This window comes from Anomalospiza imberbis, chromosome 7, assembly GCF_031753505.1.
Source record: "Anomalospiza imberbis isolate Cuckoo-Finch-1a 21T00152 chromosome 7, ASM3175350v1, whole genome shotgun sequence".
NCBI lineage: Eukaryota > Metazoa > Chordata > Aves > Passeriformes > Viduidae > Anomalospiza > Anomalospiza imberbis.
In genome coordinates, this window is record NC_089687.1 from 29,584,517 (window position 1) to 29,656,605 (window position 72,089).

Sequence of the window (72,089 nt, forward strand, 5' to 3'; positions counted from 1 at the left end):
GCTGTTTACCTCTAGCACTTCTCTTGTCAATTTTATAATGATGGTGCAGCACAACCTGACACTGTCCAGGTAAATATATTCAACGCTTTCTTGAAGAGCTTATACAAACTGATACTTCTCCAGGAAGATTCTGTCATATTTAATCACCCGGAGTGGTGCCTTATCTGCATGTTGGGGGCCACATAAAATGGGGGCTTCTATAAAATATCAGAATGGCTTTCATGGCTAGATCACATATCTGTAAACAGCGGCTCTCTTGTTCAATTATTTTGGGTAGAGGGATTTAAATTAGGTTAATATAACTTATAAACCCTCCCTGCTTGGTGCTGTCTGGGTGATAAATTGGACAGCCATATGATGGGCTGTGTTTATCCTGTGCAGGGTCTCTTCACTGCACGTTAATCTACCCCTGGGCACTTTGGGCCTTTGCCAGCAGTTGTACAGTCAAGGAAGAAAGAATGTGTTCTAAGTGCTAAATGGAGTTAGGTTTAGCATATATGTGAAGGGGAAAGTAATCTTACTTCAGAAAGAACCATCCTTCTCTACCTCTATGCATTTTGTACATATGTGCATATATATTTTTTCTTTCAAATATCAATAGTCTTCTGCTAAAATTGTCTAGCTCTTACCAGAAAGGAAGGAGCATTCTCACTAATTTTTTTCAATTTGTTTTTAGTCAAAATTATTGTTTTGAAAGAGAATAAATACTAACTTTCATTGGTACAAAAAATGTTTTTTAAAATCTATGGATTTCCTGTTAGTATAAGAAAACCCTCTTCTACAAAATTAGAAAATGTCTAGTTTTCAATCAGGTCATGGAGACTTTGATGGGAGTTGAGGTGATGTAATACAAGTGAACCAGTCAAGCAACAGCCATCAAACCTGGGATTTTTTTTTCTGGATTATAGCCTGTTTTCTTCTAGGCTTTGTCATCTAATCATGCAGATGAAAGTTCATTTTTCAGTGGTGTGTCTGGGAGATCCCATGGGTCCCTTCCAGGTTGTTAGCCCTGGTACAGTCCTGGCAGAAACGGAGGATCAGGAACGATGAATTTAGCAGTTATTTGCTTTAAGGTTTTTCCCAGCACCACTGGGGTGAGATGTGAATAAAGCAGGCAACTGATCCTGACAGCAAAGGTTACAGAGATTGGATGAAAGAAATTGTTAATGTTTTCAGTGTCAGGATGATTTCTGTATATGAATGATAAGCAAATTGTCCTGCCCCCATTACATTCTTAGGATGCTCGTCCTCCATTTAACAAGTGGATGAATTAATGGGCCAACAAGAAATTCAAGAGAGACTACTAAAAAACAACAAAAAAAAATTAAAAGGGAAAAGCTGTTATGGAAATTCTTGCAGAACTGTAGAACTATTTGTTTTCAAATGCTCAACCATTGTATAAACCATTATCTATTCCTGGAAGGCCCTAGAAAGGTCTAGTTCTATTTCATATGAGCTTTGTTTTTATCTTTTGATGTCTCTTTTCCCATCCTTTTACTTTCTAGCCTCTTGTAGGCAATAGGAAAATCTTAGTAAGTCAAACTTCAACCAAATACAGTGATTTTTGTTTGTTGTTTGAAAGGTTGGATGCACAGGGACTTTAAAGTAGAATGACAGACTTCACATGCCCTAGTGCAATGAATCACTTTATGCTCCATTCTTGAAAAATAAAAATGGATCTTTTTTAATGGGTTTTCTCATCATTATTTCAGAACAGCAGTCTGTGAAAAGCCTTCACTGTGAGAAACCAATGGGGAACTGCACCAGAGAGATACAGGAAATCTCAGTCTCACTTTGCAGTTACTCATGTGTGCTGGGCACTGATTCATTGCAGTGAACTTCACGAGTAAGAGATTTGTGTAGGTGAAACAGTGTTTTAATGAACTAAGTGATCACATTAAAAGATCACAGTTCAAATTCTCATTAAACCTACATTCTATAAGCTAAGTGAGAAAGTATTTAACAAATGTGCTGTGATACTGTAAGAGTTCCTTCCAGCTGGAGGTCTAGGATTAGAAAATATTAACACCAATTTGTGTAGGACACGATGGGATATTTAATGCCTCTGTATAGCATATTTCTCCAGTAAGTGTGTAGTATCTAATGAAAAGCAAAATTTAGGGAGTCTGAAAGCCTTCTAGCTGCCAGATTTTCATGCCTGGAGTCCAAAGCAGAGAGGTGTGAAGTGGCTTTAAGCAATATCTTTGTGCTTCTAGGTAGAAAGGGAACCAAATTTACTCTTTCTGGACCCAAGAGATTCAAATTTCATTTTCAAGCAATAAGCCAGCTGCCTAGTCATAGTGCATAGCTCTAAAGAATTATTCTCCATTCCTCCTGGGAGACAGAATACCTAGGAAGGGAAGTTCAAGTATCATGGAGTAGGGGAAAAAATGCTAGAGGAGACAGTTGCACCACCTACTGAACAGAGAAAGCATCAAACTGGGAGGCACCAGTCTGTTCCACGCACTCTGCACACCTGTGTGCATTTTAACCATGTTTGTGATATACACCGTTTATGTTAGGAGCCCAAATCAAGCAAGTTGTATCTCAGCACTGATCACCAGTTCATACCCAACAATATTCCTTTTAGATAAAAATTCTCATCAAAGTCAGTGGAAATGTTGTGTTGAAAGAGTACATTTCACAGAAATGCAACTTTCCCTCTTGTTTATGATTTTCTTCTCCATCTTTCTCTCCACAAAGCACTTATCAGTTATTTTTCTTATTTTCTTGGATTTCCAGCACTTTTAATTATCAAAATACCTATATTTCCAAACCTTTTCCACTCTAAAAGATACAAATTAATAAATTAAAACCATAAATTCTAAATTTATTATAATTATAATATAATGAATGCTGCATCAAAGTGAAACTGGTATTAATAATAACACTTTAGAAGTATTTATAGCACCATTCTGGTAAATTATGTGATTTCTTAAGAACACCTTGCTGTTGTGTACAACAGCTATAAAAGGGACAAAAGTAAGCCAAAACTTGAGCTTTCACACCGGAACAGAAACAAACCAAAGTCTTTCCTGTGTTAGGAAGAAAGTCACACTGCATTTTGTTTTTACTGCACTTTGCCTGATTTAATTTCCACAGAATACACAGAATGAGGCAATGCCTTTGTTCTTGCCTATATAGATTTTGATCTTGTGAAATTATAGCTTACAGTTAAGATCAAGAGGGTGGGGCTGAAACACTAATTTGTCTTCCACTGAAAAACACAACCCAGCAGGGGCAGGAAGGGATGTTATTTGCACCCTTCAGCTCTCCAAATACAGAATAGCAGCTAGAACCATGTGCAGCCTTCCCTCACCACTGTCTTGCTTTCTTCCCGGCCATATTATTCCCATGTCATAACATAATCTTAGGACTGACTTCATCCCTAATAAAGGATGCTTCCTCTGAGGGTAGTTCTCTCTCTGTCTGAGTACTAAGGCTCTTCAGCAGTGGGACTCCTCAGGGAAGTGGCTTTGGGGATGAAGTGGGCAAATAAAGAACTGAGAACGGAATTTGTAAAGTCACAAATCTTCACTGGCATGAAAAAGTTGAGATCCACTGGCTTCTGGAGGTCACAAGGGACTGCAAACATTTTTCAGAAATGAGTGCCTTAGCCCTGACCTCAGCAAGATATAAATAGTGATTTATGGCTGAAATTTTCCATTTTCTAATATTTATTCCTGAGCCTTTTATTTGTACTTTTGAGAAGGGGGGAGAATGGGAGAGAAGACTTAAAACTGCCTGTTTAGCGGAGACTGGGGTGAAAAGTTCACTTCATGTTTAGATATTCTGAGTTTTCTTAAGTTCAGAAGAAATAATTTTGAGAGTGAGCCAATTTATTTTGTCATAGAAAGGAAAAAATACTAGGTTGCTAAGGTTTTATACTCTACTTCTCACCACACAAGTACAATATAGTAACTACTGGACTGATACAAATCAAGAGCTCCTTTTATTGTAAAACACCTTTGGCTTCCCTAAAGGCTTTTCAAGTTTCCTAGAAATATAAGACAAAAATGTATTGCAACACAGAAGAAAGAAAATAGAGAGGTGATGATGGTTAGCATTGGTAAATATGAACTGAGTGGACAGTTTAGCAAGTCACAGCTTATGTTCTGCCTAGGACAGTCTGGACATAACTCAAACACACTGACAATTCCAATGCTGACTGCAATGCTTAAATTTATTGGCATTTCTGCTTTTGATTCTCACTAGGATCAAGGCAACATTTTGCTTCATAAACTAAACAGTTTACAAATATTTTTGAAGTGTTTCAGGAAACTGAGGATAAAGATAACACAATTTCTTCTGGTCAAGGCAGGGTGAGAGTGTGTTGTGACCATGAGGGTATTATTTACTCAGCGTTGTTGCCAAAGTCAAGGCTGAGGATTTCTGATCTGGAATTTATAATGGAATATCCTATATGAGAGAAAGCCACAACACATGAATCAGGAATTAAATCACACTTAGCCTGTCAAAATATTAAAGTTTTATGCATTCTGATTTTCATCTTCAACTTTAATTTCTGTGTATCTTGTGACCAGCAGTGAAGATAAAATTAATGTTTGGTATTTGTGAGAAAATAAGAGGCATGTTCTCAAAGCAGTTCCCTTTCTGTGCAAAGATGCTCTTACTTATCACTGCCCACTCAAACATACCCTTACCTACTATATTTAAAGTTGTGCGAGGATTTTGTGGGTATCCAAAATACTTTTCTGCTGTTCCCAATGATGTGTCATGATGAGTATAATTATTAAATGTAAGAATGATTAGTATGGTGTATACCTAGTGTTCTTTCACTTAACAGATGGTTTGTGAATATCTGGGACAACTTAGTAGCCCTAAAATGATTCATACCTCAGCTAGCTGAACACATGGCTACCTTTCATCACTTGTGCTGAGTCTGAGAGAAGGTTTAATAACCCAGTTTTGAAAAGAATTTCTGTTCTTTAAGCATGTATGTCACCAGCATATTTTTAACAAGGAATGAAAAACATAAATACAAACTGTACTTTGAGCTTCCAGTGGCCAGTGTTTCTTTCTCTCTTTTAATAGAATTACTTCTAACCTTTGTATGTGTTGCTTGCCACATCAGTATCATTCATCTGATGAAGACTAAAGTCCTAAGTCTGTGAATCCTGTAAGATTTTCCAAAATGGGAATCCATCTGTGCCTAGAATTCTTGTGCTTATCTTTTTTTTTGGCATGTTCAAAGGGAATTGTTTCCTACTTTCTTTTTCTTTCTTTCTTGCTAATCTTCTCACACTTTCTCACATTTTGAAAATTTTCTCCTGCTCTTCTGCCTTTTTCCCGTTCTCACCCTCTCCTGCTCTCATGTCCGTTTTAATGGTTCATTTGTGCCCTTTCACTAAGAATATTTTTTATTAGCACAGACTAAGAACCTAGTATTTTCCTTTATTCAAAAAAACCCACATATGTAATTCCATGGATATCTCTAATAGTATGGATATATCTAACAATCTAATTTTGGTGAGCTATTTTCTCACTTCATGTATGAAAGGCCTATCCTGGTATTAGTGCAAGAATAGCAGCCCAAAAGTAAGACGCTAAAAGAAAAGTAATTTGGGCTTAGCTGTAGGTATGAAAAAAGAGAAACTGTTGAGTTCTGTATATTTCAAACAGCGATTGCTGCAGATCTGTTATTACAGTGGGTTCTAATGTTTCTCTGGAGAGATCAATTATTTACTCTACTTACCTATGTTAATGGTGTGTCAATGTAATTTATGACATCCAAGCACCAAATTGCAGGAAAGTGTGGTAATGCACTGTAAGTTGTCTGAAATTGCCAAGTGATACCAGAGATATTATCCACATCTCAATTGTAATCCCAGTTCCCTTCTGAGGCATGAATACTCCTGGGAAACTCCAGCTTCATCAGCCAGATGTTTCTGGCTATGATCAAGAGTAGTAAATTAGGTTTCTGCAGTCAGTGCTTTTGAAAGATAAAGGAGCAGATCCTTAGCTGGTGCAAATTGTTATACATTCACTGATTTCTACAAACATGCTGTGCATGATATCCTCCTCCTCAAGGCAAATTGTGACTGAGCGGCAAGGACTCGGACTAGAAACTGAAAATCTGAATTTAAACATGGGATGAAAGCTTAGATTGGATGTAGCCTGTATCTATCACTTCTCTCTACCCAGTTTCACCTCTTGTTTGCATTTAGCACAGCTTTTAATCCAGGATCATTTAGATGATAGGTGATTAGGAGATAATCTCATTAGAATCTTTTTTGGCTAGAAATTGTTGTTTTTCTCAGATAGGTTGTTTATTGCTCTTGATTTTAGCGGACTTCTCTTTGTACTTTTCCTTCTTGTGGAAATGTTATATGTTGGATTTTGGCCAGGTTAGTGACAGCCAGCAATACTTTTGGTTGGTCATTTCTCATCCTGCACTGTGTTTATAAAATCAGTCTGGTTCTGAGTGAACACATACATATCTTTATAAAATGTTACAGTAAACTTAGCACTTACTGGTGATCATAGTGCTGGGGGAGCAAAATCAGTTTCAATGATAACCTTTTCTTTCAGTATAAATATGTTCTTTTTAAGACTTATTCCTGGCAGTAATATTTACATATTTACACTTTTTGTAAATGTAGTGCTTAGGAACTTTTGTCAGGGAGAGAGATTTTTTTTGGCAGATCTCCCAGACTTCTCCAAGAAAATTTACTGCAATTATTCATGCAAGTTTTCACAATTTCTTAACGTAACTTCTATTTGATGCATCATATTAGAACAATTCATGCAAATTGATCACACAGTTCTAATGATTTTACAAGGAACTTCTATGAAAACAACATGAAAGTTCCAGGGTTTTCAAAATAAGGGAGAAAAAGAAGTAAAAAATTGCTAGCTTAAAAAAAAGACCAACTAGTACTTGACAGCCAAATTTGAGGAATTTTACCAAAACATAAAGCCATAGACACTGGTCTTGTTCCCAGAAAACATTTTCTTCCCATTTAAAAATCAGACTTAGAGTAGTATTTCCTACTTTCTGTGTAAAATCCATAACATTTAATTTTAAAATAAGTAGAATATCACAGAATTTAAGACAAGGTCATGGCTTTATATATAAACTTTTTCTTAGTCCCATTTTTTCCCATTAGTTTATTAATGAACTTAACTGGTTTACATCTTAAGTGTCCTTAAGTTGAACACCAAAATTGAATTTCACTTGAATATGAAATCCCTCTGTAATTGATTTGATAATTTAAAATGTTTTTAATTTCCTTTAGTACAAAATACACTTAGGCAAAATATTAATACTGAATTTTAAGTACCCAGCACTAGAAAACTCAGTTGTCTGTGTTTTAGGCAAGATACCCCATGTGTTGCAGTATCATCAGCATGGAACCAGGCAGGTCAAGCAGCTTGAGTAATAAGCAATGAGAGGCTCATTGACTCTGGTGAGGTTACAAGAATAATCTTTTCAGGAATAATATTGAACATATTTTCTGCCACTTGACATCTCAACTCTATTATATTTATGCTATATAAATTATTAATATTATAAAAGGAGAGTTTATAGAACTCTGTTTATATACACAAGGCTGCCCTTTACCATTAGTAAAAAAAGTTTCTTACATTACTTTAATATTTCCATTCTCAAACTTCAGAATGGATAAATTAAAAACTATAGCTCAGTGTCTTGATAAATTTTCAATGCCAAAAGGACAGGAGAAAAATTGACAACACAAAACAGCTCTCATAATTCACAGCTCTTATTCACCAATTCCCAGACAAATTTTAACTAATTAGTTTTGCCTGTTTGTTTATCCTTAGCACACATGCTTGACACCCCATTTAATTGCTGCTTTTGCCCATATCTCAACATGGTGCTTAGGAAGATTTTCTGTTCTGAAAGGACCTGCCTGCTTCATCTGCCTCCCATTACAAACACAAGGGCTAGAAAAGATGCTGAAGTCCTCTGTGTTGTGCCTGTCTCACCCTGTCAGTCTGCTTATGTGTAATTCCCAAATGGGAGCTGCATTCCAATTTCCAAGGATCTAATTCTGTTGTGTGCCATAAGATAGGTAGACAGTAATTAAAAATTTGTGACAAAAAAAAAATCATTGACAAGATACATTTTCAAACCCATGCAGAATAGATGGTGATGTGTCCCGATAAATGAAAAATGAAAAGGATCACAGGTAATTTGACTTGGATGAAAGTGGCATAAGAAAGGAAATAAGATTAGCAAGGATGTTGCATGAAAGGAGAATAAGTAACTATGGCATTCAAATAAAATATCAAAATACTTTCTTAATGTATAATATAAGCTAATGGCATCACAGTGAAGCACAGGGTCACAATTTTCTGCTTGAGGGAGAAGGGGATTTCATCCTGTGGGTGTCAGCACAGCCCCTGGGGACAAGCCTGGCACTTGTCCAACTTACTGCCACTGTGCTTCCTCTAGCCTGGTGAGCGAGGCACGGCTGGACCCAGGTGCTGGCACACTCTGACCCGTTTCTCACTCATGGAGACACTTCTGCAGTGCATTTCTTCCAGCTGCTGTCCCTGGAGGAGCACAGATACAGCAGGATCAGGTTCAGCCACCTCCTCTCTCTCCCCCTTCCCCAGAGGGAAAAAATCACATTTGCTTGGAATGGATTGGAGGGACAGTCCCTTGCTGTCATGTTTCATAGAGTACATAACAAGCCTGGATCCCTTGCCAAGAAAATGAAATGAACTTACTGTGTCTATGTGACCTTCAGGACAATGAATAACTACTTTTTAAGTTTTACATGACATATACCTAGTATTGAAGAATAGTGCTTATTCCATAAAACAAAATTAAACAAAATTACTGTGCTCTAATCCTTTTCATCTTGCTCCAAATTTTACTTAGCATTTGGATCATTAGAAACACATGTGCCTATGTATTCCTCTGTCTTTTTCAATTTTGCCATTCATGTTTGTTGTAAAATCGGTGAAATTACAGATTCTGAAGCAGGATTTCTGTTTGTGACATTTGAACTGAAATGGAATGTCCACAGTTCACTATTATACAGCAAATATTTATTTTATAGCGTGATTTCTGTTATGTATGTTGTTTTTTTTAAATAAGGATGTTATATCATCACTAGTATCTTGTGTTCCCAAGAAATTGCTACAATGTTCCTGATGGTAATACTAAAATTAGATGAATCAGACCAGACAGTGAACTGCAGTAGAGGGAATACTACATTAATTTCAACTTCTCCTTTGCTTGTCTTTGTAACACAGAAAAGGAAAAAAAGCAAAGTACCCCCCCAGATGTTTCAAAGAGGGGTGAGGGAGTGGCAGCAGAAAACAGGAGAAAAATGAAACAATAAAAATTCAATACTAACAGAATCTGTCAACCTTAAAGCAATTAAAAGATTCAGAGTTCGTTTAGCCATTGTCTGCCATTTGTACATCAGGAAAGAGGGAAATCAATATTTATTGGAAAGTTCCAACCCCAGCATGTGGCATTGATATTTTCAACAGTGTAGAAAGACTTTTCACAACAAACCTTTCACTTTTCCAGTATTAGAGAAGGTTTGTGAATTGGCTTGAACATTACGTGGTAACACTGCTCTTGTTTAATGTTTTCTTTTGGAGTGTTTAATGTTATTTCTATTGGCCTTACTAGTAAAACTTTTTGCACTGCTATTGCTGTTTTAACACAAATGCATAAATAAAACCTGTTCCACACAGGTGACTGCCATGAGAAGATTTGCAAACAGTGCTGCAGCAAATTCACACTAGCCATGGGTGACAGGAGCTGCTTTGTCCCCAACAAATGCCTGAGGCATTTGCAGGCTGCAGCAGTTTCTGGTGGGCCCTTTTTATAATTTTCTGATCTCATTGCTCTCCTGCAAACCCCAGAGACACATCTGTGGAGGCATGGCCAGTCATGACTTCTAGTTGTTACTGAACCTTGACACAGCTGGGACCTCTCTACTGGCAGATTGTTTTCTCCGTTTCAGCTCTGAATGGGAGGAACTCATGCGAAAATGAAATTTATCCTGAACTGGTACTATTGAAAAAACTACCTGTGTTTCTTTGACTCCTGTTTTCAATGTGTCCTATCACCTGATCCTTTTATACAGTTTCTGCGTTATCCATCAACTAAGTGCTGTGAGGGGGATAATATCTCATCTCTCAGGAGATGGGGGAAGTAAAAGGCTCCTTACTGTGTTTACAGGAGAAAAAAATAACCAACCTCTGTTAGAGCAGAGGGAATAAGAAAGGGTATGCTAGAATTAAACTCCTACCTATTATCACTAAACTCTTCTCTACTTTTCCAGAGTAAACTTAGAAAAACCGGCGAGAACTTGCATGTGGTTTTCAGATAGGACCTCATGTCCTCTCCAGCAGGTCTGAGCCCTGCTAATTGCTCTGTGGCTTTCTCATCCTTCCCAGGAGGGTTGTAAATTGGGCTACTGGAAGCCACAGCACATTTTGGGATTCTGGTAGCAAGGTAAATCTCCCTGTCCTCCTTCCACAGCTTCAGGCATTCTGGTTTTAGACATTATTGTTTTATTGGGTTGTGCCTCCCAGTGTGCTTCAGGCACTCTTGAACATGCTCTGATTCAGGATGACTTTTTTTTCCATTGCTGCAGGCTTGCAAGATCAAGTGTGAGTTGTTTTACCTTTTTTCCAGAGTGTAGGACTGTTCTAGGTTGGACCAGCAAAACATTGCTGTTTAAAATCTGTATAACACCTGTCACCTTGGTCTGTGACAAGCAACACTGGGTGAATTACTGGATTTTAAGCATATATCTTGCATGAAAGACATTCAAATAAGCCAGAAATGCGCATCCCTTTAGTCTCCTTGTGACACCAAGTTTGATACACATTAGATGGTTTTCATTTCAGGGAGAGAGAGATTCACACTGAAGCAGACTTTTACTATAAGTTTTCCAAAGCTGTCATTTTTGCTTCAGCAGAAATAATTTGGTGAGTAGTAGAATTAAAGAAGAATTCTAACTTCTCCAATATAGAATTATTAATGAAGAAATGTTCTTCTGGGGGCAAAATTTGTTCATCCTTCCTGGCCAAATATTTAGGCTTACAGAGGTTTTTGGCTGAAAAATGCTTGTCCTAGGGTATGATTTCATACACATCTCAAGCACAAGAACAAAACTGTAAGAATTCAGAAAATGTGAGTAACACTGAAACAAAGACTTTGCACACAGTGTTCAAAAAGTGACCTAGAGAAAGTGATTCGATTTGTGTGAATTAAATCCTCAACATAATCATCTGAACTTGACATACATCTTAGTACCTGAAGTTCGATTTTCCTGTCAGAGAGCCATAAAAATAAATCTCCTAATTGTTAGAGATGATATTGTTAACAATTTCACCCAAGAAAGGGTGATCACAGTATGAAAAAACTCCCATCTGTCTGAAAAAATCATTGACATTTTGAAATTAGAATTAGGTGCCAGAAAGATGCTTCTGACCTAAATTAAACTAAAATAGTTAAAATGATGGAACATTTTATCCCAGAAATAGAAAAGAAAGTAAAGTCACTTGAAAGAAAAATGTGGCATAGCCTTATAAGGCTAAACATCCAAGCATCCTACAGGTCATCCATGTTAAACTTATGGTAAAAGTCCCAGCAGCCCTGGGTTGTTATTTTCAGATTAATATACCACCATGTGTTTGTGGAGGTAATCTGTAGGAGTTTGATTTCTGTTTTCTTTTTGAAAAACAAATGCCTTAATATCTCTGGAATCTGGCCCTCAAAACTTGAAGGATGCAAAGTCACTAAGAAAAATCCTGGCTGTTATCTTATTGAAGTTTACATCAATCTTTCAAACCCAAATGCTGAATTCCTGTTGTCATTTGCCTTGCTAGAAATATTAGTTTAATTTCCTGATACTGTCCGTCTATCGATTATCTACAGAACTGATTAAATGCATGCTCCATTCCCACCCCTGGGCTTCCCTGTAGGAATACCAGCTATGGGGGAGGGAGAAAAGAAGCAGACGTGACTTTGTAGGAAATTTATCCGTGTTTGACAATTTCCTTCACAGATCCCCAAAGAAAAATGCCTTAGGAAGTGTTCCCTCATTGTCTCTGATCAAAATGTGTCTGCTGGCAGCTGCTCTTCAAATGTTTTGTGCAAACAGGCACAGGCTGATCTTTGGTTTCATGCTCTTCCTACGACTGGGAGCCACAGGACACCTGCTACTGTCTGTTCCCTCATCAAAGGACACAAAGCATCGCCACCTGCAGCGCCTTCAGAGGCAAAACCAGCTGGAATGAAAGCACAGCCCTATTTGCATTAATAGCTTCCCAACAACGACTGAAAGATGGGCTTTAGGGAAATGGGCAGTTCTTCCCAGGTCCTCCTTACTAAAATTCTGAAGGTGGAGGACATCTTGCTGACATAACAGAGATGCTTCAATGTCTCCCAGTTTAATAATCAGATTTCTATTCTTGAGGATTTTGGCATTTTGTCAGCTTTTTATCTACATGATATAACAAGCACCTTTTTCTATGCTCCGTTTACAGCCTGTGACGTGCTGGCTGTGCATTGGGAAATGCTGCCCCAGCTCAGAAGTCTGATGGTTATGTGCCCCATTCCCCTCTCAGCAAAGGAAGAGTGCCTTTTGCCCAAGCACTCGAAGCAGCAGGCTGGACGGAGCTCCTTGATGATAAGTTCATGCCTTGATCTTATGATGTTTTAAGACTGGCATCAAATTAACAGTTTTGTCAGAATGAGTGTTCACCTCACAAAGCCTCCAGTTTGTGACCTGGCCAAAAAAGGAGAGTAATTCATGAGTGTAACTCTGGCTGTTGCCCTTGTTGCAGTAACCAGGGTGATTGTTTGTGCCTGCAAGGTCAGAAGAGGATGAGCCCAGGGTTAATGGCAGTCAGGACCTATGAACTAACATCACCCTGGAAACTTTGCAGGCCATCAGCATGACACACAGTGCTTTTATGCAGATGCTGGGCTCCCGAAGATGTGTGTGTGCAGGTCTGTTGTTAACCTCACAAAATGCCCCATTGCTGACAGGGGGCAGCAAGGTTGGCCACTCTGCAAGGGACAGGAGGCCAGGAGCCAAGTGTGACTCTGGCAGGTGGCAGCTGTGGCCTCTCTAGCAAGGAGCCAGGTGTGGCGGCAACCCTGGGTCAGGATCGCAGACAGACTGCTGGGGCAGTGTAGCTTAAAAGCACTCTTAAGGGAAAATTTGGGCCAGCTCTTGCTTCCAGCTCTCTTCACACTGATCTCCACCAGCAGAGGAGATGACCTTGGGCTTGGCAGCTCAGCAGCCCTGGCTGGCCTGTGCCACACATGGCTGCCCTGAGCTCCAGCCTGGTGCATCCAGCTGTGAGCAGGGCAGTGCCTGGTGAGAGGAGAGCAGGGCAGACACACCCAAACTCCAGGTAACTTCATGCTAAATGGATGGTTTCAATGTGTGGGGTTTTTTTCTCTCTCCAGCATTCTAGAAATGTAACTGATTGTCTGAAGTGCAATCAGTGCACACTTGACTTTTGGGAATGATACACATAAAAGTGTTATAGAAGGCAATTCACTGAAGTCAAGTGTGCTTGAATCACATTTTAGATAATTGGTTGAATTAAATAAAAACTGTCAGTAATTACAAAAGTATGGTTTGATTTTGATTCTGCTCTGCATTTTGTCCGTTTTTAAGCTTGATTCTTTGTACCTCACTGAAGTACTTTTCTTTCATCTTTGCTTCTTTGTTTTCTACTTAATAGTCACTGTTTCCATTCAATAAACATTTTTCTTCAGTTTTCAGTATGTTATTAACATGTTCTTTCTGTCCTCATCTTGCTTTCCCTTAGTAGTCTTCACTTGCCTATTACCTTTGATTTTATTTATTCTTAATGACCCCAATTAGAAAACAGTTACCACAGCACTTATTTAAACCTGGCTTAACCATGTGTTGAGTCACTACCTGATTTAGCATGCTTAAACTTGTTAATTTACTTGAAGAATTGGGGTAACAACAACTCTGTTAAACACTCCAAATTAACTTCATTTCTGTTTGCCATAAATGGTTTATATCCAAGAGTCCAAAAGTTGCCAGGTGAATTTCAGACTGAAGGGGAAAGAGAAATATGAATGACAGTTTACATCTAGTCCATTGCATGTTAGCAACTTGATGTCACAAAGCTCTCTTGTTGAAGGTAAATGCAGGGGAAGCAAAGGCAAAAGGAAAAACAAAATCCATATTAGAGATTACCAAGGAATATACACAATATAGAGATTGGATGCATTTTTGTGGTATGTCCCAGTAGTGTGATAAGATTCTGAATAAGGTCCCAGCAGAGGTGTCATCATTACCTGTTTGGACATCTTACTGTTACATTTGTCTATCTCACATCTTTAAAACCCTCTGAGGCCCCAGTATCATTATGAGATGCTACTCCAAGTTCTTTCTAAGACTGAGCATTGGAAATGACCAAGGATCCATTTCATGATTTTGTCTCATGACCAACAACTGTAGCTCAGGATCTTTACTCTTAATACTTTGGATATGAATTGCTAAATATTTATACATACACTTCTGCATACAATTGCCCAAGGGATATGTTACAGTTTATTTGTATTCATGATCAGTGACTCTGTTACTGAAATAATTTTAGTAGTATGAATTTTTTCCCAAGCTTTTCAGTGGCCTCAAGTATTGTATTCACATCATTCTCACCCATATTATATGCTTGTCAAAGCAAGCTCAAGCAGAGAAAGCTAATGTTAAAAAGACATGGAAATGTTAAAAGAATTTAGGATAAACAGGAGTGCTCCTCATCCAGCAAGCTTCTTGCTTGAGGGAATATGGGTACACAACTTCCCTCATGGCTGGCTTTGGTTAGCAAATCATTTGATACAGAGTAATTGGAAGGACTGGGTGCTACAATAAATGCTGTGGTGAAGAAGAAGCACTAACATGTATATGTAAAATTTAAGGCCAGCTCCTCTGTGGAAATTTAAACTAGAAAAGCCTTCCTCCTACATATTGACTTAGGCATTTTGATTCAAAAAAATTGTTGAGCTACATTTGAGGGGTTTCTGAGTATTTCTTGGTTTTAAATGGTATTTATCAGGATCGTTCTGTCATTTGACTTTTAAGCAAATAGGAGCATAATACGCTTCCTGAAATATGTAAATTGGAAGCATCTATGAATGGGTACTGAATACTCAGTCACTGACTAGAATTTAGGCTGCAATTAACTAAACTAACATTTATTTATTTTAGGTACATACCTTCTAATGGAATGCTTCACACATAAGCAATTAACATTATGTCACAGGGACAAATGCAAATATATGTGATTCATTTTTTGCCACACAGATTTTTCTACTGACAAAAAAATATGGTTTGTCTCTGCCTGTCTCTATTAGAGTTTCCATTTTCTATACTCTGTTTACTGTTTGTTGCAAATTAAACCATGTCAAACTGACAAGCTACAGTTTTTTTTCTAAAATTACTGGCTTGTTAGGGGCGAAAAAACTTCTTTTGGGAAAAAAAAAGAATGTGCTTTTTCAGCAACAAGACTTAAATGAAAGCAATTCTCCATGCCGTAGGCACAAATGAATTTGGCTCAAGTGAAAAGCAAATTAAACCTATTGTACGTACTTCTTTCATTAAAGGCAAAATATATATTTCTGCAAGTTATTGATGGTGTTTTCACATATTCGTGTTCATTTTGCTATCCAACAGATTACACCGAGTTCAGTGCCCCAAATCAGACCTGTCTTGAATCATTGATTCAAATCTCCTGGGTCAGGTATCAGTTTACAGTAAAGCGCACTGAAGCTTCTCTCATTAGCCTAAAATCCCAGGGACAGAGAAGCCACTCCCCTTCAGTTCAAGACTCGCATTTTTGGACCCCAGTGGTATGTTAATGCTGCGTTTTCTGTATGTGTATACACAAATCTATTTTTCCAGCATTTCAACTTGAAAATGAAAATATGCAGCTGCTGATGAGAGAGCCTATGTGAGCTATGGGAAGAGAGAGAGGAGGAAACATTCACTGCCATTGCTCTGGGGACTCTTCCTGCTCTAGGACTTGGTTCAGGATAATTGAATGGCTGTGCTGATAAATTTCAAAGCACTTCCTGCCATGATAGTCTCACCTGAGATGGTGATATGTGTCTGAGGCCTTCAGCCAGGTGTCTGACATCCTGCTGTTCTCTGCTGAGCCCAGCAGCTTCTCCCCAGACACACAGGCTGGTGCTTCCCACTGTGTTGCTATTACTGCACATTGGTGTGTTGCTCATTGAAACATTCAGGAGCAGGCAACTCTCAGGCACACGTTCTGCTCACTGGGATGTGCTGCACAGTCCCTGCCTGTCCCAAACACCAAATGCCACTTGATTTTGTTCTGAGGGCTTTGTTTTCATCTCAGAGGCAAATCAGTGTTTGACCAACTGATTGCCCCAGCTGATTCTTTTCATTCAGCATTTGTGGGTTTCACACATTTGCACCTGTGCTGACTGCTCCTTCCAGCTGCACAAGGACAACCAGCGTGAACCTTTTCCTGTGTAAAATGCATTGCATGAGGACTGTTGGGCTGGAGGCCCCTTCAGTGATGTTATTGTCCCAATTCATTCTACTGAGAAAGACAATTGGATTCAGGCAATTAAACCATTTCATAGAAGCTGCACAATCTAATAATTATCAAGTATATGGGAATTGGTGTCAGTTCCTTTCTTCCTTCCCAAACTAGGAAGGCCATTTTTCTAAAATCCTCTAGCAAATAGCCATTTGCTATGTGGAAACTGGAACTTCTCAGCATTAAAAAATTGTATTGACATCTCTATAAAATACTTTCTCTGAATTTTTATTTTCTCCTTTAACTCTCATTGCAATCTAGATGGAAACCAATGTTGAAATGACAGAATTTCTCTGCCAATCCAAATACAGAGATTTGCCTAAACGTAATTAAACCGAAGTTTGGTGCAAAGCTACACAGGCCTATGTAGATAAGAAAAAGATGAATACTGATTATTCCTATGCAGTATTGAGAAAAAATAACTTATGGTTAAATCACATAATGTGATATATCATATTTATTAAACTGTAGTGTTAAATCCTGGTTTATTGTTTTCCTATTAAAATGCCATTGATGGATACCTGAGAGAAAATGCATAAAGCAATGAGTCAAATTAAGAGAGTTAAATAAAATTTTTGAATATTTTTCTTAGAATTTTTTAAGATTCAGAGGCAAATAATAATCATCTCATACGAGAAGTTGGTGAAACTGCATTTTGCCCTTTAGTCAGAATCTTTGATTAGCTCTATCCAGTGATTTCTAGATCTGGTTCAAATGAAGCAGACTTTTACAGACAATATATGGAAAATCTGAGGGAGAGTTAAAAAAAGGCATTTACAAATACTGATATTTGATTTATTGGGGTTTTTAGCCATGTGCAAAAGCATATGAACTGCAATGATCTGTGACAGGATTCATTTGCCTAAAGGATCTGACTTAACTGGGAATGTACAATTTGGAAAGAAAATTCCATTAACATAGATAATGAAGTAAGCTTTAAAAACGTGACAACAGCAGAGGAGAACTAGTGAAATCTTTACTCGGAAATGAATAGAAAACTTGCTTTTTTCTGCAATTATAAGAGCATATTTGCTTGTGCCTCACCTCTGCCTAATGCTTTCTGAGGTGCCGCACGGGGAGCTAGATCATATCCAGATCCAGATGAATCTCAGAAAATCACACCTCACCCCCTCTGCTCCTCTGACTCAGTGAGCTGCGGGAAGGAGTTGTTCCAACCTGACTAGTTTTCCTTTGGGAACTATTCCAGATTTTGAATCCAGTGGCTATGTTTGGCAAAAGACACGTGCTCTGTGTCATGCCATGATTTCTGTGACATGTGTTAGCCTCAGGATCCATCTCCTTTTACCTCTCTGTTTTGATTTACTCAGCTGTGAAAAAGTAGGTATATGCATATGTTTGGATGTACAGGCATGTGAGCAGACGATTCATCTTGCTCACTGTGAAAGCAGGTGGGAAAAATTTGAAGAAAAAGACTGCTTTTACACAAAATTCCATACTAATTTCATAGAAAATCACTAAAGAGCTGATTAATGAGGAAGATCACTTAATGCTTCCTAATTAGATTAATGGCATTTACCCAGTGCCCTTAATTCATTGTGCATTAAGGAGAAATTGCTAAGGTTTTCATTTGAAGGCTTTGTTTACTCCCAGTCCTTAATTTCAAGGTTGTCATCCATGCAGTGTAATTTCCTTTTGTTCCTTTGCATTAACAGTTCAGTGTAAATAACTTGGCTGGTTAAAACCAAAGTACAAGGAAGGCTCCAATGTTATTATGGTAAAGATCTATGGGCAGAAATGTCATTAAGGAAGCAGGAAAAGAGGAAAACACCATCATAAAACACACATCATTGCAGCGTTCCAAAAACAAGGGAATGAGGATGATGGCATCCAAAAGTGACCAGTATGATTTGGTGATTATGTAATTGCTGGAACCAGATATTACAAGTGAAAAAAATCTGAAAGACCTACAGGAAATGCTAGTGGATCTGAATCCTGATTTCCCCACTGTACAGCTGCTTATGGCCTCTGTTCTAATTTCCATCCATCTACAACAAAAGATGAAATTACCACAATAGCTTTCTTTCCAGACTGATTAAATAGAGCAGGAAAATAGACATCAGAACTGGTAATACATTATAATTAGAGACTTGTTTCAATGTAATAATCTAAGGCATAATTTGTGGCATAAATCCTATTTCAGGAAAGCACTTAAGCATATATTTAAGTCTATCTTTATTGACACAATGCATTTAAGCATATGCTTCAGTTAAAATGTAGGCTTAAAGTCAAATTAAATATAATATTGAAATATATCTGCAAACTTACAATGATTTTTTAGGAAGGTTTTCCCAAGCGAGGATAACTTTAAAAGCATTTTATTTTGTCTTGAATTAACATTGATTTCCTGAACAAGAAAGTTATCCGAAGTATTTTGTTTCCACCTTTCTGGGAAACTCTTTGGTTAGACCAGGTGTTTTAACCCCTTGGTTTCAGTTTTACTGCACTTTATTATCTCTTTTTTAAAAAGAAATTTTAGCAGGCTGAAAACAAGAGGAAATAAACTTTGTAGATGTTCCATATTAGTGTATTTCAGATGAAGTAATTTATACTTCTGGGCAAATTGGTAAATCCTTTTGATGTCTTTTTCTGCTTCTATTAAATCTTTGATTTCTACATATCCTCGCTGTAATTGGTAATGAATTTTGACTATACCTCTTACTGAAAATTTGTGATTCCAGACAGGCAAAGTGAAGTGTCAAGTAAAGGGGGAAAAAGTGGTATTATTTGTCAAATGTCTTCCTCTGGAAGGGTAGAAGGAAACCTAAGACATGTATGATATTTAGGAATCAGTGCCAAAGACTCTGGGAATGCCTCGTTTGTGGCCACATCCATAGAGGAAATATCCTGTCTCTAGACTCAGAGCACCACACAAAAATAAACCTTTGCATGGCACACTGCTGGTAGCAATTTCTGCTTACAAGAGCTCCAACTGCAGGTGCTCTCCATGGCTCCTTATTCCCATGAATAAAGGATGTTACAGTGCTCTCCTCACCCCTCCTTCTATCAGCCCTTTCTCCTGTAACTCTATTTCCTCAAGTTTTCCTTCTTGTAAAAACATTTTAGAGGATTATTGCTTAAATGAATAAGGCACCTAGTAATCAAAAACATGCCCCCAATCAGAGTTGTTTTTCTTTAAAGAGACTGATAATTTATTTTCTTTTCAAATCACATCACAGAACAAATCACATCAGAGGAAAAGTCATGAAGTATATTCTCTTAGGCCACTATAACTTACAATAATTTCTATATTGTTCCCTAGAAGAAGTGATATTTCTGTGTCTTGACAAATTGTTCTGCCTAATTCACTCATCTATCTCATAGATTCTCATAGATTCATCCATTCTGATTCCACTTCTCTGATTTTCCAAGTAAAAATGAGAGAGAAAAAACCTCTGAGGAGAAAAAACGCCTGAAATTAATAGTCAATCTAGCATACAATAAAATTAATATTATGACTATTGATCACTTTAATTTGCGGTAAAGATTCTGCTTGTAAATAAAGACACTATTTACTGATTAGAAATGTGTGGAAATGTTGCTTATATATAGAAGAGCTAAATGAAACCATAAAGGTGCTTTTGATCTTATTTTCTTTCTTTACATTTATACTTGCAAGTGTAGAATCTTATTTTGCACATGTCTGACATTATTATTGGAGAATCTTTTTCCTTTTTTTTTTAATTTTTTCTTGTTTTTTCCTTCTCTTTGTATTGTTTTCCACTTTAAGTTTTAGTAAAACTAACTAAAAAAAGGTAAGAAATGAAACATCTACTGGTTCCTTTCCAAACAGTCCTAGAGTAGCATGGGCTAAGCATCCAAAAATGTTACTTTGAAGTGTTTTTTTCAGTAATGTATTATCCAATGAATTTCAGAGGAAAAGAATGAAAATCTTCCATGTAGTACTCCAGCATTTTCCCACTCATTTTAATTAAGCTCTTGATGACTTCTGTGCTGCCTTTTGGAAAACACCTGTTCTCTAACCAAAAGCAGGGCTGTTGTTGTACATGTATAAAATCTGCATGCTCACATACCTGTGTGTCTTCAAGAAATGCTTTGTTGTTCCAATTCTTGGTACAGCCTGTAGACTTCCCTCCAGAGCAGAACTACAGGTAAAGAATCTGGGAGCATTAAACAAAATCTTATTTTTATTCATAAATAGTATTCTTTCTGCTCTCTAAGAGCAAGCAGTGTGAAGGACACATTCAGAGAACAAAACATCCTGTTAGATACTGATCTAAAAGACCTAACAGAATGTGTTTTGTTTTGGTTTTACAGTTATAAATAATTTAACTTGTTTTAATTATTCTCAGGAAATAATTTCAAAGTCTCTGCTATGAAGATAGCACACACAGGACTTTGTTTTTTTAAATATCAAACAGATTTAAAGTGATACTTCAAAAGTCCTCTATTCAGCAGCAATCAATGTAATGTGGACTAAATAGTTCAGCTGTGCTCCTGTGAACATAAAAGCAGAAGATTTGTAAAGCTGCCTCACAGCAGCAGCTAAACATCAAAACAATATAGAAATTTTAAAATAATTATGAAAAGTGACCAGTTCTTTATCAGATACCAAAAATATTTCAAAGGTTTTTTTTTTTTTTTTTTTTAAAAAACATTTGCATCCTTACAAACTCATGTGTCTGTGTGTATATAAGGTAAAGGACAGGAACACTGGAAATGCAGCCAATGTATGTTTTATGGCTGTTAGAATTTAGCCTTGCTAAATCAGAGCGAGTTCCACCATTGATTTCAATAGCACCTGGCTTAGGTACTGTTGAATTTAAGATTTACGTCTTTCATAAAATTCAGATTTTAATAACTTTAATTCCCTGATGGCTGTAGAGCTGCTAAGGAAGCAGCATTTGACTTTATGTTATGAACTGCCTGAGGATCAGCCACTGAACCTGAGGGATTCTGAGTTGAGAATGTGGGAGCTGCCTTTCTGTATATATTTGTCCTGTTTTGTGTCACACCACTGACCTCATCTACAGCGAGTCCCACATTTCAGGAGTAATTTTTTTTTTTTTTTTGCCAGCTTACCAACAAAAAAAGAACTTTGTAAAATACTCATTTTAATATTGAATGCCTTTAACCACTATTGAAATTTCAATTTCTGTTTGGGAGAAAGAGGCTTCCATGCCAAGTGCTTTGTATAGTGCTTGGCATACATGTACGGAAAAGTTCTAATCTACTGTCTGGAGGCTGAAGAGTTCATCTTGTCCTTGCACTTGCTTCTGTTGGACTTGTTCAAGTTTCTATAAATAATGTTGCATTCTGAATGAAAAGGAAAGAATTTGAGGGCCCTCTGGTAAGGAATCTTGCCTGACATGTAGGTGGCAGATGAAAGTTCACCTCATTGCTCTAATGGGAATGAAATTGCTTATAGAGCCTGGAACAGCTCCAAGATAAATGAGGTGCTCTGTGATTAGAGCAGTTATCTGGAATATGGAAGGCACAGATTAAGCTGTCAGTATGAGGGGCTCGTTTCCTCCTCTGAGCCACAGCCACATGATCTCTGATGCTCTGGGATGGCGATCAACCCCTTGCTCACGCCTCTTCATTTCCAAATGGAAAAAAAAGAGGGTTTTTGCTATAACATTTTTTTAGCTAGTATTTCCCTCCCATGTCTCATAATGATGCCACTGAGAACCTGCTTACTCAGTGCCTCTGTAATCCTTGGTTTGTCTGAAATACATGAGGCGAGGCCTATTTTGGGATCAGATCAGCCATCTCTAATCACACAACTGCAGGAAAAAACTTATTGCAAACTAGAGTGACATTGTAACACTCCTGCTCTGCCTGAGATGCTGGATGATTAGTTTTCTTTCTGGACTGCAATCATTTGGCAGATACCTCTAACACTATAATCAGTTCTAAACATCACGCTGTATTAGCTAAAACTTACAGCAATCAACTCAAACCAGAGAATGGTCAGACATCAAGAAAATGGAATTAATGAGGTGGTTCTCTGCTTCAAAAAGTAACATTAGAAGTCAAACCAGCAAGCAAGTGCACTATGGAAAGAGAATGTTCCCAGGATCTCTCCTGTCCCCATCCTGTTTCTGTTGACTCTTATCACTGTGGTTTCACCACTTCTCAGGGTTCATGTTTGCAGTTTCAGTTTATTATACAATCATAAATGGTCCTAAGAGCCCAAGGTAGAGTTTGTTTAATATCCAAATGTGTCACTGGGCTATTTGGATTCAGAACAAAGCAGAATCCACAGTGTTACTTTTCTGTGTCATTTTCCTAACGTGGCTTAAAGCAGTGAATTGAAGCACTTCCAAATGCATAACTAAAGTACACACACACACACACACACACACACATTCTTACTGTCATCAAGTGTGAAATTGTTATTTGAAACCAGAAGGTGGCTCTACAATCAAGCTGGGCAAGCTGAAAACATAGAGATGCAGTATTCAAAGTTTTTTCTTGATCCTTTCAGTTTTCTTCTTCCTCAGTGGAAACACCCCAATTCCTGTAAGCAATGTAAGTGGTTTTACAATACCTTTATACCTTTTTTTTTTTCCTCTCTCCCCCCGCCCCACCCCCCCCCCCCCCCCCCATGGCAAAAACTAACTTCCACCAAAGTCCTTTTTTTATTAGGATAGGGCAACAAAGACAGCAGAACACTCTGATGGCTTTAACTGGCTTCTGCTGAAACCAGTTATTATCTCGCTGCTGATTTCAGTGGGAACTGCTTAAATCTAAATATAAGGTGCCTGGAAGATCCTTCCCTTAGCTGCCTGTGGATGGTGTGAATGGCAGGTACATACACACGTCAGTCTGTTGTGAGCTGATTTTATTTGTAATGTTTGCTATAAAGCTATCAATGGCTGTTCTTTGACGTTACACAGGGGTGTTGCCCAGAAATGGGGCTGAAGATGACATGGCATGATTTTTTTTTTTGTTTGTTTAGAATAGCACACTTGGCTAGTGTTGTTTTAGTATTTTGTAACATTATGAAGAATTTATACTACAGCATATATATTGTATCTGTCTCTGCCCCTTTGTTAAGTTACCAGCAACTGTAGCACTGCTTGAAAAGGAGGTATGAGGTAATTTCTCACATTCCTGACATAAAACTCTGAACAAAGTCCATATTTGGAAAAGCAAACATTTTTTCCTAAACACAGATATTAATTGTCAAAAATTCAGCAAAACCAATGAAGTAACTCCATTGCGAGCCTTAGGTTAAATTAAAACAAGATCTAGCATATATTTTCTTGGCATTCAAATATTACTGTAAAAATAACAGGAAATTATAGGCATTGTGTACTTTATGGGAATTTTAATATGTGGAAAACACTTGGGTATTGTGTGCATTCTCCTGCTGTGCTAATTGTTTCAAAATTTCAAACTACCAGTTGTGGGGAACTGCTGAGTGCTTTTGTTTCTGTTGAGGGCTGTACATGCAGGAGCAAAGACCCTCAGCAATTGCTTCAGTTTACATTAATATAATAATCAACACTGAGCTAGTTTTGTCCATGGCCCATTTTGAAATATTGAGATGTGGGCCTAGTTGAACACTGTTGCTCTAGTTTTCTGCTGTTTGAAATCCATTTCAGTGTCACATCTGTGGAGGCATAATGTAATGAAGTAATGCAGCAGTAAACAAGGTCAATTCACTATTACACACGTGGAGCCTCAGACAAAAAGATAATGCTTGAATTTTTTTTTTCTTTCTTTCTCTCTCTTATTTTTTTTTTTTTTTAGCTTGTGCTCAGTGTAATTAAATTGAATTTATCCTGACATGCTTTTCCTAAAGGACAGGTAGAAATTTCAGGATATCAAACTGCTTCCTTGTCATTTATTTATTTCATTACAAAACTGCAGCCCTCCAGGGGGTGTGACATAATATAATAGTGTGCCTGAGTACTAGATTTTCATTTGGCTGTTAGATTTATCTGACAGACACCGGGGCAAACCCCTACATGTAACTGGAAAAATCCCCAAGGACTATGCATATGTGACTGCTAAAATGCACAGGTTATTTCTGCTAACAATGGCATGAACTTGTGTCAGAACTGTTCCCTTCTGATGTGGCTTTCTCTGATGAAATGAAATGTTTTAGTATTTCATTTCTGAATTTGCTTCCTGTAATTGTGTTCTCCCCAAACAAACATATCTCAGATCTCAGTATCAACTCCTTTCACAAAAGATGGGTGTGATAATTCTTCCATGAAGCTGTGGATTGCTTTTGCTCTCACAGAAGTTGTGGAAACATACATAGGCTCTACAAAAGTTATATTTAATCCTAGAATAGATGGAGAATAATAGGTGCTTTCCATCCCTCAAAAATGACACTGCATTAAAGCTTCTGGTACTGTTAGGCCAGTGCTTTTCTAAACCCCTGAAGGTTAAACTTCCTTTCACTCAGTTATGCTGAGACCATGAGGTTTCTTCATTCTGCACTTTCTCAAGTGTCACTGAAAAGCTCATATTAATGGAACTAATTATTGTGTCAATCTTTTACTAAAGGAAAGCAGGAACTGGCTCACCTATTATCTTTTTTTTTCCACTAATATTTAAATAGAATAATAATGCACTCATAGATAAAGAATAATTGCTGTGGACGTCTGTCCATTAAAATGTGCATGAACAATTCAGCCTTTTGTTTCTTGAATGTCTTGGATAGTGTTGCAGTTAAACTGCCCCCTATAAGATTCTGCTATTAAATTCTATTTAATATCACTGTATTTCATAATATAAAATCAAACTGTAGGGGTTAGATTGAGAAAATTTGTTCTCTGTTTCTCCTTTTTCCTTTTTTAGTGTTTTTATTTATTTATTTATTTATTTTTTCTGGTGATAGAAATCACTGTTAATAAAATTAGAAAGGTACAGGGGTATCAGTTCCCCACTCATGTCAGAACTCCTGTTGTAGAGGTCTAGAAAATTCGGTGGATTTGGCTGTAATTTGCAATGAAATCACTTATGTCACTTTGCAAAGATACAAAATATGGATGAATGGACATAAGATAGTCTTCAGCCAGTCAGAGAAATGCCATGTTAGCCTCTCAAAAATTCCCTCAAATTCTCACTGATTGCAATCAACACTTTCAGTCTGATCCACAGAAGACAACAACCTTAGAGAACACATTATTTTCTTCTTCTAAAGGAACAAGTTAATGTTTGGTCAAACAGGAACACGCCTTAGGTAGGGTTTTAAGCCTCATGAGCAACAAAGTAAGTTTTTTACTCATACTGTGGGGTAAACAGTTTGTTGATGGTTCTTTTCATCCTTAATGATGAAAAGTGCAAATGTAGAATGGAGATAATTGCAAAAAGCCCAGATATTATAGATATTGAACACCCTAAATTCAAAGCAATATGGACTATACTGCTCACTGCAAAAGCTGGGGCTCTGTAAAAAAATATACCATTGGTATTTGTAAAGAAACTGCTAATACTTTTTTTCTTCTTGAAACACCTGCTCAGAATATCACATTTCTTGGACTTGTATCTTGTAACATATTTCAAGAATAACAATTGCCATTTTGCCCCTCTTTTTCAGCTTTATAGACTTAGAAGCACTTAGGTTCTAAAGTTGTTGTCATTACTATGAAATCATCCTGAAATCTTGCCTTCTCCATGGCAACTGGCCTACCTATGTTAAGGATTTTGATACCACACCAATGTTTAATGGCATTGTTAATCCAAGATATTAATTTAATATATCAGTGCTTTACACTTGAGTTTACATGCTTAATCTTTTGGTTATAACAATGAGAAAACTTTGATGCTGAGTAATAACTTGCTAAAGCAGTAGCTCACACAGTGAATACCTACCACAGGATGAATTAGCACATACTAAGGAACACAGAGTCTTGTGTTAACAAACAGGATATGAAAGCACTGGCTTACTTAGCTCATGCAGTACAGGTAAGCTCTCCTAAGAGAAATCAGTAGAATCTTTCCCAGTTTTATAAATATGGTGAGCAGAATTCACCCTGCTCAGGCAGACCCCACTGAAATCAGCAGCTGGGATCACTTAAGCCAGAAGTTCTGTTTTCCTAGCAAAACACTCAGAGAAAGGTTTGAGGCAGGACCAAACCCTGCTATGAACACCAGCCACAGGGTGCAATTCTGTTGAGCATGTTCTGGTGTGCAGAGGAGCACCTAGTGCTGGGTCTGGTGAGCAGGTGACCAGGCAGTGCCCAAATCCTCATGATGTGACAGAGAGAAGGGCACAGGTGAATATTCTCCATACAGATCAGTTGTCTTTCTAACAATCCCCAGAGAAAAGTCAGGCCTAGTGGACTGGCACAAAGATGGATGCTGTCCTTCAGCATACACATTTCAGCTGTCCCCATGTGTGGGAGGTGAAGGGCATGGGCTACCCCCGTAGCACTAAGGCAGACAAATGAACTGCACCAGGCAACAGCCCAACAAGGTCCAACCTTCCGAGGGCAGGGAGAGCCTGGAAACTACAGCCACCAGGGTCTTCCTGGAGCAAAACCATGATGCTCTTGCACAGCATTGCAAAAAAGCCTCATTGATCTCAAAATTCCAAATGCTTATTTTATCCATATCTTTCTGAATGAAATTGCAAATAATGTGCAGTGTAGTGGAAATGTGAAATATTACCCTATTTGAAAGTGTATTAATCTTTCCTCAACTTTCTACTGTATGTGTCACTAATGCCAGGGTAGAGCAAAGGCTTTGTGCTGTTATAGGGGTGGAGGCGAGGAGAAAACACAGCAGTATTTACAAATAGATTCTGCAAATTATAGTTCAAAAGAGATGACATCTTCTGTAATTGCAGATGAGTACTCTCTTATTTGTTTTCTGCCAGAAATATATTGAATTATACTCACTGCCCCTAGCTAGTCCGTAAGCCTTTTCTTCTTACTGGCCAGAGTCCCATTCCCAGCAATCCTTTAAATTTCTCATTTTTCATGCAACTACCTTGATTATCTATGCTGTTTGTGTGCTCAGTAGCTTTTTGTTGGTAGAATGGATCCCAAGGGTATTATTCTTTTTATTACATTTCACCGCCTTGTGGAGAGAATAGTCCTTCCTCTTTGGAGGTCAGAGAGAAATGATCTATTTACTTCCTTCTAAATGGAAGATAATTCTGTTCTTGCTTGGCACTGAAACTTTTCTATCAGACACCTTCCTGGAGACAATATTATAAAAGCCAGATTTTCAGCAGATTTGAACACTTTCTGCAGTTCCCCATTGAAATATTGAATTAGATCTGAAATTATTTTCTTCTGCACTAGTGTCATTTTAAGCAAGCTTTATGCCAGGGCCTTTGATGCCAAATTTCATCTCAGGGTGAATTCTTACATGTAGACTCTCAAAAGCCTCCTTTACAATAGCCTTGCTAGCTGGCACTTGGTTCCAGTAGTGCTGCTGGCAGGCTCAGTTAAAAAGCAAGTTTGATGGGTATAAGACCATAAGCACAAGCTCTTTTTAAAATACAAACCTTCGAGCTCCTCTGTAATTTCTGCTCCCCCAAAGCTGCATTCCACTCCTTCCAGACCTGTACATTAAGAGGATGAGTACACCTCTTACTGGGAAGTGTGAATGGAATGAGGAGTGGATTGTGCTGATTGAGGCACAGGCATACATTCCTGTATGCTGCAGCTGATAAACTGCAATTACTTGGTGAGCTGGGGATTGAGAATGGATTAATACAATTGCCTAATTGAGACTTTGGTTTTTAAAATCACTTTGAAAATACTTGTGAGTCCCTCCTTTTGCCTCCTCTGAGCCTTGGTGCTTTTAAATGGTAACCAGTTTTGACTCGATACAATCTCACTGGAATCAGTGGAGAATATTAATTAAATACAGTAAGTATTTAAAACAGGATACCAATGGTTCGAATTAGGAAAAGAAATTAGGCAACTTCATGTAGATTTCAAATGAGTTTTCATTCCAGAAATGCACAAAACCTCTGAAGCTGTGGGTGTTCTGCTGATAGTTTTATAAATGGCATCAGATGACCTTGGTGACCAACCTCAGGCAATGAAGAGCTCATTTTGAATAGCAAACAATGAAGGCAATAGCTGATCCAATCAATAGTTCCTGAGCTTCCTGTGACCTAAGGCAGATTTGAATAAACCACCTATTCAAGAAACTATCTATTAAAAAAAAAAACCTCTGGGTTTCTTTATTAAAAATTTATAGTTAATGAAAAAGTGTGACTTTTCAAGATATGCTGTTTGCTTTTTTTTTAATGTTTTCCTGGTATGAGAAAGCAAAAATCGAAAAGCTTTTACTTTTTCATCAACGACAGACTTTTCAAGTGCTATTTCCTCTATCCTGGTAGATACATGTACATAAATTCTATGAGAAAATTTTAGAAATTCAATAGCAAATTGTTAGATCTAGTAAGTAGAAACAAACTAAATAAATAATGTACAAAGAAATTGCAGCACATTTATCACGGGACTGTGAGGCAGGTTAATCTATAATATAAGAGATGGGTCTGTTGCCCAGTTCCAGTAAGGCCAAACCAACCAGCCTTGCTTACAGTAACTGGTAAAAAGCAGGATATAAATGGTTAGGATTCATCAGGGTGATGTACAGTGGAACGGTGCAGCAGCTCCTGGGACTGCAGCCTTATCTCTGCTGCATATGTTCTGTGGCTCAAGAATTATGCTCAATGTTAATACTACTTCCACAGGGAATAGAAACAGAATGCTATAACTAAGAGCAAAAATATTTATGAACTCATTTTCTTTCCAACGTGTCGTGTTAATAATGACCGTTTTTCTTGCATTTAATATTTAAAATCCACAAGAAACTATGAGTAGAATTTACACCTATTAAAAATGTCTTTGAGCCATACCCAAAAATAGTCATCAGCATTGTCACACTGTTTTTTTCTGTTGAAAAGCTACAAATCTGAAACTTAGCAAGATATCTTTAGAAATGTTTAATAGTGATTAGAAAGTCCTAAATGGAGACATGGTCATGGAGAGAGGGGGCCATGTCCACATTTCATACCAGTATCACAAAATCCTACTGTTTAAGTATATCTGGTGATTACAATACTGGTCTTAATGTACAGCCTAACCCTAAAAATGAAAACTAAATGACCCAAAGCTGTGAAAACTTTATGTTACAAGAAATGCAAACCTATTTTTTACTTCAGAAAGAGTACTTTTACAGCATTTTTTTCCACAAAAACAGTGAACAAAAATCTTCCTTTTAGGTGAGTCATTGTTATCTAATCTTTCCAATATGGTTTTATCAAACTTCACTTTGCAAGCATAGTCATCTTTCAAACCTCGCATTTTTTCCTGTATGTAAGAACTTTCTGATATTTGACAGCAAAAAGAGAGCAGCCAACAGCTCAGACTTCGGGAGAACTTATGGATTCTGTTATGCCATAATAAATAATTATCAAATTGCAAAAATGTCTTCTTCAATGCAATATTCAAACACAGGGACTGAAATTCTCCTAAAAAAGGAATGAGGACATGACAGTAAGACCTGTTATGAAAAATGAAGGGGACATTTATAGATATTTGCCACTATAGCAGAAAATATAGGACTTTTAAAATCATTTGAGCCATAGAAAGTCAGATTTAGATATGACAATGTTAGGAAATGCACAAAATGCATATTGTTAGCAGAATGAAGGAAATCTTAGGATCCACAAATTAAAAAGTGTGGAAAAAAATCAACAGAAAAATGTATAAGAATGTGTAATTTGAACTGATCCATGAAGGTTGTTATATTAACAGCTGCTATTAAGTACAGCAATGCTCAGGGCTAATTTTTGCTAGTGCTGAATATTGACATTCATTGTGCATGTTTTTCTGAAGTGTTGAAGGGAACCAAACCCCTGTTTTCCAAGGTACTGAACCAGCATGTATAGAGAGCATTCCCAACCCTGTGTAAGATGTCAATAATTATATATATTTTAACAAAGATCCTAACCCCAAAGCTGAGGTAATGCACTATTTATAATTATTCGGAAGTGTTTCAGAGCTAGATTTCACCTTCTGTAGTGTTGGGTTGCACCTCTGAGTGGAGAGTTTGTTAATTCACTGCTGTCATCAGCCCTGAGTGGTGAAAGGTCTTGTGGAGGTTGAAGAGCTCAGTGCTCATCAAGAGCCCACTTCGTACCTGTTTACTGGAGCATGAGGCTGTGTTAGGGAAATACCTCAATGTGTCACTTCAGTGGCACTGCTTGCAAACTTAACTGATAGGTGGACTAAAATAAGGAAAACTGAGCTTCCCATGGAGAAAATAACTAGGAATATACAGTGAGGACTACAGAAAGAACACTAATTTACAAGAACACCCTCTGCAAAAGGACAGCAGACAGCTTGGATGGGAGATTTTGCCATCCCACATTTGATTAGTAACTGCAAGGAGCAGTGTGACCTGGGCTCCTACCACAACACTTCACAGAAGTTAGCTTCCCTCTTGTTTGAAGTACTGGATGGCTTCTTTCTGCTTGTGGCTTAGGAAATCTTAGAAAATTTATAAGAGGTTGAAGCCAAAAGCAGTGATTGCAAACCTAAGAGTAAATAATAATTCTGAAAGTGAGCTTCCTTTGGAAACCTGCATATCATTTCATTGTGTGACTTGTTCCATCAAATGCTGATCTCACTGCAACAGGACTTGACTTTTGCTCTGCTCTGCGGCAGGATACACTGAAACTTTTTTCTTATTGTCAGTAATTAACAGAAAAGTAGATACGTTGAAATCCCAGTTATCAAACAGTTATACTTTAATTTAAACCAGAAAAATCAGCTCAGTTATTTATCTGAATCTAATAGAGACAGTTGACTTCATATGTTGGATCTCAAACAGTGTTACAACTGAGAGAATGCATTCATGCAAACCAAGGGAGCAGTTATTGTGGTTTAATTGTCTTCAAGAGCAGCAATAATCATCTGAAATTCAAATGTGGTACTTATGTTTTGGCCTTTTGGGGAAAGGCATGTTTTAGCAGTCACAGAAATAACTGTCTGGTTTTGATGCTCTAAAAAGACTAAAGATTTTTCACTGATAATGTATTCCTGATCTTTGAATGCTGGACTTCAGCCTATAATTGTTGACTGATAATTGTTTTAAATCCCAACAGGTCAAAATGCTTATGTATATTTCAAGAGTAGCTGCAGCCAAAAAAAAAAAAAAAGGAATTGCTTTTATCTTTGAATGAGTTGATGTATTTTGCAAAGGAAGAACATTGCACAGTAACTACTTATTTAAGAAGTAATTAACCTTCTTAAGCTATTTGCATTATTAATGTACTAGTTATCATAATGTCCTAATGTATCTGCATTTCCATTAATGTTTTCTTCACTAAACAAATAAAAGTGGATTGAGTAAAGAGATGACATTTGTTTAATTGTTCATCAGAATTCTCTTCTTCCCCTAATCCAAAGCCCTGATAGTTTGTTAAATAGAAACCCTTAAATGGATACCATTTCATGATAGGTTTTGAAACTAATTATATCAAATGTCATAGCGTTATTTATTTAAAAGGCATTTCAAGATAACTGTACAAGGGGAAAGATCTGTTTTCTTCCTTTTAAAGTGCTTAAAATATTCTATTAAGTTCTTCTAATTTGTTTAGCCTTTAACAAATGCCCTCAATCAAGTTTAATTTTAGAATCATATAAAACGTTTCCTGTAAATGTAGTTTTGTAAAACTGTTTACTGCTACTGCTTCTTGCCTTTATGAAAAGGTCTCCTAAACTGGGATCAGCATAATTCTATGCTTGCTCTGAAAACCTTGGCACAGTTTGCAAATATTGGAGAGAAGACATGTTGCCACAAAAAAACAAACTACCAAAAAAATTCCAAACACATGACCAAAGAAGTCCATGCAATTAGGTAAGTTTCTCTTTAATTAAAAGACACCAGTCAAGTACAAAATTTAATCTCCATGCAAAATGTGTTTATACTTGGGTGAGGGAAGAAACTCAGTGTCTTAGGATGTGCAATTAACCTTAACCTGGATCTTCTACATCTTTGTGGTGTACGAGTAGGGAGAAAGAAGAGCCTGAAGCCCACAGAGTATGCAGACATAGCAGGGCTGCTGCATCAACACACCCATGTGACAGGAGCAAGCAAGAGCCCTCATTTACCTGCCTTATGTCACAACAGTTTCATTTCTTGAGCAAGAAAATAGATATTCAATTATGACTAAAGAAATGCTTGAATAGGAGAAAAAACGTAATTCAGAATTTTAATAATTTTTATTGATAGCCAAGAAGTCTTTTGCTTTGAGAAGTTAAAACTAATGATTAACAACTGTTGAAAAATAAAATGCAAAAGGTATTTTCAACAACACATAAACACCGGTCCCCCAGAAATGATCTTACTCCAAAGATGGCTTAGCGATACACTCACCCTCCATTGGACACACTGCCCGTCACCCAGATCTACTGCCATAGCCTACCATTTAACTTCTATGAATCCCTAGAGCTTCCACAGGACATAAGCAAAGAGAATTCAGGTGTCTTTAATCATTCTATAGTCCTGCTCTGAATTTCCCCTGGAAAAGCTCAATTAACTATAAACCACAGAAGCATGCTTCTTTTTTTTTTTTCCATTTCTTTTTTCTTTTTTTTTTTTTTATTTTATTATTTGCAGGATTTTTTTTTTTCCTTTTCTTGACGGGCTTATGCCATTAACAGAAATGCTTTTATGCATGACCAGCCTTCTCCTTGGGACAATATAACATTTAATGGACGCTGGTCAGATTAAAAAGCCCAAAAATTTTTGAAGGTTCCATCTTTAGATCATTGGGTGACTATTACAGTTCACTCCAGGCCATTTCTTATTATTGCTTTTTTCCCAGTCTTGTCTCTAACTGACGTTTCCCAGATGGTTTCTCCAAGATTATATATTGAAATTGGAGCAGCTTTGCTGATTTATACCTGTTAAGTCATCCTTTCAGAATGATACTCATTATACCACACATAATGGTGAAAGCTGGATGAAATAATCAATTTTTTAAAATATTTTGAGTCCTTGCTTGCTTTGAAATCTAAATGCTTGTTTTATTTCTCAAATCAGTGCCTGTGAGCAGCACATTTAACACCATATTTTTCAGCACTCTAAATTTGTTCATAATCTCATATGCAACCATGAAATGCAGCCAGAGGGGTTCCCAGTTGTGGGAAACCCAACACAGAACTGAATGTGTGTCTGTGGTTTGTTTTGGGGTTTTTTTTTAAGTATTTTAACATTGATGATAAGAAACAAGTCAGATAGAATCTAAATGTATCTGTCAAATTGCTCCAAGTATTTTAACTGTAGTAGGTTGTGTGCATCAGAACATTTTATTTTTCAAGTTATAAATCTTTTGAGTTTTAGTTGCCACATTGCATAAAAATTTAATTTTTTAGTCATTATTCTCTATTCCTTCAAGTTTTGAGCAAATCCCCACCCAAAAGATTTAAACTAGAGGTTGATGCTCTAGTTGTCATGTTTGAATGTTACCCACTGAGGAAAAAGCAGATTTCTTCAATAACCTTAGCTGCTCTTTACCTCTCAGCTTTAAACAGTTACATATAAAAGTGTTGAAATCTTCAGCAAGGGAAAGATGCTCTTTCCAACTCTGTCTCATATGAATCTATGTGTCAACTGATATTAGAAATATGCCAGTACTAAAACACTATTGAAAAGTACACATTGAGCATGATGGTAGCAATTGTGGTATCAGTTTTGAATCTCTGTGGCCATGAATGAACAAATCATTTGGGAGAACATTTTATTTGAACTCCTGCTAATTACTGCTTAATGGGTTCTGCAAAGATTGGTGATTGCTTCCCTGATTTCCTTCTCAAACTCCTCCAGGTGCCTTTTAGGTTCACACCTTCACCTTTTTTTTGGATCACATCTGAATCAAAAGTCTGTTATGCCCTTAGGATATCTGTTCTTGTAGTAATTTTTACCTTGACTATAACTTTGCAATTATCATCTAAAACTGCCACTAAACTATCCTGCCCAAGTTGCAAATATCAAAAAGGTATTTTAAATTATATTGCTAAATTTATAAGCAGACTTTAGTATCTAGGGTTAAAAATTTATCCTAGTAGCCTGAAAGAAAATCAGGTTCCATTTGACCAGTTAATGGTGCATCCTCTTTTGTAGGTTAGTATTGAGATAATGTAGAGAAATATCAGCACTTTACAACTTCCCCAGCAATTTGTGGAAGAAATCCTGTTGAGGAAGAGAAAGCAATTGCTGGGGTATTCCAAAGCCTGCTGATATCAAGGGACTAACCAAAAATCTTGCTGGGGGGTAACTCCTGTTTGTTAGAGGGCACAGAAGAATTAGGGGTTCAGAGACAGATGGAATTAAGCATCACTTCTGCCAGAGCTCTGGATCCAGCCCCAAGCTCCCTATGACAATTTGTCCAATTCTTTTTATGGCTCTGTAATTTAGATACCCACAGAGAAATGCAGAGATAGGAACTAAATCAGTGTATCTGAAACCATATTTCTGACCATGGCATTATTCTCCCAAACCATTGAATCTCAGACTTGTTAGACTTCCATTGGAGACAGCCATATGGAAAAAAACTCATGGACTTTTTTGCCTCCCATGATTTTGCCCTTCTTCCTTCAAGTCATACTGGCAACCTGTGATAGATGTGGGTATTTTTTAATTCTTCCTCCAGTCATAACCACACCAACAAGTGTTTAGCCCTAAATAATTGATTTTGATTTTGGTGGCAGTTGTCATAAGAATGAAAGGCTGGAATATTGCATTAAAAAAGAGACGTGAAGAATTGAGAGTAGCCTGAACTTTAAATGCACACCAATATTATATAGTTTCTCTGAAAACTCTTCAGACCCTTCCAACAACATTCATAAATCCTGACATCTCAGCTTAACTACACCATAAATGAAACTGCTACTTAACTCACCTTATCACTCAATTTCCCCCCTCTGAAATCCAATCATTTTCAGATTTGTAACTGGCAAAGTATCTGTGTAACTTCTGAAATATCACAAGTATTTGCACATAGCCATTCTCTCAGAACTTACTAGGACTGATACAAGTTCAAATTAATTTCACAATAGCTTTAGAGCAACATTATTAATTCAGAACCTCAGCTTCAGATATTCTGTCTTTCAGAATCTCTTGCAACAATAGTAACAGGAATAATGTAATTGTTGACTGCCACTTCAGAATAAAACCAAACCATTTCTATTTGCTTATTTCTCCCATCATGTACAGTAAAAAAATCTCTGGGATCTGAGGCACCTGTTCCTGATGGAAAAACTGGTGTAGATTATTTTTTAAAGTAATTAAATAGGAGGACACCCAGTCAGAACACATCTTTTGGTTTTACGTTACCAGACTGTTTCAGGGGACTGAAGCTTTGATACTGAAGCAGTATCAAAGCTATACTAGAGAGGCCCTGAAAATTATACTAGAAGGGACCTGGTGAAATGTTGATACCATCCTGATTCTTTAGGGGTGAATGCAGTTGTCAGTAAAGAACTTTCTTTTACTTTCCGTGCCCCTATGTTTTTTCCTTTTTATGTACTGAGAACAAAAAGCGTTATTGGAGACAGCTTACATGTTATTTCCCACTTTTCTTCCTAACTTTGGTCTTAATGGTATGACATAGTATTAATTCCATGTCAGAGTCTTCCATTTGCACATATCCACATAAATTTCATCAAAGGCAGTAGCAGGACAAAGAGGAAACAGAAATTCAGTTGAATCTCTAGCTGTGTAGATGAAGATTCAAATGAAAAAGCATTGCTTTAGGACCATTGCAAATGTTGTTTAGTCAAATTGAGATAAAAGATATGCGTTGTATTATTTATCAATCTAATATTATTTAATCCAATTTAGGAATAGATACAATACTAAAGAATGAAAAGGACATCTGCATTGATCCTGACTCTCTAGGAAGCATTGATTTAGAAAAGCATGTAATTTTCTGTCATCATACTTGGGGATAAAGGTCTGAACTGTTCTCTGTAAATCACTGTATGTATAATACTTTATGAGTTGCAATTGTTTGCTTAAAAACAGATGGTGCTCTGAGAATTCCAGAAGGTGTAACGTGAACCTAATAAATTTATTTTCTTTGTACAGGTAAACTAGGCCAGTTTATCTGAAAGACACTCTTTGTATTCTGGAATTCCAGTTTCATGAGTGAGAACATCACATATTTGCCATGGGGTTTGTCCTGAGGTACTGTTGAGTGACAGAGGTTTTTGGGCTTTGTCTGATAATGAGGGTAGAAAACTATAAAATAACAGTTCCTTTTCTCTTTTTTTTCTCCAGCAGGTCCATCTTTTTCAAGGTCCCTACCTTATACATAGGAAGATTGGTACACTCAGCATGTTAATGTTCTAGGACTTTAAAACTACTGCATCCCTGTCCATTGCAAAAAACTTTTAACCTTCTCTACCAGTCGCTCTACCAAAGGGGAGAGGATGTAAAAAGGAGAAAGCATTCTCCAGAGTTTGATTAATTCAGATTCACTTCAGATTAATCGTTGTTATTGTTTTTTTTTGGCCATCCTCAGAGGTTTTATTCAGTCCCCAAGGGAAAAAAACTTCACCACCTCCTCCCCAAACAATCATTATTCTGGTCTATGAATAATGTAATGTAATTTTAAAAAAATACCCCAAAGACAAACCACAACACCTATCTTCTTGATATCTTCTGGATATGAGCTTCATTTGGGAATATACTCTGTGCTGGAATTAAAGTTGTCATCTTTGAAATGTTTGCAGATCTTTCAGCATTGATGGATTGCTATAGTGTTTGCATGTAATGCATATGAGATTACCAGATAATGCAAAGCATTTCCAATTCTAGGTTGATGTCCCCACACCCATTCTTCAACTTTTTTGTCTTTCCTTCTATGGAGAGTAAAAATAGACAGAGTGTACATAAAAGTATAAAAAAAAAACCCTCAGATTTCCAGGTGATAATTTGAATAGAAGGGAATATTAACTTTTAAATCTCACTTTTAAAATTAGATTATGACATGCTAAAATAACTTCATTTTGGTAGGTCTTAGTACCTAGCCATACCAGTACCTACCTAGCCATGCTTTGAAGATGGCAGGGTTTGTAGTAGTGGCTTCTGTGTGAAAAAAGATGGCCAAAACTACCTTGTTTCTTTACAATCCAGGCAGAGTATATTTTAATAAATATAGACAATCTAAGCTACTGGTTTCCTATTTACTTTTAGACATGAGTTTCTGATCCGTCAGTTTTTTGTGACACTCAGCAACATCCCAGTGCCAAGAACAGCACCAATGTTTTTCAGGAATGTTTCTGTTGCTTTATTGCTCCATCATAATTTGCTTCCATATGACAAGAAATACTTTTAGGTCAGATTCAAAGTTGAGTCAGAGTGATTTTGTGTAAATTTGTATCTGATTTATAAATCAACATCTTAGGAAGTCCTGTCTGGAAAACTGTTTTCATGGACAGCATTTCATGGTAAGACAGATGTAAGCACATGAATCAGAAGATGAAAAGTAAAGAGCTAATTGCTCCTTCACATTAGACTTTTCTGCACATAAGATGCTTGCAATTATAGCAAGGTTATCTGGCAATTTTAGTTCTTATAAGATGGTGGTTTGTTACCACATTACAAACTTACATCAATCCAAATTGTGTGTGCTTCAAGCCCTTGAGTGTTAGATATGTTTCTGACATGGTGCAACATAGCTGCCCTCAGTAGCTGTGATGATCAGAACCTTTCTTTTGAAGAGCATTTCAGTATCAGCAGTGTTGAAAATTGCTCATCCTTGGCAGAGTGTGAGCATTGTACTAACAGTGTGTAAAAAGGCACAACACAGGCTCAAACCATTCTGAACAGAGGAATGGGCTGAATGTTGGAGCCTGGAGCATATCGGGAGTGAGGCACTTAAGAGAGGGTGGGCAAACAAACTTTCTGCTCGTGTTTGGTTTTCATTGGCTATTAGTCACGTGAGTTTTTCAACTAGAAAATATTTTCTGCTGAATCATGACTCCTGTCACAATGTGTTAACTATCCAAATTTGTGTAAACAAATTCCACACTGAGAGGGGCTAGAAATAAATTTATACTCCTTGTATTAGAGGAATTTCTTTCATCTATATTACAACACCTTTCAGCCAAACCAGGCTGCTACATAAAGGAAGGATGTCAAGGTCTTAATTTTTTGGGCTACTTTTTTCCTATTCTTTTTGCTTTCTTTTGCCCTGTTGTCTCATCACAATCAATATGGAATGAGATTGGTTTGCCGGACAGCAAGCTGCTACCTGATGAAAATAAACTGAATAAATGTGGAAAGCAGAAAATTTCTTACATGGTGAAATAATTCCACTGTGTTAACTGTAGTATTAGACCTCTTCAAAGAAAATAGTTGAAAAAGTCACTATGGCTTTCAGAATCCATTGTGATACAGAGCAGAATACATAAAAAACAAATAATGTAAAAAACCCTTTTTTTCTTTGATTACATTAAACAAATGTTAGTGGTGGAACAGCAGTTACTGCGTTCACCTACTACATGAAGAGAGTTGTCACATCCATGTGATAAATAAAACACCCACCCACTCAGCCTGAAATACCCACAGGCCCACTTTTGAGCAACTGATGACATGTGCTCTGTACGCATGACTACTCTGCAGTCAGGTTTCTTGTGTGCCATAATGATGCATATTAAAGATAGACATCATAAAAGGATGAAGGAGTTTGTGATAGGCATTGTTTTTGCTGTATTTCCTAGCCTGAGGGATTAGTTGCTGTAAACTGCTCAGGATCTCCACATTTTCCAGATGAGTCAGTGAAAAGAAAACAGTAATGAGAGCATCCAATATGAAACTCAGAAACATGATTGAAGGCTGTGCTGACTTGCAAAATGAATGGTGCTGGTTTGCAGTGTTAGAAACTCTTTGCTCTGTAGAATGTCTTTTTTTTTTTCCTGACAATGAAGTCTGTCATTCCTGAGTAACAATAGGCTCACACTTCAATAGCACAAAGGTACCATCATAGCACCTAGTTTCATTTCCAGTCAATCACAGTCAATTTACATCTCACTAAACCATTCTGAAAGCTTCCTTAAACATATATTTTTCATCTTATTGCAAACCTACAGTATTTGTTTAAATAATTTAACTTTGGAGACAGGAAGATTTAGAAGTGACCCTCACAGCTGATGTTCTTTAAGTTGCTTGGAGCTGGTTACTGCATAAAGCAAGCTGCTGAGCTGGATATCAAGTCTCAATATCCCTAAAGATTAGTAGATGATCTGGGTCCCAAGTGCAAAATAAGCATTCAAATGTCATGTATTATTCAAAGCATCAGATATTTCAAGTATGAAAAGACATAGTTAGATGCTTCTCTAACAAAAAGTTTCCTATCTTATGAGCTGGAGATGATTTAAACAATTTAGAAGTGATTTATAAATCACTTGGGGTGATTTAAACAGAACTCTCTACAGCTCTCCCACAGCTTTCTGAAATATATAAATAGTATTTTATCTATGCAGCCATTTGTAAAGAAAAAAATAATTTCTTATGTTCAATAAACAGAAATTCATTTGTTCATTATTTATAAAAGTTACACTAATTTTACAGAACAATGAAAGTAAGATCAGAACAATATGCTTCTATTTACAATGGAATTTTTATACATCCTTTCCCTGCTAAGTCATATTTAATGGGATTTTTTAACTGTTTCACCTGTACTTTCAGAATGCAGTCTGCTCAGAATAGTGAGTGACTTTTTCCTAATTCAATAAGCTGCTCAACCACAGAGCATTGACAACTGCCTTTGTGAAATCCACTATGAATTGACTTATGAAAGTCAATTAGAATTCTGTATTTGGTTAGAGATTCTTATGCACACAACATCCAGACACCTCACCAGTCAGATTGTCTCAACATGGATGTGTGTATAATTATTTTACCATAAGCAATTTGTTTATTTGTTTATTTGCCTTATCACAGAATGAGATCACTACTAACTTAGGGACAAATTAAATCCATTGCCCTTCAGCACTAGGGGTATCTTATTCAGCCCTCTGCTGCCATTTTTTAGCAGTCTGCTGATTTCCTGCTTGTAAATAATTGCATTACAATGTGCCATAAACCCATAGCAGCAGAAGTGGTGTAAACCCATCTCAGTACTTCTGTTACCCTTCGTCCTAAGGAACGAAGAATTGATTCCTGCACCTCTCTTGCAGTCCTTTGACATCGGCTACAGCTGCTCCTTGTCACATCTTATGGGCACACAACCAGCATGACACGGCTGGCACAGGTTCCAGCAGTGCAAACAGAAAGTGCGTAGGGATTTTTGTCTAGTAAGTAAATTACAGTGGCAGTCATGATGTGGATTACACAAAAAATAAGCTGAGGAGAGATTCTAGATTTCCATAGATCAGGAAAACAAAACAACAAAACAAACAAATGTAATAAAAATGTTGGAACTTTTAGTTATCAAGAGACCAGAAAATTAAAAAAAAAAAACAAACACAAAAAATCAATCCAGGTACACCTTTGCAGGATTCCTGCCTGAGAAGCTGTGAGACTTTATGTTCTCAGGCTAGTCAAGCCTTCTTTTATTCTCTAGAGTGCCCTGCGAGCCACTGCTCTGTTTCCCTACTCTCCATTTCACTGTTCCTACCTTCTCCTGCAGTGTGGAATAAGAAATTGGAGCATGCCTTCAAATCATCCCTGTTACTAGTCTTGTCTCTTTTGCTTTTCAGTTTTGGAAACGGAAGCGCAGCACTTCCCACCACTGTGATAAACCCAAACGAGCTGGAGAACCCTGGACACACGGCTCATGCGAGGGAACCTGGAAGCCGCAGCCGCAGGCTGGAGAAGGCCCCTGCCCCGGTGCTCAGTGTGGGGGGCTGGCAGCTGTGCCCCTGCCCAGCGCCGCACCCGGGCCTTCCCATCTCTCTGGGGCACAGCTGCAAAACAGCCGCTGCGTCTTCCAGCGCCTGTGTTCGGGGTGTGCCGAGCCCAGAGCCGGCCAGCTTGTGCTCTGCTGTCCCAAGAGCGTTCTGGGAGGGCACGTTCTGGCTGGGAACAGCCTGGTTTTGCTGCCCTGAGCGCAGGCAGGAGTTGAGGCACGAGAAGAGGCAGCGGGCAGCTCGTGTTTGTAGGGGCCCGGGCTGCGCGCCCAGAGCGACACCTGGAAACAGAGTTGGGGGAAGGAAGATGTGCTCGAGCTGGAGTGCCTGTGCTGCAAGGAGCAGAAGTAATTCTGCCTTGCCAGGGTTTCTTAAGTGTGTGTTGGTGTTCCCTGGGAAATGGACGCATTTGGGGAAATGCCTTTGTAAGAGAGGGGCTTGCTTCTCAAGCTAAGTGCTTCCCTGGGAGCCCCCAGTGAGGTAGGTGCAGCTGTCCCCCTTTGGCTCCCTGCGCTCCTTTCCGTCCTTGAGGCTCCTTGCACTTGGCAGAGGGGTGTGGGATAGGACAAGGATGTGAACAAATATGAATTATATTCTCTTGATGCAGAGTCTGATTTTATACAGTCTCTCTTATGGTGCAGATGCTCTTCATTTCCACTGTGTTTCTTATTCTTGTCAATACGTATTTTAATTTGCTCTGGCATTCTTCACATAGAAAAGCTTTCCTTGTGTCTTTGATTTACCTCTGAAAATGTGGATACGTATCTTCAAGTATCTGAATTTATCCCATTTCTTCTCATTTTCATTTCAGAAAATGTCAGAATTACAGATGTACATTCTAAAGAATACAAGATTTCTGTGCAACAGCAAGATGAGTAAACAGTGGTACAGCCCAATCTACATTACCTTTAGTGGTTACCAAAGCCAGTAGGTATTTAGAAAAGTGTGCCTTACAGTGATATTAGAAATAGATGGACATATTCCTGGCCTGTGTGTTCTTGCTTTGGTGCAGCAATATTGTGTTTTGTGAACTAACAAAAGATTTTTTCACTTAGGTGCTTGAAAGTTGTGGGAAATGCTAGCATAGAAAGCTCCCAAGGCCTTGAACATACATGAGACTGATTTTGCAATAAACTATCTTTCGAAATGCCCCTTCAATCAACCCTTTCTACATCCTGAGCAAAATGTTGATTTATTACTGCTTTTCAAATCAGAACTGGAAAAAATCTAATATAGACAATAAACAAATCTGCATGTATATACCATGCATGTATCTGGTTGTGTCTCTGTTGTCTTTAGCCACATCATCTAAAATAAGAGGCACCAGATACATTTATGATGGTATGCAATAGTGTTTAACTCATCAAGGACCTTCATGGGGAATTTGCCTTCCTCCCCATTTTAACCTTGGCGTTTGTGAGTTGCTTCAGTGCAGTTCTGTGTCTTGTGGCAAGAAACATCATTTTAAACATGTAGGTGGTGCAGAAGCTGAGCTGGTGGAAGAGAAGCATTTACATCTTGAGTAAGGGTCCTGTGTGACAAATGCAGACACTCAAGGGCACAGGCTTCAAGCAGTTCGAAGTGTGGTTGGCCAGTCATCCTGGACAATTGAGACCACATTTTATGAAGCTTTTTGCTCTGTCCATGTTTATCACTGAAGTGGGCAGGGGTCATGTCTTGGTGGAGGTGAAGATGGGTAAACTTGTCCTAAATTATTTCACAATAAAAATTTTAGTGAAGAATTTAGAAAGAAATCTCTGTTACGCACATGAGCTTGTTTGAAAACAACCCAACCCATTCCTATTTGTATGGAAATGTTGTCAACAAATAATGCTAATGAGAGTTGAATAATAATTTGAATTTTCTTCAAATTTAATTTAACTTTGAAAAATAATTATAGATCTTGCAGGTAACTGGGCAGAGCAGGATCGCAGGGAAAAGTGGCCTGAGCAGTTTCTGCTATACTGGCAGCGGGGGTAAAAAGACTTTTCATTGATCTCAGACCCAAGACAAACGAACAGCAAAAAAAATCAGAGATGCCAGCCTGAGGCTACCTGAGGATCTTCACTGTGGTGCCATGTCACCACAGGCCTCCAGCCAGGTAATAATTAGCATTGACTCCATGATTGCAGAAGGCTGATCAATTGCTTTATTATATCATCCTATACTATATTATACTATACTTATTAAGAAACTCAGTAACCCTTACAGCCAGTTTGATACAGCTTTGACCTAACTTGTCAATTAATCTAAACACTATCCAGTGTCCAATTAAGAAATCACCCTTTGGTAAACAAATCCCCATGACACATTCCACATGTGCACAACAACCGGTGCAGCAAGTGGAGGTGACTTGTTTCTCATTCTTTCCTCTGATCTTCTCACAGCCTTCCCCAGGAAAATGCCTGGGAAAGTCTGTGCCTGCTCTCTGTGGCCAGAGAGCTGCTGCCACAGTGCCAGGCTTCCAGAAGACACATGATATGCTCCAGCTACCAAAGCTGCCATGCGCTGGGAAAGGCTCCCAGCTGCCCTCCAGCCCCTGCCGGTGCCGGGGCAGGTACTGCCCCACTGCAGCAAGCACACCAAATGGGTCTGTCCAAAGCAGGCAGCTAAGTCACCTCAGCTGTTACTCAGGTGATTTTAATTATCATCACTTTTCACTACTTAAATCTGACTGGCTCTCAGGTTGGGAATCACCCTTTTAAATGGGTATAGGTGGGTGCTACCTGGGTCTGATGAAAGGCAAGCAGGGGCAGCTGTGGCTGGCTCTCCAGGATGGATGCTCTGTGGAGTCTGCAGGAGTTGGCTCTTCGAAGCTGGTAAGGGAAAACTTTGATAAGCATTGGCTTTTGTAGCTGTGGTGGGGTTTGTTTCCCTCCTTGAGAAGGTAGAGAAGTTGTGGATGAGTGTAGGGCTACCATCACCAGGGAGGAAATGCACTTTGGTGCCTGGCTCAGGCATGGGCTGTACGACCTGTGGCCAGTCCCATGCTGGTGTGGCTGCAAGGTCTCTGGTGCGGTGTGAGCTCAAGGGAATGGAGCTGTAGCTGCTGCCACCCTTGGCTGTGTTTGGAAAGCAGAAGGTAGGAACTTCATTCATCTGATGTGTTTGACTTTATTGTTATTTATGATTGTAGAAAATACTGAGCATGAGCTGGGATGCAGATTGTAATTGTGTATCTTTCCAAAGATAGATATGGATACTATTAACCTGTGCCCTGTTTATTTTTTCTGACTCACTGATTTACTGCAGTGGTTTTATAGTGCATTTTTATTGTTGTAATGTCTAAATGTAGTGGGAGAACATATATATTGGGGTTTTTTGCTTTTGTTTTTTCTAATAATAGAACCAATCTCTTCAGCCTGGTGAAGATTGAATCTTCTTCTGTCCTTGTATACAACTATGGGTTTGTTTACATGGTTTCTTCCTCCCTTTTCTGCCTAGGCTTTCTCACCTGCAGTGTTCAGTAGAAAACCAGCTAAAAGGCTAAACCTCAACATAAGTGTGACCCTCAATCAATAATTCCTTCTTCCAGTTTCTTAAAAACTCTCTGTCCTGGGCACTCAGTGTAGCCTTTTTCCTTGAAGCTCTTTAGCTGTCTTGACTGCTTATGGTGTAAAAGGTAATCCCTGATTTATTTTCAACTCTCTGCCCAGATGGAGACTGCTGGAAGGGAGGTAGGACTGCTACTGGAGACCTGGCAGTTTGTCCAGGAAGCAAATCTTACTGAAATAATGGTAATATGGAAAAGGCATGTAAGTCAGGGTGGTGAGCTCAACTGTACAAGTGATTGCAGCTTCCCATCAGCACTTTACAGTTGAAGAATATGGTCTCTTATTTCTGTCTCTTGTAATCTTCTGTATTTTCTTCCTCTCTTCTTCTTTCTGTGACTTTCTGTACATGACAGATAACCTGTCATATACTGTCAGCTTGCTTCGTCACCCGAGTAGAAATAATGGTCGTGTAGAAGTTGTAGGTGCACAGTAGGCAAATGTGTTATGCCTCTGTGTGCCCTCTGCAGGCAAACCTGCTTCCCAAACCTTCAGTCAGACTTGGAAAAAAGGCTTGCCACCAGTACTTTGTTGTGGTTTATGCATTGATGAAGCAGCACTTCTGTCTCAGCCCGCTTAAGGCACTGCAGAGCTGGAATTGTTGCTTCAGCAGCAGATGTGCTGGCAGGGTTCTTACAACTACGTAAGATATGCCTCTTCTAGAACAGATTTCTGCTTCTTTGTGCAATAAAAACTATGCCTTAAAGTGCTCCAGTGCAAGTCATGCACTCATGTAGATGTGTTCTCAGACATAGATATTTATATATATGCCTAGTGAGTGGCCTCCTGGGGAGCAGGTACAAACGTGGAAGGAAACTGGGCTAATAAAACATGCTTCTGCTTCAACAAAAAACCCTTGTCTTCCCTTCACAGAGAAGGATAGAAACTTTTTTTTGATTGGCCTGAAGGAAATAAGTCTCTGTGTCCTGATCTTTTACTAGTCTCAAATTATTTAGCCAAATTGTACTTTTTTTGGGGGGGAGGAAGGGAGTGGCTCGAGTCTGCACTTCAGACCTGTTCTCCCAGCAGTCAGAGACCTGCACAGCTGCTGGGGGTGGGGCAGGTGCTCAGGTAATTACCAACAGGTGCTTGGTAATTAGCAACAGTGAGGTGAGAAGTTGGCTTGTGCCTGGCTGAGGGCTTGAGGACTGTGGTGGGAAAAGGGATAGGGAGTGGAGTGGAAAATATTTAGTTACAGAGGCAGGTATAGATGGCTGTCTGGGGTATAGCTGGGATTTAAGTGGTTTAGGTACTGCATTTCACGGACTTGATCACAATGTATGAAGAATTGAACATTTAACTATGAAATAGGACTACTTAGTAAATGCAGCATTTAGAGTAGCATCTAACATGTAATGCAGTTTCTTGGTGTTTTTCTCAGAAGCTGTCTCAAAAACATTGAAGTCCAATTATAGTTTTCATAAACACAAGTTAATATTTTTTTGTTAAAAACACAAGCTGAAAGGGCCAATGGATCTTGCATTCAGTATTGTACACATTATAAAAGAAGTGGCTCTCTCCTGTTCCTGTGGCTAGCTTGTCTCTTCAGGCAAGAAAACATTGCTGGGAGCATTTCCTTGCTGCTCCTATATCTCTATCCCCTTGGAATCTGATGATAATACTATATTTTTCTAAAATTAGGCTTAATACCTTCTCTAGGCCCTTTCATTTTGTCATTTACACCTGTCACTTGGTGAGGGGGGAGGTCTGATAAGGTTTATTTTCTTGTAGGCCTCTCAAATTGCACCCCAGTGTATTTAGCTGCAAAATCCTAAATCACACTAACAGGATGCCTGAAATGAACACTAGTAAAGAGTTAAAAAAAAAAAGCCTGATACAGATGCTATGAGCTATTTTTAGTTCCTGTCAGTCCAGTATTGCCCTTACCCAAGGACTAACTATACACGTTTTTTTCTCTTTCTTGCAGCTCTCAGTTCTATGATGACTGAGAAACAAAAATACAAAGTAAGGTTATCCGGAGTAGATGGACATTATGAGAACTAGGGGGCAATTTGACCATACAGTGATCTGTATGATTGCCCTCCTCTGTGGAAGATTGTAGTGGTGTGATTGCAATCATTTCTGCTGGTCAGTGTTTTTAGTGTTAACACAGCTACCCAGGGAGCCAGCCAGGTTTTATGGCTGTCTTTGGAACTGAAAGAAAAAGGGAACAAAATGTGTCTGTGGTATTTTCCTTTAGGAGATCCACATGCTACTGGTGACATGTAACAACTAGATTTCACACCTAGTAACTACTCATGGCGTAGTCTTAAGTGTGCTAGTTGTGAGAGCTGCTTCTGTAGAAAGGTGATTTCTATTACTGGTGTTAATTCTTCTAAAATGAAAAAAAAAAAAACCTGAAAACTTCCTCGTTGCTTACATAAGTGTTTGTATTTGTTCCCCTGTTCTGAAGACTCAGTGCTAAGCAATGCTGACTAGATCTTGGATGTTTTAATTCTGCAGTCATGATACCCAAAAGGTACAAGAGCTGTATACAAGCAAGGGTGTGTTTGGATGGTGGTCTGGGACAGAGAGTATTCTTCTCTGCAGTTAAAACTGGCCAAGTTTAAACTTTTTAATTGACAGGTATTTTTGACTGGAAAAACACAGTTCAGAGTTTTAGTCTTGAAATCCCCATAGTACATAATGTAAACATACAGCATATTTTACAAGTTCACTTGGGGAACTGGTTGCAAATAAATGTTGCCTCCTGAGGTGTCTCAAGTTGTGTGTCTTAAAGGAGAAGAGAAATAGGAATTTACGAGACGGGAAACAACTCCAGAACTTTTCACTAAACCAGGCCCTGTACTGAAGTGGCTGTTGTGAAAAATACAGCCAGGACCATGAAACTTAGCAGTCTGAAGAAACTGCTGTACAGCAACAGCTTAACTTCAGTGTGTTTGAGCCAGTGCTGCTGGCAGCATTATCTCTGCATCCTGGGACACTTCCCAGTTCCTTTGCCTTGACACTGCTTTCACATGGGGCTGGGGAAGGAGTTGGGGTCTACGACCTGGCTGGTGGTGAGAAACAGGTTCATTTTTGTGTGATGAGGTGATGGTGTGCACATGTCTATGTGGCTTAGTGCCCTTTGTGAGCTTTTTACTTGAGCTAGAATTTGTGGATTGCTTAAAGCTTGCTGCCTTTTTTTTTTGTCCTATTAAGAGAAATGAGTTGTTGAAGTCCCTGAAATGTTCTGTTTTCATCCTTATGCAAGATAGTGAGGAATACACTCTTTTCATCCCTTAGGTAATCATTTGCTTTATTATTGCACTGCAGTGATATAGGATTAATGTAGGTAACAAGTAGTAACAGAATATGAAATTAAACAACAATAAGCACAAGAGCAAAAGATAACAATAATCACAGAAATTAACCTAGTAGTTTGAGAATTCTATGAATATATAAAATGCTTGCAACTATGCTTAAATCTATGTTTCTTTCTGATAAAGAATGTGTTTTCAAGTATTTTGCATACAGGGTTCACCTGGGGTGTAAGAACTTGAAGAATTTCAAGTGTGCAGCTTCAGGAATGAAATAATAAACTTTTGACTTAAGTTGCCAATCTGAATAAACTATTAACTACCCCACAGCAATTACAAGTTATAGCTAATAAAGGTGCAATAAAAACACAATTGCCCTTTTTTTCCTTTAGCATTTTTTTCCTGGTCCTGTAAAATTTGTTTTTCTGCCTTGTTCCTTAGTTTGCTTTCCAAACCATTCCATGTCCTCAATAGATCTTGAGAACTGTCTCATGAGTAGATCTGAATAATCAGTTTTGAATATAGGAAATTAAATGAAGAATCACACTTCATAAGCTTCTCGATTGAAAGCTTTAGATAATTCAAGTAGACATTGCTGAATGTTCAAGCTGGTCTGGCAGGCTCCTGTCTCTGAAAGGTGAGCAACTGAAACCTCTGTGTTTGCACAGAAAGGCAAGTTATGGGATAGCTGGGAATTGGCTCTGGCCAGCTTGTGTCCCAGGTGTGATCTTTAATAGTTGTTTTCCTCTTATATTATTAGTAACCAGGCCAATGGGTCAATCCCCTTTAGTGTTTGGGTTATTTTTTTTTTTCAATTTTTAAAAATGATTTTAGGGTTTGTTTGTTTTTGCTTCTGTTTGCTTGTTTTAGTTTTGGCCAGCTGCACTGGCAGGTGGCTGTGACTGCACTGTAGTACCCCCAGCTGCTGCCAAGCTCTGCTTTGTGGGACTTTGGCCATACATAAATGCTGCTATATATTGAAAGGAATGTTAACATGAAAAGAAAATGATCACAAATGTGAGCCAGATACATTGTCATGTACGAGTGTTTATGTAGCAGTCAAGTATAATAGTGATTTAACCACATGTGAGGAGATATTTTCTACTTCTGCTATGCAAAACATTTGGGATTAAACTGATTTAAATAAATTAAGGGCAAATGCAGTCTGGCATGATGTTATATTGAAAGGCCTAGAATGTCTTCTGAAGCAGATATTGTGATGATGACTAATAATTCTAGGAGAATTTTCTCGATTAAGCACTTCTGTGAATCTTGGTTATATCTGATAAGCAGGGAAATGGTCTCCCTAAATATAACCAAAGTGTATTAACACGAGGATTAGAATGATTTGATGTAGAAACTTTTCTCACTAAACTCTTAAAGTAGATTATGTTTGTTTAATCATATAATTTAAGTGCAATGGAAATTTGGAAGAGCTGAAATTGCCATTCATTTATTTAAATAGCTTACTTAGGGTCAGAATGCATTATCAGAGAGGCTTAATATTGAAACTACTAAAAGTCTGAATTTCCTATGTAGCATGGTCAAAGTATGATTTCTAATCTCTAACTTCTTTACAAAACACTCTGAATTGATCTGTTGAATTCGATGCATCACCAAATTCCTAGCTGCATTTATAGGTGAGTCCTCATTGATAGAAGGTTGGGGTGTGATGGAAGAGGTGTTCAGTGACTTCTCCCTGCACAGGGGTTGCTTTCTGTGTTGGGATTTTTCTCCCAATGATTAACTGACTCTTACAAACAAACATAAGCAGTTACCAGAAACTGAGACCTAGGAAGTTTCGCAGTTTAGGGCTATCTCTGTCAATATCACTGTTTCAAAGAGATCACTTCAGTCAAAACGTTGAAATTTTCCATCTTTTAGTCAAACATTGAGCTCTGTTGCTGGTTTGTTTTGTGAATATGACATTTTCATAGCAGTAAATGCTCAGTTGTTTGATAGCTGTTACGCCTTTCACTGATAATTTCTGTTCATGTGTCTCCAGTAGAACTGACTGCTGCACTGAGAACTTCTCCTTGGTTTATTGAAAGGGTGCTTTACAACATCAGTCCAGGCTCTCCTAGGGCATGAGGAGTCTCACTGACTTGAGTACTGGCCAGGCTGGGAAAGAGGGTCACTGTGAAATCTGAACAGAGGGGAGCAAAGTGGGGCTTGTATGGAGCTGCTTATAGAGGTCAGGTTAGATATCTTAAATATTTCACTGGGTGGGGATTTGCAGCTGTGGAAATGGTATTGATGGACTGCTCAGACCCACAAACTAAGCAGATGGGAAACACTCCTACTTAGTTTTGCCATCCTGTCCATTATGGGGAAAACTTATATTTTGATTTAAATTCTGTTCCCATGATGTTTGATTGCATCAGTCCTGGCTTTTGGGTTTAGGTCTATTCATTATTTAAATCGGGAGACACTGTGAAAGTGTCAGGCCTTCCTACTGCCTGGAAGGCAGTTTCTTTGTCTTATTCTTGTTTCCTTCCTCAAACATATCTTTATGAAATCTAGTAAAAATAATTATTTTCTTTAATTCAAGCAAAACCCCAGTGGTTTATGCTGTAGACACTCCTTCTTGCTCAAGAACCTGTGAGGCAGTATTTGTATGATGATCTAACTTCAATTTTTCTGCCTTTCTAAGAGTAAAGATAGACTGGAATGTTTCCTGGGGAAGGGGGGACAAGTTGCTCCATACAGTTAAGAATAAATTGAGGTTCACATTCACTTAGACATCCTAATACACCTCCATACTTGAGCAAGTCAGAGCTGTGTACTGGTGCTTAGTATTCCAGTAGCTTGATGAATCTAAGAATGTCTTAGGATTCTTCCCTTGAAATTACCTTGCTGTTGTTAGTAGCAAAAAATCCCCAAACCCAACACAAACATCAAAAAACACAAACCCCCTTAGCATAAGAACTCCCGAGGCTTTTGTTGCGGAGTTGTTTTCACCCTTCTCTTGGGATAAGCAGGAATTCTTGTTTGAGTACAGTAGGCACAGAATCAACACTGTGCCTCTGGTGGATGCTCTTGTGCCAATATTCCCTTTTGAACTTTGACTCCTTTGTACCATTTAAGCCCAGAAGTGAGTGTGGGGGTGGAGGTAAAAAAAATGAAGCAATTGGATAGGAGCAGAGAGAGAAGAGTTTTAAACTTCTTTTGTTTAAGATATGACACACTCATTGTATTGTCTGTCTTGCCCTTCTTAGATCTCTTGAGGCACCCAGTAAAGGAGGGGAAATGGTGGACTGCTAGGAGAAAGAAATGGAGGAGCACCAGACTCTGCAACAGCTTTGCCACACTTTGCTAGTGTAACTTCTAGTACATGCCATCAGCTAGTAGGGGTTTTAATATTTAGCTTGACAGTGGCCATAACAACCTCCTCAGCAGAACACTGCTTCTTTGAAACCTTTATCTTACGAGTCTTTGAAGAAAATTCTGTGTAAACATACCAGCAAATCAAAGCAAACTTGTAAAAATCCCTTTCCTAGAATGTTGTGGGTTGTTTTCTCTCTCTTTTTTTTTTTTTTTTTTTTTTTTTCCCTCCTCTAGCTGTTAACCACTGGAATCTCAAGTGAGCTGAGAGGAATATAAAGAAGCAATGTTTCCAGAGCTCCCTCTCTGGACTGAATGGGTCTCTGGGTAGTGGCAGATTGAGGTCTATTTTCTGTTGCTGGCCATGTCAAGGGTGTGAGCTGCTGCTTCATCTTCAATAAGCACCATGAAGAGTTACATCTGTTGGGGGAGTTGTTTGGGGAATGTTACAGCGTGATGACCAAGATTTTGAAACTGAGCTCATAGGGTTTAATTTGTCAAGTATAGATATACTTTCCTGATTAGTTTTCTGGGGGTTTTTCTCTTTTGTTTCATGATCTTTCTTTAGGTAAGCCTTTTATCATTAAATTGTGGGTTTTCAATTTGTTCAAAATCTACCTCTGGACCAGGAACATACCAGTAATCTCAACAGCAGTGGCTGAAGGTGTAAAATGTCTTTATTTACAAATTCAAAAAATGTGACCTTTAATCTTTCATATTTTCCTCTAAAATATGAATTTCATTGATTTTTAAAGCCTGTTTTCGCTAATAATGAAAATAAGCATACCCCTGAACAATGACAGATTATAAAAGGTTGCAATGATTTTTTTAGTTTGAAACAGTTAGAAATATTCCAAGGCCAGGTATCACAATTGCTGTTTGAGGCAATGGTTAATTACTTGTAGCTTTTATCCAATTAGCACTTGTTTGCTGCTTGGGGCCTTCAGGTGGAATGAGTGGCACTTCCAGTAGATGGTTTCGACCTGCTGACAAATAACACTGCTTAAAAATATCTCAGAACAAAATAGCTCCTTATCCTTGTTGCAGGGCTCATGTTTTCTTGGCTTCCAGGAAACAAAAGCAGCTTGGGGTAAATGAAATCTCTTTGTGATTATGTGTTGTGCAGAGAGCTCAGGAGCTGGTCCTGTACAAGCAGGGACACGGAGAACATTGATTCTGAGGTGTTACACTGTCTCAAGTTGTTTTGCTTTTGTTTAATAACAGCTCTCTCAAGTGAAATTTTTAATGAATTATTAATTTTAGAAGCTAGTACATCTGACCTCTTCTTTCTGTCTCCTTCAGTGTTGCCCTCATACAAAGACATGTGAGTGCAAAGCTGTTGGATGTTCATGAGTAATGACTTTTCATGCTCAGTGTTGTAAAGTCTGGAAAAACTCCCAGTTGCTTATGTACCACTTGAGCTTGTTTTCCTTAGAAGCCTTGCTTCCATTGGGGTAACTTTTGGTTTTACCAGGGGCAGATCAATACTGGGTAGGAGTGTGAGTCTTTCAGTTTTTCCATGTATACTGTAAGGTTCACACTAATTGCCATCTAATTGAAAATAGTTTGTTTAAAGTGCTTTCTTTCATCTGGACATCTCATTAGAATATTGTGGTGGCTTGTTTTGTATGCTGAAGAAAATGTTTCCCATAATATTCTTTGTCTGCCTGACAGACCACATTTATTTCAAATTTATCCAGCAATACCCTAATTTTTTTTTTTTTATTGGAAATGTAGTCTCAACTAGGCCTGGAATATGACTGTAAGATTTAAATAGATGTAGAAATTAAATCATCCAATTTCTAAGTAATGAGATAAGACATAATTTACCCAAATGTGCAAAAAAAAAAAGAAAAAAAGTAACAGCAGTGATTTCTCTCAAAATTCCACTATTCCACTTATCAGGCCTAAATGCCTTGATGGGACATGTTCCTGTGCTACCTTACTGGAGCCCCAGACATGATCACCTGGCAGAGGGCTATAAAGCCTCTATTTAACGTCTGTGACTGGAAAGGTACATGGAATGGATGATTTCTAAGCAGATAGGTGCTCCCTCACATTTTTGAAGGCTTTTTTTTTTTATCAAACAGGATACTTCTGTTTTTTCCCCAAACTCTCAGAAATGCAAGTTCTGCATCCTCCAGCGTGACGTTTTTGTGCTTAGATGTGAAAGGTCATTTGTCTCTTTTCCCTCAGTAAGTGAAAATGTATTCACATGTCAAATCTTTCATGTCAGGGAGAATCCAGATTGTGGACTCAAAAGCTTTTCTTGTCATGTTTCTAATTAGGTCTGTGACTCATTCTCATGAATAATATATCAAGCTGCATATTAACATCTAATCCAGCTACATCATCAATTTACAGCAAACCTTGGCTGCAGTAACTCCAGTAAAAAAAGTCAGAGGCTGCAACGTTTTTCCAACAGCTGTTAAAACTTCTGTAGTGTCTCTGGGTACTAAACTTGCAAAGTAAGTGATTAGATTCATGCTCCAGTATGTGGGGTGAATGAATTTGATTAAAATAATAAAAGTAGATTTCTAAAGAGGACTTTGATGTTAAGGCCAAAAAAAACCCTTTATCCTAGACAGAAATTATTTTTCTTTATGATCTGAGTAGGAAAGTATTTGTCCAAGTTCAGACCAAAGTTCTGTGTATGGTTAGATGAAATTGCTTTTCTTAGTAAGAAACTGATTTGTTTTCTATCTGAGTGCAACAAAAAAGTACCAGATAACGAATTATCACAAATGTTTTTAGCCTGAAATGAAATCACTTGTCACTTGACCTAAGTCTTGCAGAATATTTTGAAGGATTTTCCCAGCTCCCTCATTAATATGCTGGATGGGATTGTTGTGGATGTAGCTGGTGGTTTTTGTTTGTGATCATGGTGACAGTTATTGTCAAACAGCTTCACTCCATCATGTGGTGTTCATCACCAATTAGTCATCTGACAGGTATAATTTCTCAGTGCAGTGGATCACTATTGTAACTGTAAATTATCTTTGAAAGTATCTTTAAAATGTCATCTTTTCCTGCTGGTGTCTCTTTTCCATCACCTGGTTCATGACAGGTTGCTGGCACTGCCATGTGCTTCCTTCCCAGTTTATTTTATAGACAGAATGATAAATTCCTGCCACTCCCTTTCTGGCTTTCCCTGCTGCTCAACTCTTTTCTCCAAAGAACTGGGCTTATAGGAGGTTCCACTTGGTGACTACTGTGTGTTTGTGTCAGAGCAGGCAGAGAATAGTCTTCCTGCCTGGCTTCTCAGTCCTTCCAAATGCTGTTTCACTGCCACATCTGTTGACTTTCATGCAGCAAGGGAGCCTTTGAAAAGGATGTGGCTTGGCTGGAGCTCCTGTCAGACCACATCAGGATAATCAACTTTGAGAAAGACAAGTACCATGTGCTTGACTCTGGGTGCATATATGTCCTCCCTGCTGCATCCATGCAACTGCAAGACAGGGATCCTGGCAGCTCTATAGTGCCCCACTGGAGGTCTGTTACAGGCAGCATGGCTGTGACATAGCCCCATGAGGGAGGAGAATTTGCAACTTGGTGTGTAGGTAATGGCTGTTCAAATTCATCTGGCCAGGCTGTCAGGTTTGATCTGACTGTGCCTGAACAACTGCTTCTAGTGAGAGCTGTGCATGGCAGGGGGAGATGTTAGGCTGAGCCTGCTTTTCTGTTTTGAATGGAGCAGAACTGGCTTCAGATAGCACCTGGCAGTAAACGACAAATGTGCAGCCAGCACAGGCTCAGTTTAAAAGTTTCAATGTCTATGACTTGACAAAGGACTGTTACCAAAAGACGATGGAACATTGTGGAGGATTTTGGAAAACTTTCTATGCATTTCAAAAATCAGAGAAATACTCCTCATAGTAATGGGGAAGTAGCAACTGTGATGCCTGTGCCACAGGTTTTTGCATATGAGAGTGTGTATGGTATGAATGAATTTATAGTATTGTTTGGCTGTATTAGGCCAGGTCTGCCAATTATAGCAACTTTTAGGAGCTTTTAAACAATTTTTTTAATGATTGCCATAAATATTCTGAATAATAGTGAGGATCTCAGGGCATAATGAAATGGGATAGTCATTCTTCTGTAACTTTCTGAAAGATACCATTAAAACTGTTCCTGTATTTTTAATGAAAGGTTAGGAAAAGAAAAAAGAGTACAATCATGGAGAATTCATTTAGAATCAGAGCTTCACCCATGAAAGAAGGGTGAGGCTTCTAAATTGCTAATGCGTTCTTGTCATAAATATCAAAAATTAAAATATGCAGGTTGTTTATGGGTTCACCGGTCTGCATTGATGTCTGACCTCCATCACTCTGCGCTTCTATCTGTTCTGTCAATATAGTTTAAAAGACTGGATTAATGATGGTTTTTTAACCTAAGAACCAGTTCTTTATACACCTGACAGTGGCCTCAGCATCACTGGAGAGTTGCAGCTAAGAATAAGGGCAACCATTTTAAGTTAAGGATCAAATATGGACAACATCAAAATGTGCTAAAATAATTACTTCCTATGTTTGGGGGAAAGCAGCACAACTTCATGGTTTGTTTGCACACCTGTACAGACTTGAGACACCTTTAAAATTTGCCTATAACAAGCCCCAGGTGTTATGCCTTAGACAGTATGAGTTGAACTAATTAGCAAACTGAAAGGTTTAGCTTGTTCTAGCAATTAAAGACTTTCACATGGATTTATGCTCCCTTCTACTTGTAGAGCTTGATGCAGTAGCTCTCTAGCAGGTATCATTCTTTGCAGTAGTTTTGCAAGAGCAGGGACTGTTTCTTGAGTATTTTTATGTACTTATAATGAAAACATTCACATTGTTAGCTTGTTGTACCTTTAAACAAATGGGTGAATCAAGTTCATGAGGCTTAGGAAGAGAAATGACACTTCCAAGGTTGCCAGCAGCTCTGCATAAACAGCTGGTGATTTTAATTGATCAACAGCAAAGAAAAAAGTGCATCTCTGTGTTTGACTCCCAGGGAAGGAACAGGATACACTGCCACATCCACAATTTAAATTAAAAACTGTGTGGCAGTTGCATTTTCTATTTCAATGACATCTTAAACTGCATCATGTGTTATGTACTACACAGAAATTAGCAAATAAATTAGATTAATGTTGTGCTGAACATGAAGGCTAAGATCAGTTTATTTTGACACAGTGGTGATGACAAAATACAAATAAGTACTTTTATTTAAATAAAACTGCTTTGAATGTACAGATTGAGAACCACATCTTGCTCTGCCTTGTTGTCATTTTGGTTCTGAAATACATTTTACTTACATCTTACTGATTTCTGCCTGGCTCTATAGGCTGAGTTCATGCTTTATTTTTTTAGCATAGCAATCTATTTTCTTTGTACCATTGCTATGTATGCTGGGCTCTTTTCTTCCTTATTCTGTATCTGTAAGCATTTTAGTCTCTTCACTTTGAGTGGCTGATTTAAGGAAATTGAGAGATTAGGATGGCAGACAACTGAGATGAATTGAAGTAGTTCATCTTTGTCAGAAAAATCCTGTCTCTCTCAACTGTCCCTCTTGCAAGAAAGAGGAGAAACTGGGCAGGGAGCTAAACTTCAGAAGCATAGGATAATTAGGAAGAAGCCAAGTGACCAAGTGTCTCGAACAAAGCTGGAGAAAAAGGGCCCCCTTTGGGCTGAATTGGGTACATAGAAGCTCCTAATTCCATATGGAACTGCAGCAGACTATCCATTTACTGACTACATTAAGACAGCAGATATTGAGAGAGAAAATTCGTAGGGATATGTCAAACTTTTTTTCAGTTGATGAGAGAAGAATGTTCTTCACCAATAGAAATAACAAAAACTGGTTTTGGAGAAAAAAGTTCAGAGAAGCGAATGATCAGTATTGTAGCTTAAATGATTCTCTATGTTAAAGTGGGATTTAAAATAAAAAGGATCATTTAGGCTTAACTTGAGCATTACTAAAATTAAAATTGTTGAATGCAAATAAATGAAGCAGGAGAGTGAGAATATCATACTTGGTGTTCTCTTTCCTCACTTCATATATTAATAGGACTGAAGAGATTTTCATCACTATTGGTGCTCCCATGTAATGTATTTCAAAGAAGTATTGAGCTGGCCAGGATCAAAGTCACTTGTACATGCAGAGCTTCCAGCTAAGAAGCTATGGGAGGATATGGGTCTGATATAGTCTGAAAAAGGCAGAATAACCTTTGTTATCTGAAAGAGGCAGAATAGCCAGCATTGATCCCACTTCAGCAGAAGGGGAAGGAACCAAGGTCATAGCAAGGTGCGTTCTCTTGATCTGCTCAAAACCTGAGTCTGGAAGAAATGATTGCTAGCATAAAAGCCAAGAGGCACTTGGTAGCTTGCTCCAGGAAAACAGAAGACCTATAAGCATCTAAGAATAGGAGAACTTTTATCAGTTTGACAAAACTTTGAGGTCTTCAGAGGAATTAGGTGAGGTGATATCCTGGCCCTGTGCAGCAGACAAGGTGCCTTCCAGCTTGGCTCTCCTCAGAATGGACTCTCACCTTGCCCTCTCCTGAAGCAGCCTCTGGATGGTCTCTGAGCCTAGCAGGGGTACAGTTTTGTAGGGGTAGGGGAGGAGGAAAGGCAGAGGGGGAGATGTTTGAGACATGTGTGTAGGTCTGTCTGACAGCTGCTCTGGGAGAGAGAGGAAAACAAGCAAGTGATGGAAATCAGGTTCTGAAATAGGCTTGTGGTCCAGCCTCTCCTTGAACTTAAAGTCACTGATGTGAGCAGCCAGATTTCCTCTGATGCAGTTCAGGAACAGACTTTCAGCTGAATGTGTGCCTAGAAGAGATTTTTCTTTTCCTGGATGTAAGCAATACACTGTGGGGTGTGTTTAGCCGTGCTGTTCCCAGCAGCACTCTCACTGTGACCAGCAGGAAAGGTCCCCACCTCCCTGGGCAGTTCACTTACACAAGGTAGATAAAACTAGGAAATTTAATGAACAAACTAAAATCAATCGATGATGTTTCTTAACTACAGCTGATCAGTTTTGCCAAGCTGTAGAGGTTTGAATTTTCTTTGGTTTAGAAAAGTACTGAATACCCCATAAATTCTACAGTGCAGTGGGCTTTGGTAGATATTCTTGCCTGTAATGGGGAGGATTGGAGGTAGGTGATTTTTAAGGCCCTTTCCAACCCAAACTGCTCTGTTCTGTGATTTGAAGCTTTGTTCATTATCTGTAACTCATTGCTCAGTGAGTAGTGTCTTAGCCCCAAAGCCAAACTCAGAACATTTTATTTTGCTATTGTTGTACTGTTTCACTATGCAAGACTTGCAAGTCTGCAGCATATGGCATGGCTATATTGTCCTACAAAGAAGGAAATAACTGTGTGTGACTTTTATTTGGATGGTGAAAGCTGGAAAAAAAAATTCCCAGGAGTTACTCTTCTCAAACTAAAAGCCAAGGTGTTTGATATGATGTCAAAGGCTGTTGAAATATGTAATTCATTCCATCTGCTGCCTTTGGTGCATGAGAACAGCACATTGGTGCCAGCTGCATGTGCCTGAAACTGAGAGAGGAAAGCCTTGGCAATCGTTCTCTTTGCTCTGCTGCTTGGGAGGGTGCAAGTGAGCCACAATTTTGCTTTTATTTTTAGCCCATGTGTCCTGGTTTGCCTGACAGGCCAAGCTTAGGGGGATGTGTGCTGTGTGCACTTGAGCTTAGGAGGCTTTCCCTGCATTGCCAATATTGTAATTTTAAAAATTCATACCCATTCACCAAGTTTCTATTGCCATCTGTCTAGGAATTAGGCAGCTTTGGCTTTCTTATTCTGGGCTAAGTATGAGGAATTTTTGCTCCTTTAGTTGATTACTCGTCCAGCCAAGCTCAGCTACTGGTTAGTTAAAAGCTGTGTTTAACAGTGAGTTTTGTGGCCTAAATGAATATTTATTTTAAAAAATAGACTTTTTAACAATAAAAATCTTCTAATGTTTTATTCCTGAATAAAGTACAAGGTTTGCAAGCATAACCACCTAATCAACAAACTTCAGATAAATCTAAAAAATATATATATAATTTAGTCATTCCCTAGCCTTTAGGGAAACTTACTCTGGTTTGCTGTGGTTCTTTGCCATGTGTTACAGTGGCCCAAGAACAGTCAAGTGGAAGTGAAACTTGCAATTTTCCTTCAATATTGTATTGATATAAGTTGTAGCACTTTCCTGAGGGGTTTTTTATGTAAAACTTTCAAGTTACTGTTTAATAGAAGGATGAACAGATTGACTATCAATAAAATGTTCCCTTTTTTCATTTATCAACCAATTATTAAGGAAATAGAAAATTAAAGCCATAATAAGCTATGTTCAGCCCTCTTCCCCTTTCCTGTTTTTTATGCAGAGAGGTGCCTGGAAGCTGTGATGTCTCTAACCTGTAGTCAAATGGCTTTGTAGATAATACAGTGGAAGATCATGTAGTGAGATCATAAAAACTGTGAAAAACCCAACAGGATCAAAAACCAAAATGCCCAAATGCTTATGGACAACAAAATTACAAAGTGTAATGGAGAACAAAGGAAAACTGCTGGTTTATTGTATTTTATTTTTCTTTTTTTTCCCCTCTGGTTGTTCTCTGCTGAGGAGATAAGAATTAAGATCATAAACAATATTTGTACTCAAATGTAAGCTTAAAAATAGTCTCAAATCCGTGTCTCATTTACAGGATTCAAGGTTGCTGCATCCTTAAACAGCTGTAAGAATTGTCATGTTACTTGAATCTAAATTGCAGAACGAGAGTTTAGTAGCACTTCATTGGTAATTGGGAGTTTTTAATCTGAAGACTTCAAAGCTGTTTTGGATTTTGTCATAGAGGGAATGGCCTCTAGTTGTCATCCAGTATTGTGGCATCATGCATCCCTGTATTGTTAATGAAATTATAATTGAGCCAAAAGCACAAGTATGTAAAATTTTAATATTCCACTGCATCCTTTGCATGCTGTAAACAGCCTTGATGTAGATCCCTGCAAATGTATAAGGAAATTGGTTCCTGCTCTGAAGTGGATTGTTACTTGGAATAAACCAATGCTACTGCACATCTTACACTGGGTAGCTGATATGGATATGCAAAGTTGAGTTTTTTTCCTGATCTTCATTTTGAGGTGTGCTTGGTGTGAGAATGAATAACTTTTCATCTCTAGGTCTGCATGAGAGACAAAAGCCCTTTTTCACAAAAGTAGGAAGGAAAGGAAAACTGAACCACTGCTATTAATTCGTTGTTTGAATCTAGAAGCAATGTTTGGATTGTACATGCTTTCTTTATAATGTGGAATCAATTTTAACAAATTAGGAAACTTACAGGTGAAGAGATGAGGTTGTGTATCAGGAGGGAAGAAGAAAGGAATATTGAAGGAATGTCCAGATGGGTTTCCTCTTCTGTTTTTTTTCCCATTTAAACTTTAATTATCCATAGGCATAGAATAAAAGACACCTGAAACCCCCCCTTAAAAGTACATAATTCTGGAATTATTTGATTCCAATGGTTTTTAAAAATACATTGATTATTTCATAGAATAAGAAAATATAGGTTGGCACACTAAAGACATAAATATACTTTAGTTTGAACCTGTTTGAGAAAACCCACCTTTACTATTTACCTATATCCATATATATGTTGTTCTTGTATTTGGCATATACTTATCACGGTTAGTATAACACATAGTGTTGAAATTATGTGAATTTAATTTCATACTCTAATAAAGGATTGGCTACATTTAAAAATAAACCACCAAACCACAAAAATAAACTCACCTCTTTACACCCATAGTTTTGGGCTTTATACACTCACAATCTTAGAAAATATTGTGATTCTGAAGACTAAATTTCATCTATTGTTTCCTACAAATAGTTAGATTTGCTTGGGTATCTTGTTGCTACATCCTAATATTTTCCAAAAAATAAAACCCCACAATCTGCTTCCAGAATGGAAGGAGGTCATGGACTGAAGAGAGGTCTGTTTTCTGCTTGAATTGGTTAATTAGTATCAAAGTGCTTGGAAATTACAATACTTTTAAAACATGGGAGCAATGTTTAAAATTTCTTTTAGCTCAGGCAAATCAGCCCACAGCACCTCATTTAATTGCTAAGGGAGCACTGGAGTAAAAAAAGAACACAACAAAAAACCCCAACAACCTGTCTTGGGGAGGAAATTTCTTGGTTCGGGTCTCTCCCTAATGGCGTGGCCAGTATGGAACTGCCTTTAAAGGAGCTGTGAGAGCTTTCCATCAGCCACCTGCCTTCCCTGTGATGGACTGGGATAACTTTGGGCCACACCTTCCCTGGCTGCAGGATTGCCAAGGGTCTGTGTAACTAAATAGTGTAAATAATTTCACAGTTGTTTGGGGCAGGGCGTTTCTTTGTCTTTTTGCCCTTGGGAATGTATCCATTCTTTCAAATTAATACATTGAGTTATCAGCTGCAGATTTTTCTCTTTGCTGTTTGGTACAATGCTTACAAAATTATTTTCAGATCTTAGAAATTATCTACATGAAATGTCAATCTCTTCTAATATTTATCTAGCCTTACCCTTACTGGAAGTATTTTTTTGTGAAATAATAGACTTGAAATAGGAATCCCAGATGTACTATCTGAATCCATAAATTGCTCATTGTGAAGAAAATATATTTTTTTTCTCTAAAAATGGTAGATTGCTGGAACATAATGGTTTGTGCTGCTATTATATTTAAATTTTCTTTGAAATTACTGAATTTCATACTGTTTATAACATAGGCACAACCTCTGTAAAGCTAGACAGACAAGAATAGTGCACATATACAACTGAAATAGGGTAGCTGTAAAGAACTCTGATGTTACATGGCTCTTGTGTTTACTTTTATTCCTTTTATTTTGAAATGGAGTGAAAAATGCTGAATGCTCCCTGTTGTGGAATATTAGACGTAGACATGATTAACATAAACTTGAGCATTGAAACTCCTTGCAGTTATCTCTTCACACATACCAAGTAAAAAATAACCAAAGTGCAGATGCTATTTTGTTTACCTCCTACAATAAAGACTCAAAAATAGGATTGAATTGCAGTTATCTGCAATGACACATGTGAGAAAAGGTATTTGTTTTGAGCTAGACACTGAAAAGACTGATTTTATAAGAGTGGCAATTGTGACAATTGTAAATTGCAGAGACATTAGCTTCATCCTCTTCACAGGTAACCTTGACTTATTTTCCTTTATTAAGAAATTAGATGGTTGCTGAGCTGAACTGCTCCTGGCTCTTGCAAGGGAATTACTTGTTAATGGTCAGAGAGATTGCACTGCCAGGCAGATGAGCAGGGTAAAAAGTTCCATGACAGCTCTCAAGATCTGAGCTCATGCCCAACATGCATGTGTTGGTAAAATATACAGTTTTTCACCTTTCTCTCACTCTTCAAGAGCTGTGGAATTTGGATTACTCATTATTATATGATGGTTTAAATAATTTTCATCACAGTCTCTAATTCCCACACTGCCTTGTACCAGTGCTTTTCAGAAACCTTTGTAGGGAGCTCTATGGCAGCTTCATCCACTTTATTCTTATCAAAAAACATCAGTAAAACTCAAGTTGTCTTCATATCTCTTCTAGGGGAAAGTCAGATCTGGAGAGGTTGCAGTAGAGGTAATGGACACTGAAGTGATGATTAGGTTTGGAGATGTTATAGGGTGGTGACAATTGGTGCATGCTCCTGGAGCACTCAGATCATTATGGGTCACCTCAAACAGCGAGGAGTGATGAGTGTTCCATGTCAGAGCAAGGCAAGAGGTGTGTGGTGAAGAGGGAAGGTGACTCTCAAGCCTCCCATGGGTGCTAACCTTTGTTTCAGAACGTGAAACCTGTGATTTGTTCAGGGTGAGGGTTTTTGGGCTGATGGAGCACATACTGTGAGGGAGGTCTCCATGTTGTAGTCTGGTTTTAAAGCACCCTTTTCACCAGTAGAGGTGAAAGCTTCATTTGTATGAGCCACACAATACAGTGCAGGAGTGCAGCACCTTGTACTAACTTCTGAGATGTTAGTACCTATAACCCTTCATCCTTGGAGGGTGAATTATTAAAGTGAACTTGAGATTTCAGGCATGCTTTACCCTAAAATGTAAGATCTAGTTATTTCAAAACAGGGCTTTAAAGCTTCAGGCAGAACTTCTAGTTCACTTAGGAAGGACTCAACTATCTATAGAATAAAATCTAAAACCTCCAAGAATATAATTTAGTTATCAGAGAAATCTGGTAGTAAACACTACAGTTCTTTCTAGTAACATTTTTAGTCGTGTCATTAATTATCTCCTTTGTATATGAAAAGAATTGTTCAGGATAGTAGCTATATATAAAGGTAGGGCAGGAGACAAAAAAAAAATAATTCTTGCTTCTCTTCTGTTTACCCCAGTAAATCTGGGGACTCAGTTTTGTTAATTGCTTATAATGAAAAGTATTTAGCCTTTCTTTCTGATTCCCATAAGACTGCAAATCTATTGGGACAGTGTGAATTTCACAAAAATTACATGTTACTTGAACTTAACTTTTTTCTCAGAATAGCTTTTGTATGTTACCTACATAGCTATTTATCTGATATAGTTGTAATTTTGTGTATATAGCTTATTTAGTATATGAAAAATCAACCAATTTCCCAGTGTGTTCTGACAAGGAAAGCACTCAGTATTAAAGAATTTTTTAAGAGGAATGTTTGCTGATGGACAGTGACAAGAAAAAACCTGAAAATCAGTATTTGGACTTTATTCATAATTAAGAGTATAATCTTTGGAACATATTGTCAGAAGTAATTGGTTGTTTTTCTGATTTTGGTGTGTCTTCACAAGAAGTACTGGCATCTTGAGGAAGATAATTATGATAAATGTAACTTACTGGATCTAGTGAGGGAGAGTAGCTAAGTAAAAGTGCAGTGGTGGGTAATAAACAGGAAATCAGATTACATAATGAAATTATCCTATTTCAATGTCCTAAATTTCTGCAGCTCTGAGGTCAAACACTTTTAGCTCAGAAAAAAAAAATAACAATCCTGTTCAAACATGTTTTTGTAGGACTCTGCCATATTTTTTCTAATCTATTTCCTTTATCTTTAATATTTGAATGCTTGACTTAGTACTGCAGTGTTGGCATTTGTATTTTGGTGGAGTGCTGGTGGCAAATTCATAAGACACATGGAACACATGAGGGTTCTACACATTCTACTGCATAGAATCATTTATGCTGCAAAAGATTGAGCTCAGTCATTAGCCTATAAGGCCCATCACTAAACCAGGTCTCTTAAATTCCATAAATACATGTCTTTTAAACACTTTGGTCCATGAAAAAGCATTCTTATGGGCTTAGGAGAATTAAAAAGCATGCTACTGTCTGCTGAACTTTGTCTTGTATTTAAAAGGTCATTTGGTCTCCTTTCACATTACAAGTTTGCCCTTTTGCAATCAGAGTTAATTGTTACACATAGTGGTGTATCTTTATCTTTTACATATGTTCTCATAATACTAAGTTAGTCATTCTGTGGAAATACTATGCAAAATCAGCTGTATGTCCTTTTGGAGTGTTGAAAAAATTAAGTGGGCAGAATTAACCATGAAACCATCTTCTTTTTGGACACCATGTTTGTTTGACTCTATACTTACTCCATTTCCGTTAAAGAGAACTATCCTGGAGCTGTTTCAGGGCAACTTGTGCACGAATGTCTATTTTCTTCAGCATGTCATTCTTTCTATTGTTTAGTACCTGGCTTTGTGTTTCTTTTAGATTTTAATGTATTATCAGAGTTTTTTCCTCCCCCTCTGCAGTCTTTCACAAATAATTGAAGCAAACGTGATGGGGTTTTGGCGGACCATCTGTTATGTTTGGTATCCATACCCAACAAAGACAGAGTGGTCTCATGATAAACAAGTAGACAGATTAAGGACTTCATGTTCTTAAACCTTGGAAAAAACAGCTTTTCCCTTTCTTTCCATTCCAAATGTGTTGGCTGGATAACATAATCACTTTTAACATTTCAGTAATCGTGACAATTATGTCAGAAGTTCTGAGTAAATAAAATGTGTGATGATCAAAACACCACAACCTCATGATATTAGATACTCATAGTTCAAGTCTTTGTGATTTAGTGACTTTTCTGGCTGAAGTGAAGCATGAGAGTTTTCACAGTAAACAGCTCTTCTGCAATCAGCTCTATGGTTTTAGAAATGTTACCAGTTACATGAAAGAGCAGGTGTACTGTCCAATTACTGTCTGAAAAAAATATTTTGTTATTAATGCAAGCGATTCTCCTGGGGGTTTTGAATTTCAGTCTTTTGTTATTGTTAAAGAAAGCTTTTAACACTGCAAACAAATACTGCTAAGTCTTCATTTAGTGTTAAAAAAAAGTTTTCATTTGTCAAAAAGAAAAATTCGTGTACTTTGAAATTGCTGTGGCAAGTTTTTGAGTTTATTTTGAAAGGTTGAGTTTGCATCATTAACCTCATCTTTCTCCTCAGAATCATTACATTATATATAGGGCAGCTGATCCCATGTCTGATGGTATGATTGCTCAGGTAAGGAAATATTACATGGCATTTCCACAGAACTTGTAGCCAAGCCAGAAATGCAGTTTTAATTCACATGTTCCCTTACTTGCACTGGGAATCAGGCACAGGGCAGGTTGTGCAGCTTTATCTCACCAGGGAGGTGGAAGATAGGTTTGAAATTTTAATTTTTGTACACTTCATCCTGAGTTTGTTTGTGCTTAACAACTTCATTTTACAGTCTGTAGATAAACGTGACATTCTCTGTAAGTCACTACTGGAGCCCAAGAGTGACAAATGGGAAAATCCCTACAGGTTTGGACTGTAAATCTTCCAGCTCCCAGTTCTGATTACTCTGCTGCTTTTGAGTGCATTTAATGTATCAAGGGAAGGGAAGTGGATGCCTGGAACTGGTGAAAATTACTGAATGGGTTGCATGTTGTATTAAACATATGTTTGATATTATGGCACAAACCACAGATTTGGCAGCCAGCCGCAGATTAGTAAAGCTTAAAAACTTTCATGTGTTAATTAACTATAAAGAACCCATGGTATTTACAATACCCTCTGTAAAAAGACGGGTCATGAGGAATGTCACCGTAATTTAGATACTGGAAGAGAAAGCTTTCAAGTGTGACCTGCTGAGCATGTTATCCCCTTTCACCTTACATTTGTGTTTGTGACAATGCAGTATCTACTTCTCTCCTTGTAAAATGAGCTCTGTTCCTGAGGTCTGCTCTACTTGCCATATTCTTAGTGCACACTGTTTTCTGTTCACTTGCCATGACTATTTCTCAAAGGTATTTGGGACGTGCTCATCATTGAGACATATGTGTGATTTCATGCTTGGAATTTCTGATTTCCACATGCACTCCATCTCATTTCTCCAATAGAGTTGCAACCCTGCCATGCATTCCCTTTGGTAAGAGCATCAGTTGTAGATGAGTTATTCTGTTGGTTAGAATAAGTCTCTAAACACCACATGAGCCCTTCTTTTGCAAATCCAAGTTCTCCACTTTTTTATAAGCTCTTGGTACTTGGTCACTTTATAGCTTTTGGTAGGATCCTCAGTTTCTGTCACTTTGCATCTCCTTGCTGCAAAGCAATTCTTAAACTGATCCATACATCCACCCAAACCACAATGACTCATTTCAGCACCTCCTGATGAGCTGCAAATGCAGAACAGACACTTTATAGGGTTGAAGCTTCTCTTGGCCTCTCTAAAAATCTTCATGGGGCCTTTTACTGGCTTGGCTGAGTGCTGTTGTAGCTTAATACATTGGTGTGGGAGATGTCTTGTCCCACTGTAGGCTGAGTTTGTCACTGAAGCAACATATTGTTTACTGCTACTTGGCATTGCTAAGTAACATAACAGCTAAAGTCTAAATAATTTAACAACAGAGCAGGTGTCATAAGACTCACTGCATTTTTTTCAAGTCCATTTCTGTAACTGATGTCACCTTAAAAACATGGTGGGTTTTTTTTTCCTTTTCTTAAAACAATGTTATATTTAAGCTGTACCCTGAGCTTGCCAATCTAATATGCTTGTTTCTTCAGGGAATAGGTCAAACCAACACCTGCAGGAAAGTCTCTTTAGATTTGTCACACAGTATTCAGCAATCAGTTTCACTTTGCAGTTGATTTCTTGTATTGATTATATTATTTCAGTATAACACCATGAATCTACCACTTTGTGCTCCTTTTCAGGGAACTTTCTTATTCTTAGCAGCTCCTTTTATTTTTTCCAAGTCTCATGAACTACACTATTTCTACAACTTTAGAACGCTTGGAAAATTATGCCCAGAGTTATACTGAGAGGGAAGAAGAATTTTTCTTTTGTTACTCGACGGGAAGTCAAAGGGCATTGAAGGAAAGGCTCAGATAGTATCAAAACTTACATGCAACTTATAAATTGGCTTTTGATTTTCATGCGTGTGCCTCAGTGTGTGAAAAAGCACTTTTTTCTTCTTTTAGTTTTAAGATCAGACAGACTCTTATTTTGTAGCATCTGTGATCATGGCAAGTTTTTACAGGAATTTATCTCTAACGGAGACCTGGAGAATTCTTTTCTTCCTTAGTCAAAGTTAATTAGGTTATGGCTAAAGTTGTTTGCTATTGTATGAAATGTGCCTATCATAATCTCTAGGCACATGTACATAAATTAATACATAAAATTGACCTCATTACAAATAAAGAGAACTTGCCAACCTTCCCTTTGCTTCTGCAGCCCTCCCTCAAGGCAAAAGCCTGAATAAATAGATAAAGCCTGCAGCATGCCCTGAAAGCTTGTAAATGTGGACTCTGCCAGACTCATGGGGTGAGGGAGTTTGAGAGAACCTTGCCACTGGGCTCTCTGTTTAGGGCTGCTGGTGAGAGCAGATCGGCTCACCTCGACTTTAGGAACAGGACAGAGAATGAGTTAATGCTTCAGGAATTCATAACTCTAGGCAGCACCTTGAAAGTTCATGTTTTATGCCATTAAAATATGATGCTTCTGTAGGATTTGTAAGTTTGTTTTTTTGTTTTGTTTTTGGGGTTTTTTTTGCTGCTAATGGTGTGGCTGTTAGAGTACCCAGCTTTTTTCAAACTTTTTTTTTCCACCTGAAATAGCAACTTAGCACTTTAGGGAAAAAAGTAATCCGGCCCAAATATAGGGATGTGATGACTACTTTGCAAAATCACCATAATTTTAAACTTCAAGCCTGTATGTGGCACTTATGATCGAGTTATTAGTATAAAAAGGAAACCAAACAAAACCCTTATGGCTATTTCCCCTGGTAGGATAGAGTATAGTGCAAAAGTAGTAAAAGGAAATGGAGCTCTTAATAGTTGCAACATGAATAAAAAGGGAAGTTTTTTATTTTGGCTTGATAACTTCTTGAAGAAAAAGTAAAAATGTAGAGCTTAACTCTTGCAATTAATCACAGTAGCAAAAAAAAAAAAAAAAACCAACTACTCTATGCTTACCATAAATGCCTATGATCCACATTTTCAGTTTTAATTAGATTTTTTCCCATGCTGTTGGCTTAGTATCTAGCAGAAGGCGGGGAAGGAATGCGATATGGGAGACCCTTGCTGCATTGATTAAAAACTCAAATAAAATTTTTTATTTGAATAAAATATCATATGGCAATATTATGGTACTTATGCTGAATGAGGAAATGAAAATTGAGTAATCACTCATTAGTGTAAATAAGTCCTTAATGAAGGGAGGGGGCAGCAACTAAAGTAAGGCAGAAGGAAAGCAAGAAAGCCAGTCTAAAGCAGTCCTTGATTATTTGAAACATGACCTGTTGGATGTGTCTGCTGTGTGGTAAATAGTTCCTTGTGCTTCTGAGTCTAGTGGTATGTCCTGTGCAAGTTGCCAGGGAAAGTTTATTGGCTGAACACAATTTCCTTAATTTATCCCAGTTATTCTAAAAGTTAATACCACCCGGTATCTCTCAAATACATATACAAATATTTATTGCAATGCCGTCTGCTGTTGGGGAAAAAAGTAGAAATACGTAGAATAATGATGAGAGCTTAATAAAGAAAATTTAAATCAGAGTGCTTTGCATTGAAAGTGATAAGAGATTTACTGATTTCACTTATCAAGGGATGAATTCTTTGTAGATGGTTTCTGTGCCTTTTGAGCTATTTTTGTGCATAATATTTTAAAGGAAATTAGATTTCACTTGATTATTCAGGACCAAATATTTGGTACAAAAGCATAAAAAATTGAGACCTTCAATGATTTCTTGAAATGCTCACCAGGGTGGACTGTACAATATTTGGCGCATATGTTTAAAAAAAAAAACTTTTGCTAGTCTAATACTACTAGAAGACACCTCAATTCTTTAATAAGCAGTTTCTCTTGTGCATATTGCAGAAAGAGCAACACTTTTTGGGTACCAGAACATGGCCACAGTAGGACAAAGTACGCCTGGGTTTTGAGAAGCAGAGCTCCTAAGGGGCATTCACAAAAGGCCATTTCTTCCAGAGGCTTAGGGTGAAAACAAGAGGTGAATATTGAGATATAGAAACCATAACTCAAAGCTCAGCCTCATTTTTAACATGAGAGAAAGAGTAAATAATTGGCAGTAGAAGGAGATAAGCCTTTAGTGCTTGCAAAGTGCACAATGCACTTTTCTCAATTGGTGTAAAATGTAATGTGAAGTGACACGTAGTACTTATTTGGCACAAAGAAATGGCAAAGTACTGTCTTAGTATTTCTGAGCAAGCTGAAACCTGGAAAGCAGTTTATCTCTAATTAAGCAATGCAGAGCTAGTCATGAAGTGCAAATTATTTTAAGGGCTGGCCATACGACTTCTGTGTGGAAGATGAATTTGGATTACACCAAATGAAAGAAATATGCTAGAAACACCAGACAAGTCCTGTCACAGATTTTTGTGCCATCTACTTGTCTTTCTTGTGGCCCACAATTCAGTATTGAGGGCTTTCTTCCCTAGACTTTGAGCTTTTTTTAAGTCTTGTTAGGTTTTGTTGGAGCAAATGAAACCTATGATGAATTAATTTTGTTGCTGCCTTTAAAGTGTCTGTTGCTTTCTCTGCTGAAAGTGTCTGTAGTGTTTCATTGAAGCATGAGTTGTACACACAAATATGACATAGTTGTGTTTGTGGTATATTTTTATTCATAAATCGACAGAGTAGACTTACAATGCTCTTTATAGTACCAAGAGAATTTTTCATTTATGTAAAATACTTCTGTTTCAAAACATGGATTGTTTCAAATGACCTTAGAAGATTGAAGTGGATTCCATGCTACATTTCATACCTTGCAAGTGAAAAAGCTTTTCATTGTTCTCAAAAATGGATGGCAAGATTTGATATCATGCTATGAAAAATGATAGTAGTACACTGATTCATATATTAATGCCTTTCGTGCTTCCCTGTCAAATAGGAGACGAATAATGCATGAGTACATGTCTTCAGGTTCACTTTCAGAATATAACCATTTTCAGAACAAATTCTGATTTGCTTTCATAAATAGCATTGAATCTGCTGAGTATATGCAGTAATGTTTTGAAATGTACTCAATATTTATTCTAATATTCTGAACTCAATATTCAGTAATCCAAACCATACGATGCTGGCATGGTTTTGCCCTGCTGTCTGTTTCGGAAGCTTATGTTGATCCTATGTTCTTGTTTTTCTTTAGACGATTGTTCTAAAAAATTTCCCTGAAAGTCTTTCTGTTTTCATAAGCTAAAACTCCCCTCTTCATACTATACCTCAAGTATACAGGGTTCACGATACTTTAGTTGCAGTAGTTCAGCAGAATATTGACGTGCCCAAAGGTATTTGTAATGAATGTGAGGAAGTAATAGGTGCAATTTGCTTTGTGCTTGCTGTTACTGAACTACTGCACCAATTTAATCTCACAAGGCTACAGGGTAATGAATCAGATGGACTTTTCTAGGTTTTGTAGACTATTTTACGTACAACATTCAAAAGTGGCTCTGACAGCCAAGGAGAAAATTCATTGAAGCCAATTTAGCACGTACTCCTTCCTCCCATTGCTTTCTCCTTCCTCCCCACCCCCTGCAAAAAAAGAACTAAAAAAAAAAAAAAAAACCAACAAAAAAACTAAGAAACCCAACAAAAAACCAAAACCAAACCCCTCAAAAAAAAACCAAGCCCCAGCCCGAACCCAGAAACCATCCCCAGCCCAAGAACCCTCGCCCCAGTTATGTGGGAAGGCATCCTTAAGGTTTTGGTGTCTGCAAATTGAAGTGGCATTAAACAGCCTGGAAGGGAAGAGAACAAACCAGCAGTTCATCTGCACAGAGAGAATGTGTCTGTGAGTAAGTAATTTAGTTTATAGTGTGGAAGAAAAAAGTGACTGAACAGTAATTAGTTTACTGTTTTGTTTGTAATAATGTTATATGATTAACAGAGCATAAATGGAAGATGAGTGAGGGATTTTGCATTAGTGCTATGGATTGCCTCAGCTTTGACATAAACATGAGAGGATTAGCTCTTTATTGACACGTCTGTTGGCAAAAGATGAAATAT

General features: G+C 37.9%; 4 long non-coding RNA genes across 4 annotated transcripts; 3 read left to right on the plus strand and 1 right to left on the minus strand.

Annotated features, from left to right (window-relative positions):
* The first annotated feature begins 13,364 nt into the window (after positions 1 to 13,364).
* On the plus strand, positions 13,365 to 18,857 carry LOC137477361 (uncharacterized). The gene is made up of 2 exons (XR_011000955.1): positions 13,365 to 15,865; positions 18,258 to 18,857. It is a non-coding gene; the product is annotated as an uncharacterized lncRNA (long non-coding RNA).
* A 9,910-nt stretch (positions 18,858 to 28,767) lies between these two features.
* On the plus strand, positions 28,768 to 32,391 carry LOC137477362 (uncharacterized). Its single transcript, XR_011000956.1, has 2 exons — positions 28,768 to 29,776; positions 31,664 to 32,391. It is a non-coding gene; the product is annotated as an uncharacterized lncRNA (long non-coding RNA).
* A 14,434-nt stretch (positions 32,392 to 46,825) lies between these two features.
* LOC137477364 (uncharacterized) lies at positions 46,826 to 48,134 on the minus strand. The gene is made up of 2 exons (XR_011000958.1): positions 47,642 to 48,134; positions 46,826 to 47,125 (listed from the first exon to the last, which is right to left on the minus strand). It is a non-coding gene; the product is annotated as an uncharacterized lncRNA (long non-coding RNA).
* Positions 47,122 to 48,613, plus strand: LOC137477363 (uncharacterized). The gene is made up of 2 exons (XR_011000957.1): positions 47,122 to 47,278; positions 48,134 to 48,613. It is a non-coding gene; the product is annotated as an uncharacterized lncRNA (long non-coding RNA).
* The last annotated feature ends 23,476 nt before the right edge of the window (positions 48,614 to 72,089 follow it).